Source organism: Apodemus sylvaticus, chromosome 20 (genome assembly GCF_947179515.1).
Source record: "Apodemus sylvaticus chromosome 20, mApoSyl1.1, whole genome shotgun sequence".
Classification (NCBI taxonomy): Eukaryota; Metazoa; Chordata; class Mammalia; order Rodentia; family Muridae; genus Apodemus; species Apodemus sylvaticus.
The window spans coordinates 53,395,084-53,456,031 of NC_067491.1; the positions used below are offsets into that span (position 1 = coordinate 53,395,084).

A 60,948-nucleotide genomic window follows, 5' to 3' on the forward strand; every position below is an offset into this window, starting at 1 on the left:
GAGCAGCATGGGAGGCTTCATGGCTGGAACAATGTGACTGAGACAGCTGAGATGAACAGGCACAAGGTGACTGGGGAACCGCTAGCCATAAAAAAATTTACAAAAGCACACATAAGCATCTTCACTCCTCCCACCTACCTAGCTTGGCACCTACTTCTAATTGTAACTTTGGAATGTAGGGCCACTGGAAATGGTGTAAGGTTTCTCTAGGAGGTGCCATCAAGGAGAGAGAGAAAAAGGAGGAGGCAGGGAAAGGGGGTGGGAGGCGTCTGTTAGACTCCTCTGCTAATGCTTTGAATCACATGGAGAGTTTTAGTTTGATGTTAACCTGTCAAGATTTCTGCATGCAGGGTTGACTCTGTCTTGGTAAAGATGCTTGCTGCCAGGTTTGACAACCTAAATTTGATTACTGGAAAAAGAAAATCAACTCCCCCGTGCAAGCCATGGCGTGCTCAAAGCCTATATTCAATCATTCTTCCCCACCCCAATAAAAATAATTCCTGCCAACATAATTTCCATTAGCTTTCTCCATTCAAGGAAAGCTGATATTCCCTGACATGCCATGCCATTGTCACAGCAGGTGTGGTCACTTGAACTAGAACCCCATCATGTTGGGCTGGGGGAGCCTTGGGAGGGGCCCTGAATACCTATTGGCAGTAGTTGCTGGAGGAAAGAGATGCCATTTTCTTCAGTGTTGTAGCCGCCCATTTAGTTGCCCCGGTAAATAACCCCTAATCTATCCTCGTGCAAGCGAACCCAACTAACTCAGTAGGTCTTAAAGACAAGGGAGTACATGGAGGAACTTGTTGGAAAGAAGGTTCAGTGGGAGGTGAATGTGATAAAAGTGCAGTATACGGTCAGTGATTGAAGCTCGTAGGCTGCTAGCATGTTCAAATCACTGGGTTCAATTCCTAGCACCGAACAAACTCATCATAGGTCCTCTAGCCTATCATTCTAGCACTCAAGGAGTGTAGTCGGGCAGCTCAGACATTCAAGGTCAGCACTGGCTAGAAACTCTGTCTCAGCAACAACAGCAAAATCCCAAACAAACTCAAAATACATGATATTCATAGATGAAGTTTTTTTTTTGTTTTTTTTTTTTTTAAAAAGCCAGGTGTGGTGGTGCTTGCCTTTAATTACTGCGCTTGGTAGATAGGGAGAGGCTGGAGGGCTATATATATATAGTGAGACCCTGCCTCAAAAAAGAAAGTTAATGAGTAAAACAAAACAGGGAAAAATATAAAGTAAGCTGGAATAACTAGGTCAGTATGTGCGCTCGTGTTATAAGTTCGAAAGAGCGGTACATATCTCTGCCCCTGTCCCAAGACCCAATTGTCTCCGCGGGCACCGGGAGGCGAGGCCTGCCCGGGGAGGTGTGGCCTGACGTCAAGGGGGCGTGGCCAGAGATGAGCAGGAGGCGGGAGTCGGTCGTCGCACACGCAGGCGTTACTGGTCGTTCGGGGTCACGTGAGCGCGCAGGCGCAGCTCGACAGAACCCGCTCCCTCACACAAAGCCCAGACGCGGAGAAAATGGCGGCAGGGGTCGAAGCGGCAGCCGAAGTAGCGGCGACAGAGCCCAAAATGGAGGAAGAGAGCGGCGCGCCTTGCGTGCCGAGCGGCAACGGAGCTCCGGGCCCGAAGGGGTGAGTACTGTAACAGCAATTTACCCTTCTCTAACTCCAGCCAGGTTACTTCGCAGCTCCGTTAGTTCTGTTGGCTGCTTTCTCTTCTTCCACGGCGGCGCGTATGCGCAGGCCTTTTCCCTGCCGAGAGTTGGGGGCGGCCGAGGCTGTGACGACGACGAAGCCAGGAGAGCCTCACGGATCGCCCCCTGCCGACAGCGCTCGCCTCCGCTGCCTCAGCCTCCTGGCTGTTTGCGCGCGTCGTCGAGGCCTCAGGCCTATGGCCTGGTATTTTATCCTCAGCAGTGATGGCGCGCGGGCTGCGGGCTGCGGGCGCCCAAGGCCCGCTGCACCTCTCACTCACTGGGCTCCCGAGGGTTGAGCCATTAAGACCGGCTTCAGCCCCTCAGCATACAATCCATGGTCGTGGAAGTATTCTGTCTCAATTTCTCCGATCTGAGAAGTTAGGGGCGGGAGGCGTGCGCGTGCGGGATGTCACGTGTACGGTCAGCAAACGGCGGCGCGACCGGAAAGGGGTCGACACGGTCCTCGTTGCGGGGTTCCAAGACCCCGAGATTGCCCTCATCCTTCAAGAAGTCCTCTTCCATCAGAATGGCCCCGGACCCGGGCTCCTGGGCTGGCGTTCTTCCGCCTCCTTATATCCCTACTTTCTAAAGTGCGCAGTTGGTACCAATGGGAAGAAATGATCCCTGCTTGCTCAGTGTTCATCCTTGGCAACAGACATGAAGTGTGCGGGTGGAGGCACCACTTCGGGGTTTCAGAAATTAGAATAGCCAGACGTCATCATCCCTTTTTTGGAATCCTGTTCGGAGGTCTGTCCAGGGACCTTGGTTTGTTTTTATAAGTGTCCTAACACGGCCTGATGAATTCCGGCCTTTTGGGAGGAGTTTGAATCTGCAGGATCCAAAGTGCAAAGTGTGGCTAGGCTATATAGAGTGAGTTCAGTCTAGGTTGCCATTCAGTCAGTGGGAAATGGAGTTAGACCTTGACTCTCAAAAAGAGGGATGAAAACATAGCAAGGGCCCGACACGCCAGCGTTCCTAGATTCGATTCCTAGTATCACACCACAGGGTGGTCTTTCTGAGCCCCAATAAAGTTTTCTTCAAGGAGGAAAACATAAGATTCTTCTCCTGGGGAACCCTCATACTGTTATACCAGTATAAGGTGGGATGTTTTTGGACTATGGGAGTTTGTTAACACTTGTTAACAAAGCATTTGCCAAGTAATGGCTATTTTGTTACTGGAGGAAGTTTCATATCGTTTATCTTAGGGAGAAGTAAAACACCATTGGTTAACTGGTTCGTATGTGTTATTCAACACTTGAGAGGCTGAGTTCCAGAGCTGATTTCGGCTACATAACAAGTTCAAGATTTCCCGAAGCTTCATGAGTACTCGCCTGTTGTGTATGAGTGTGTGAGATTGTATTTACCCATTATATTGTATTTACCCAGGATGCACAATGGCCGGGGTTCACTCCATAGTACTGAAAGGAACAAGAGGCCTCTCTTTATTACCAACCCTTTACTATGGAAAGCTGAGCATGCTCAGCTTTACTTTCCCTTCCGTCCTTGGGAACCCAGGGTCTTGAAGATGCTAGACAAGCACTCTTCCTCCGGCTACGCTTGAGCGCCATTAGTCAGCCTCGAGAGCCTTTTTTCAGCCTTTTTCTTAGAGATGCCTTGTAGGAAGGATCAGATTCCCTCTTTCAGTCTTTGTTCTCCAGTTTGTGAGTTAGAAGCCTGGGCAAACTGTAGATAGAGTCTGCAGTGTAGACCGGGGTGACCTTGAATTCAAAACAACGCCCTTGCTTCTGTCACCTCCACCCAGTTGCTGGAATTGCAAGTGTGCACTACCACGTCTGTTTCGCCTTCTAGAATATCTGAGGGCCTTATTAAAAAAGCTTTAAGGAACTTAATTTTTTGTCCAGGCAGTGGTGGCGCACGCCTTTAATCTCAGCACTTGGGAGGTAGAGGCAGGTGCATATCTGAGTTCAAGACCTGCATGGTCTACAGAGTGAGTTCCAGGACAGCCAGGGCTACACAGAGAAACCCTGTCTCAGGAGCAAAAAAATATTTACTGTATATAGAATGTAATACTGCTAGAGCCTTTCTATATGAAAGATTGCATTTTTAATAGAACACAGTCCAATGTACAGCTTTTAAATTTCCACTGTCTGTATTCAGATAACTTGTGACTGAGTCATTTGACAGACAGTATGTGCACAGGAATCAGAGATGAGAAAGCTTTTGATGGAAAGAACCTGAGTGGTCTGAGACTGGCTTAATGGAGTATTCCTGAGAAAGTGGCAGCACTTAGTGTTGTAGTGTGGCAGCACTTAGTGTTGTAGTGTGGGTGAATGAAGGACAATTGGGTTTTTTTTTTGTTTTGTTTTTTTTTTGCATTCAAAAGTTCTTGAAACAAACTCCTTTAAAAGCAAAGAGGAGTACCTTTTTTCCCCATCTTTTGACTAGGATTGAACCCAGGTTTTCGTGCTTGTTAGGTATGCATGTACTTTACCTAGTGAACATTCTCACCAGCTTGCTTTTATTTGTATTAAAAATATTTCTGCTTATATGTCTATGCACAACATGCATGCAGTTGCCCGTGGAGGCCAGGAGAGGGCATTGGGTCTCCTGGCACTAGAATTTTGGGCAGTTTGTTTGCTGTCATGTGGGTACTAAGACTTGAACCCAGGACTTGACCCTCTGGAAGAACAGCCAATATTTCTTAGCCACTGAGCCATCTCTCTAGCTCATTTATTTAGTTTTCAATAGTAGAAATCAACAGATGACCTTCTGCATGCTAGGTAAGCACTCTACCACTGAGCTACATACTTAATGAAAACCTTTTTATTTTTAAGTGTTGTGTGTGTGTGTGCACAGGTGAGTGCTGGTAGGCAGGAAGAGGGTATTGAATCACCTGGAGCTGGAGTTACAGGAAGTTGGGTGCTATGTGTACTCTTAACCACTGAGCCATCCCTACAGCCCCATTGTTTTGGGGTTTTCAGACAGCATTTCACTCTGTAGGTCAGGCTGGCCTTGAATCCTGCTTCCGTCTCCTGAGTGCTGTGAATATATATGCATACCATCATGCTCTGCTCTGTTTGTTGTACTTTTTAAAAGTGATTGTATACTTGGTGAAAAGTACTTTTGAGGCATATTAGATTGTTAGCCCAAGATTAGAAGTGGAAGCTCTGTATTATTTGAGTGTGTGCTGTCAGAGCTTTGCTGTTTGTTACTTTGTCCTTTGATTTTTTTTTTTTTTTGTCTTAATGACTAAGGAAACAGATACCAGCCTGCAAAGATAAGCTTGCTTTTACTTTTTTTCTCTCTTCAAGGGTTTCCCAAATGGACTCTCATATTACTCTGCTTTGCAATATTAGTTAAAACTGAACTGTCCCTTTGCTAGTTTGTAGTGAGTTCAGTGCTTAGGTTCCTTCTGTGATGGACAATGGTTGGAATGTTTAAAAACATCCCAAGTGAATACAATACAAAAAGGCTAGGAGCAAATAGGTCTCCCTTTTTACATCTCAAAATTATTATTGGTGTGCTTTGTGCTAATTCTTTTAAAGACTTGTGACTTAGTAGTAGCATCCACTTACAGATGAGAGTATTATTCGGACTTGGATGTATGACTCTTAAGTCTTAGTTACTCACAGTACTGGTCCTTACATATTTTGCTCTTAACATATACTAACTTACTTTTTGTCTTAGTTTTTTGTTGTTGTTGTTGTTGTTTGGGTTTTTTTGTGGGTTTTTTGTACTCGTAGTAGAAATAGAGACAGTTTGCTAATTTGTATTTGTTGAGGCAGGGTCTCACTGTAGATCATGTTTGCTTTACACTAGATCATGTTTGCTCTAAATTCAGAGATACACCTTCATCAGCCTCCCAGTGCTGGAATTAAAGGTGTTCTCTACCATGCCTCGCAGATGTTGTTTATTAACAACAGAAAATATTGTTACACTTTTTTTTTTTTTTTTTTTGGACAGGAAGGAGTTAAGACAGGGTTTCTCTTTGTAGCCCTGGCTGTCCTGGAATTGACAGAGAGCCACCACAATCCTGCTGTTTTTCTTTTTGTTTTTAAGGCAAGATCTTATGTATCTTTGGTTGGTCTGAAACACCACAGTAGATTGGTCTCTTAATTTACCATACTCTCCCTGCCCCTTATTTCCTGAATTCTGAGAGTATGAGTATGTATTACCACACTGCTTGACTAATCCTTTGATTCTCACAGCCAGCCAGGGTGCTACTAATGGATACAGGCTTTGTTGGTTTGCTAGTAAGGAGTCATACTGGAAATGGACCCTATTGTGTGTTTTAATAAGGGGAGAATCTTTATCTAGAATAGTGTTCCATTAAGCTCTGAATTTAAAGAACTTCTGTAAAAGAAAAAAAATCACTTTATGTAAGAGATTGTTTTCAAGAGGGAAGATTTATTTTTGTCTCAGAAGATGTGATTAGAATTTCAGGGTATTGAGATTTTCTGTATATTGAGAAATTTCAGAAATTGTATGAGTAGGAATTATGTCTGGGGGGTGTCATGAAGACATGTTAGGATGACAGTAGGGTTTTGGTTTGTTTGTTTTCTGTTTTTGTTGTTCTGCTTGAGATAGGGTCTTACAGTATCTCTGGTTGTTCTGAGACTGATATTGTCCATGCTGGTTTGGAGCATAGAGAGATCCACTCCAATTCTGGGTTAAAAGCATGTACCACCATGCCGGACTTGATACTATTTTAGTATACCGAATAGAGCAGTCCTTCGTGGTTTATATAAATTTGTATAAAGGCATTTAATCTATATAAATTGTGACCTTTGTATGTAGTATAATTTTAATGTGGCAGAACAATGACTTGATAAATGTCAATTTTCAAGCAACCAGTAAAGCAATCCCAAAGTTGTATTAAACAAAGTTAATTTTAATGTCTTGCTGGTACCTAACATGTTTTAGGTCTTAAGTATATTATGAGATATAGCAATGTATTAGACTGTTAAAAAAGATTATTTTATTGGGCTTGATTAGAACTTTGAGTAGCTAGCTAACTGGATGTCTGGGTCTAATTTTCTTCAGCAGTTTGGAATTGAGAGCCATATGTTAAAATATATTAGCTGCCTTAGATAGATCTGCTTGTTGCATCTGCTGTTTCTTTGAAAGGTTTCAGATTTGTTGGTTACAAGTCAAACTACTGGCATGTGTTAGGATGTTTAAAAAACATGAAAGTATAAATGTAACCCAGGCTGGGTGGTATATATGCCAGTAGTCCCAGCACTCAGTAGGAAGAGCCAAGAGCTATATATTATCATCATTATTGTCTCATTCTCTTTTTCCTTGTCCTGGGAACTGAACCTGAGGTCTTTTGTTAGCCAATAAGTGCTCTAATTCTTAACCCCACTTTGTAACATTTTTAAAGATTTTTTTCCCTTGTTTCTCTAGAAGTTCTCCCTAGGTGTATGCCATTGATTCTCAATGGATTACTTCCTTTCCTTTGGGAATCTTAACAGGGGGTTGAGTTGTTACTGTTACCTATTAAGTAAAGTCAGGATGCCTCTAAGCATCCTGAAATGCAGAATATAGGATAACAAGAACATCTTCCTAGGAGGCTGAGGCAGTAAGATTGCCAGTTCAGATCAGTTCCAATCTGAAAATTAAAGAACTGAAGATACAACTTGGTGGTAAAACATTGCCTAAGGTGTGCAAAACCTGTATTCAGTCCTTAGGACTGACTGCCAAACAACTCTTATCCCCAGACCAGGAAAAGACATACAAAGACGATTTCTTTTAAAAGTGAACCATATGTCTAGCTAGAGTGCATAAATCTAAAATGTTAGTGAAATTCAAAATAAAGTAATAGACTAATTACAAATGGGGTGTGTGTGTAGGTAGGTAGGTCAGAGAACAGCTTCTTGCCACCATGTGGATTCCAAGGACTGAACTTGGGTCATTGGGCCTGGTGCCAAGTGTTTTTACTTTTACCTGATGAGCTAACTCAATAGCCCAATACCCTGATGTTTAAAAATGGTCAGAAGAGCTGGGTGTAGTGGTATGGGCCTGTAACACTAGAGGGGTAGAGGCAGGACTTCATCATCCTTGGCTAAAGTTTAAGGCTACATTAAGCTGAATGAGACCTTGTCTTTAAGGGAAAAAAAGGACAGATTTGTCAACATCTTACCAAAGAATATGGATTGCAAATAAGCACATTAAAAAAAAAAAGCAAAAAAAACATAGAACCATAAGCTAATAAGGAAAGAAAATGAAACCAATAGACTGTACCCGGGAACTCCCTCTCTGGACCAGCTTGGTCTCCAACTTAGATATGCCTGCTTCTGCTGGGATTAAAAGCATAAGTTACCATTGACCAGCTCAATTTTAAATTTCTTGAATACTGCTTTTATTTTATTTTTCACAAAAAGTGTTGTATCATAGATGTACAATAGATCATGTATTGTCATTTTAAGTTTTGCTTCAGGTACTTTATCAGTCTAATTTTTAATACTTTCCAATAATACTTGGAGTATTTATGATAAAGATGCCTGCAAAGGTCAGTAAGATGACTCAGTCAGACACGGTGATTGACGGTGCAGGGCAGACATGGTGGAAGTGTAAGACTGACTCCCAATAGTAGTCTCCTTACCACATACATTCCAGACAGCATGAATACTCAAGCACATGCATACACAAACTCTAATTCAGCACTAAAGAGGCAGAGTTCAAATCCAACCTGGTTATATAGCCAGTTCCAGGCCATACAAGACTGCATAGTGAGACCTTGTCTCAAAAAAAAAAAAATCTTTCTATGAGTACATTTTCTGTTATTTGCTTTAAAGAGGGACTTTCAGAATTAAATGTTATGGGTTTGGAGAAATGACTCAGTGGTTAAGAGGACCTATGTTTAATCAAATGTGGCAGCTCAGATCTGTCAGTAATTCCAGTTCTAGAGGGATTTGACACCCTCTTCTGCCCTCCTTGGACACCAGACAAGCATGTAGTACAAAAAATACTATGCATAGAAGAAAGTAGTTTTTTTTTAAATTGCATATAAGGATTTGGAGAGAAGAAATAGAATTGGATATGTTTCGGAGCACTTTGTGGGATACTACCTGTTATATAATCTGCATTTGAGTATGTGTGAGAAAAATCTCTTTGAGGAGTTATATTTAGCTACCTTTCTATCCATAGTTCTCTGGTGGATGGTGACAAGTGGATTGATGTATAATTTTCGAACTTTAGTTAACATGTTATCTGCTAAGAAACAGTGAGAGATTCTTTGGCTTATAGTGTTGTGTTTGGTAAACTTGGGTGATGTATCTCTCCCCCTCCTTCCCCCTGTACCTGGGGAATTGCTTCACTCCCTCTTCTGTGTTAGTCAGTGTGAAGACCCATAGGTAAGCCTAGGCTAGCACGCTTCTCTTGAGTGGATGACAGGTGGGTGGGTTTGTTCTCATGGCACAGGCTGACTGCCTTTTTCTAGGTGTTAGGCAGTGCCACTATGGCCACTGCAGGAGTAGGGTGGGTTTAGGGAATGCACAATTGCAGATATTTGCTCTGTGCAGACCTTCATTTGCAGTGTTCCAAATCAAAACCAACATTGACCATGTCATATATAATTAACTGTAGGATTATATATCTGGTACGACAGTGTCTTTTCCTTGTATTAACTGAGAAACTTTCTTTTCTCTTGAATTCAGTGAAGAACGACCTACTCAGAATGAGAAGAGGAAGGAGAAAAACATAAAAAGAGGAGGCAATCGCTTTGAGCCATATGCCAATCCAACTAAAAGATACAGAGCCTTCATTACAAATATACCTTTTGATGTGAAATGGCAGTCACTTAAAGACCTGGTTAAAGAAAAAGGTAATGGTACTGGTGGTGAAGTAGGGTAAGAAGGTCAATGTGTCATCTTCTCTGTGGCTATTTCCTGGTTTTTTGTCAGTGGAAGCTGCTCTAGGAAGAGCATGTGTTCTGTTCAGGTTTAGCGCGCTATCTATCTCTCAGTCCCTCCCCCTCCCCCCCCCCCATCCATTTTATGTGATCATGCCCATGTGTTAGATAGGGTGATTTATATGGTCCCTTGACTTACAAATGATTTTACTGACTTAATATGGATATTGGGACATCAGTTAGTCAGTGAGGGGAGTATCTATGTTAAGGAAATGTATCAAATTCTTCACATTATTTGTTGTTTTGGGGTGTGTGTGTGTGTGTGTGTGTTTAATTTTTTTAAGTTTTTTAAAAGTCTGATTAGGAGATAGTTTTAAATTTTGTGGGTATCTTCCTGGAATCAAAATTTAGTGCCTGGAATGTATGCTGTTCAGATTCCAAACTGCAACAGGATTTTCTGTTTGAACTGTGAACTCTCCTTTGAAGTCAGAGATTGGCAGTGGGAGCTCTCAGGTCATCTGCGCATGTGGTTCCTTAAGGGTGTATGGTGTCCCAGCCCAGGCATCCAGATTCTGGGCTAAGACCAGGCAAAAGACCAAGTGTCTGCACGCTGGCGCCTGCCCGCCCGCCCGCCCTCTGCTGCACTCTGTTCGCTTTTGTCCTCCTTTCCTTCATGATTCCTATCCCTGTTGGTGGCTCTCGGGACTGAAGAGATTGCTGGGTCCTGGTTTAGATAAGGTAGGATGCCTTGAGCAGCTCCTCTCCTCCAAGGGAACCTAGGATCAAATCACCCTTAATGGAGTTTCTTCGAAGGACTGAAAGGAATTGGTTTTTTTTGGAGCATTCATAATGAAGAGAAGTTTGAGCTTGATTTGTTGAATGGTTAATTCTTAGTGACAAGGGCACCACTTGGATGGCCCTTTCCGGTGTGTGTGCTGGTGCCCAGCATTGAGTTTTGAAATGGAGTGGCCACTGCCATCACTATTCCATCACTAATTTGACTGTGACATGCAAGAAGTACTAGGCACTGTGAACCTTCAGCCACATGTGCTGCTCCCGTGTGAGATTTGTTTCTTGCCTTGATCATTGCCAGATCATTCCTGCCAATAATCCTAGAGCAAGAGTGAAGTTTCTTTTGTCTGAAGGGAGTGTCTTGTGGCATCCCAGAAACAGTGTTCTTGGTTCTATGGGACTGCTGCTTTAATACAAGCTTAGAATTTCTGTACAGTACAGTTGGATCTCATTCGAATTAGTTTTTGGAATAAACCTCAAATTTGTGTTCTTGTGATTTGGTTGAGCCATTGAATTGCTCTCTCTATTGATAAAAAGTATGGTAGTTCCAAGAACCGGGAATGTATGTGGCTTTGAAAACGCAATTGTCAGAGCTTTGTAAGGGATTGTAGGCCAAACTTTTTCATTTTTTGGAGTGTGTGAACCAGTTTTGGGACATGATGGATAAAGTAGGTGACATTTTTACTGCTTTACCATTCAGTAATTAAGTTTTGGAAGCCATAAAGTAGCAGCCATGATGTTTCTGGATGTAGAAGCAGTTTTCACCTCAATTTACTATTTTGTCCTGTATTAAGTGTGGAGGCAGCCTGGTGATTTATTCAGATCCTTCCAAACTGGTTCTCATATTCCCCTGGCATATGCCATGGATGTGGGTGCTTCTCCCTCTCAGTGTACTTTTGGTGGTGTAACTCAGAATTACAGGTGTGCAGTAAATCTTGTTTTTATTGAACATTAAAATGTTCTTGTTTAGAGCTCCCCAGTACAATCTAATTATTCTGCTGTATTAAAAAAATGAGCAGTATTAGTTTGGAAATAAAATGATTCATAAGAGAAAGGTTAATTTTTCTTGTAGTAGTGTTTAGATTCAGTGAAGTTTAAAGACATTGATATAATGTATGGCTTAAATTGTCCTTGTTTGATTTTTTTTTTTTAAATGTGTTGTTTGTCTTTCCTTTGTCTCTCCCTCTCTCCCTCTCTCTGTCTCTCTGTCTCTCTCCCTCTCAAGACAGGGTTTCACTTTGTAGCTGGATGTCTTGGAGCTCATTATATGGACCAGGGTAGCCATAGAGATGCAGCTGTGTCTGCCTCCAGAGTGCTGGATTAAAGGCGTAATGTGTTCTCAGAAAGCCCTAAGTTTTTGAAAAGCTTAAGTGGCAGGTAGAGGTACTTAAATCCTAAAAGGATTTGTTTCATAGTAACCGCAACTAAACAGATCACAGAGCTTAGACTGACAGTCAAAGCAGTTTTCCCAATCTGTAGTCTACCCTGATAAGACTATGTCCTCCTGGAATAAGAGGTGGGATTAGATGTCTTTACCTCCAGACTCTACCACTGCAACAGTGTCTTTAGTTGCAGCCTCTCAGAACAAGACAGGAAGGGCAACAATGCTGGTAATAGCATCTCATGTACCCTTTTCTGATCTTCCCTTTCTTTGATATCAAGTGTATATTTTGTGTTTAATTTTAGGACTTTAGGATAGTCTGTTAATGATCAGGTAAAAACCTGGTCACTTGTACTTTCCCTTTGGATAATGATGCAAAATTTGTTTGATGTTAATGGTGAAATCAAAGTATTAGTCATTTAAGACAAGTTCTATGAAAAGCATTGTCTTCCTCTGAGCCATGTTGCTGTTTTGTTCAACTCCTGTCAGTGAAGGTCCTAGATTAAGATACTATTTGTGGACCTTACAGTTTGCTCCTTGTTCCAAGGTGTCCCAGAGGAATAAAGTGAAGGTTTATATTTTTATTTTTAAATTTTTTTTTGAGACGCCTCATCCAAGGTCTCCATTGCTTCAGATTCTTGTTCCCTCCTGCCTTAGTCTTCCAAGTGCTAGGGTGACATAACTTTCACAACTTAAGCATCCTTTTTAATGGAGGCAATGGTTGTGGTGCTAGATAGTTTCTGGATTGGAAGAAAAAAAAAGGGAACCACATTTACATGAATTTAAACTAGAGGTTCCAGAACAATGTTTGAAAGTAGCTTTCATTATCCACAGCTACTCAGATGAATTACAGTAGAATATGGGATACTGTCTTAAAAATGTTTTTGACTGCAGGGCTTGGGTACCAAAAATGAAGATTTCTTTTAAACAAAATATGTGTGGGGTGGGGGTGTTTGTTTTGTTTGTTTGTTTCTTTCTTTTGGGGGGCATCTTAATGTGTTAGAGACCTTAAAATTCTCGGAATGAAGAAAGTTGGGTTCTGAGCTTATTTCTTGCTCTACCTTGGAAGCTAGCAGTGTGGAGGTGGAGCAGCTGCCACTCTGGCCAGACTTAGCTGTACTGGTGAATAAACCCTATGCCCAGTTAGAGGAAGAAAGAAAAGTCAGTGATAAAGTTTACTCCCAAATCCTAGTTTAGCAGTAGTCAGTTTAATTTGTATAAACAAAGATTTCTTTAAGCCTTTAATCCTTCCATTCTTATTTAATGATCATCACTTTGAGTAAATTTCAGATTGCTGCTGACAGAAAACTGAGGCCCAGAGGGCAGGTGTAGTGCAATAGACACCTTTCCTATTTCTCAGATGTTTAAGTACTGCTGCTGAGCAGTACAGCCTCTGAAGCTCTCTTAGAAAGTTTTCTTCTCCTCTATAAGCCCGAATTTGGCTTAGTGGCTTAATCTGTTTCTTTCTGATTTGTTGATAAGCCAGCTCCTTGTTATGTAGAATAGTTTGCCATATTTGAGACAGGGCTTCACTGTTAGACCAGAGAGGCCTTGAGATCGACCTCCCTCCAAGGGGCTAAAGGCATGCTCCCAACTGAAGTTGTCTTTATGGAGAAACTTTCTGGACTGTGCAGGTTTCCTTGGCTTGACTTAGTATTGGCCATTGTGATACAAAAAGGCATGTTCAATGTGTCCTTTCTTTCATGCACATATTCTCTTTAAAAAAGGAAAGGATCCAGGTATGGTAGCACACCCCTGTAATCCCCAGGTGAGATGCAGAAGGATTGAGCATTTAGAGGCAAGTCTGAGCTACATGAGACCTTGTCTTAAGAACATGGACTGGTTCTGTAGGTAAAAGTGTTTTCTGTACATGCATATAGACTAGTTTGAATTCCTAACCACAACAATCTTAACTGGTCCTACAAGGAGATTGTGGCAGAATCCTCAGAGGCTCACCAGACAGTTTCACTGGTGTATGCAGAGGCAAAAATGAGAGTGCCTTAATCATTGTGGGGAGCAAGGACTGATATACTTAAGGTTGTCCTCTGACCTCGACAGTGGTGCCCTGGAACCCACGCCCCATCTCACACATCTCACGTGCGTGAATATGTAGTCACAAAGATGCCAAAAAAGCTGAAAGATCCTAGAACACAAGCACACATCTATTCTCTTCAGTAAAGCTGTAGTTTCTTTATTCTTTTCTTTTTCAGTCATTTCTTTAGATACTTTGACATTCAAAGGTACAGTAGACTTGTCTAGAAGTCTACTCTTGGGATTCTGTGGATTCTATCCAGGTTGGTGATCAAGGAGTATGTTTGATTAACTGAGTTCCACTTGTGTGGCTGCTGTTGTCACTTAACTTACCTGTACACACTAGTACAAAAAATGAAACAGCCTTTTTAAAGCTTTCATACTTCTCTTCCTCTGTAGATAGGAATGACAAACAGTTGGCAGATTCCCTAAAAGTAACCAGATGAAAACATTTAGGTATCAAGATTGGAGTGTTCCAAACTTGTGACAAGCATGATTATGCTGATTGTACCTCAGTGTAGAAATACTTACTTCTGAGCCACAGAAAATATTTCTAAGAGGGATATCATTTTTAATCAAACTTTTAGTGCACAGAATTGAAGCTGGAGGTGTGTCATTACTAGAATGTCAAGTGGGAAAAGCTGTAATTTTCTTAACTTGGTATTTTGTTAAATGGTTATTATGACTGTAGAAAAAGTTTGTTTTGGACTTTGGTGTTTTCTAGGTTGCAGTAACATCGTTTTCGGTAAAGTGTCTTTGGACAAAAGCTAGAAATTTCAAATGCAGCAGTCCTTGGATTCTAACAAATTTAAAGTTGTCTTGAGGTTGATATAGTGATTCTTTTATTTAAGGTCATTGGGCAGTAGTCACAGCTAGTAGGAAATAAACTTGGAATTTCTTCACTGGTTTGACACTAGGCATTTTCATCAGTGGAGATACACGAGCTGTTGGTCATTGAATGGCTGCTGCTGTTGAAATAAATGGCTTTTTAAATGACTTTAAAAGTAGTCATGGAGTTTTGGAACTGTTTTAACTATTGAAAGGATAACATAAAGCCCACCTGTCCAACTGTCACTTGGCTATGATTAGGTTTTTTTTAGGGTATTTTCTTGTTTTTTGTTTTTTTGCCTGAGTAAAGTATGTACTCAAAGTCAAATGTAACGCCCCTCCCATTTCCTTTCACCCCCTCCCCCTTTGCACTGATTCTCCTTGTTTTGTGCAAAGTACCAGTTTTGTAACATTTCAGGAAAGGGTGAGGAGGATGAGGCTATAAAGTTTAAACTTTGAACATTTGGCTCTCAACCACTCACTGTGAAGCTCCATTAGTAAATGCACCTTACAATGTTTATTGTGTTTGTGAAATAATTGCATTTTGCTTTCCATTTGAATCTTTCCTTTCTGTATTTGAAAAAATCTAATTCTAATATCCTTTGAACAAAGGAGTTGTTAAGTAGGGAGGACTAATCAAGGCCATTAATGGGTCATGTTTACCTAGGCACTGCTAAACCTAAGTGAGTTGAAGACTTTAATCATCCTTCTAAGGAAAGAGTGATTGATTTCTAAGAAATTCCCCCATCTTTCTTTTTTAAACTTTGGAAATTGGATTTAGATGTTGTTTTCTACAAGTTCATGCTTTGAGCCATCTTCAAGTTCAGCAGCCATTTTGGTGGTTGTCTAGGTGGATTCTAACATCTGGTTCTGGTGGTCATGAATTGGCAATCCAAACCTTGAGGAAAATCTGCAGAAATTTTGAAAATCTATTTTTTCCATTGCATGTAGCTTAAACTCATTGTACTGTTTCACTCTCTTGTTGCTAACTGAACCCCAAACTTGAATTTTTACCCTCTTAGAGGGATTTTTAAAAATGGATAGAATAAAGCCTGGTGCTATTCTGATTTAACAATTGTATAGCCAATATTTTTCTTCCAAATCATGGTGTCTTGAACTGTATGCAAAATCTAGCTATAGAATTTGAGGAGCCCAGTAAAGGGCCAGGCCAAAAAATCTGAACTGTTCTGCAGTTTGTACACACAAAGCTGGCCCTGAAGTTGTGTCTATGTGCCTTTTGGTTTATGTACAGGCACATTCTTGTATCTGTGGCATGTGCGCTCAGTTCAGTGGCATTTTGATGTGTGTGCTGTTTATCTTGACTTCACCAGTAAGAGTATATCTGCAAAAACATCTTTTCTTCCTTCCCTTGAAAGTGAATGTTGCAGAATTCTTTCCTGTAGATTTGGATTGCCTCTAGTCATGAGTGAGCTTTACAGACAGGGAAATTGATAATGGAAATCTGTGGAAGTAGTGTGCTTGTGGTGGGAGGAACATCAAGGACATATTGTTAATGAGTTTTCACCTTTTTTACTGCACACCTGTAATGCCTAGTTTGGTGGTTTAGAGAATATGGAGTGTTTCTGGGCTTTCTTATAAGGCAGAGGCTCCATACAAGGTTGCTGATGATTGTTCTAAATTCCCATTGTTTTCTTGGCTTTTCTCCCTTGGTTTATGTGTCGTCTGGAAACTGATTTGTAGTTGGTGAGGTAACATACGTGGAGCTCTTAATGGACGCTGAAGGAAAGTCAAGGGTAAGTGTCTGAGAGAATTTCTTCTGTGGATTTACTACATGACAAATGTAACTGTATGGTGGCGTGGACTCGAATGAAATCAGGAAGGCAGTGAGTGCTCATGTTACTGTAGCCATGTTTGATTTTGCCAACATTCCAGTAGGGTGGGAGGGGGCTTGCAAACAGGAGTCCCGCTTTTCCAAATGGCTGGCCAAAGAGCTTTCTGGTATTCTGTTTGGATGCCCAATTTGGATAACTGGGGACCAATAGCAGCATTGTCTCTTTGTTTAACAGGAATTGGCTGTGTGTGAATTATGCATGGAATTTTAGTGGTGGTATAATTAAAGTTAAAAGTGTGTTCTTGTCTAGAAAATGTTACTCTTGGTTGTTTGCTGATTTGAAAGTTGTGTGAAACAAAGATTCTGAAAAGTAGCCTCTGTGCCAGTAAATTGTAAACCACACTTTACAAACCTGAATGTTCAAAATTGGCCTAGTTTAATGAGACCATAAACTATTTTCTGTCGTGTAATAGAATGGCTTAGAATAATCAAAAGGATGAATTTAGTTTATGGAAAGGATGGATTTATTTAGTAGGAGTATGGTAAGGACTGATTGAGTACAGAGGGAAGCAGATCAAAAGTTTGTGTGATTTCTTGGAGAACCTGATTTAGGTCTGCTCATTATAACTTAGTAGCTTTAGTGTAGTGCCGGTAATGTGTAGGAAGAGGAGATTAAGGAACCCAGCTTCTTACAAGGAAGGCTAGGTCATGCACTTCTGTCAGCTTCCCCTTAGGAGGATTAATTTTAAAAATCTTGACTTTTGTTACATACATCATATCTTTAATTTGTTCCTGTCATTGATATTTACTGTTTTTGTTTTTTGTTTTTTCTTTTTCCCCTTGCTCATCTGACTGGTCTGTGGCTTCTTTCAAAGGGATGTGCGTAAGTATTACTTGCTTATACTTACTGGCATTTGAATTTTCCAAGTTGTAGGACTGGTTTTAGTCATTTGTTTTGACCCTTTTTTATAGTGTTGTTGAATTCAAGATGGAGGAGAGCATGAAAAAAGCTGCTGAAGTTCTCAACAAGCATAGTCTGAGTGGACGGCCACTGAAAGTCAAAGAAGTGAGTGAGCCCTCTTTTTGTCTCTCTTCCCTTGGTGGAAATGATGGAACCCAAGGCCTTGTACATGCTAAGAAAACTGTATACTCCTGAACTATATTCCCAACTCAAAAAGTAAGGTATAATTGTTTGATTAGGATAAGAATGGTTTTTGACTAGAATGTACTGAGTAGACAAGCCTGTTGCTCTTGGTTTATTTGGTTCTTTGTTCATTTAAAACAGGCCCTGTAGTCAAGACTGGCCTTGAACTGGATCTTTTTGTCTTTGGCTCAATCTCTATGCACTTAGTCTGTTGTTTTAATAGAAGATAATGACTTTGTAATAGCAGATCCTGAGTAACTAAGCTGACCACTCTTCAATCCTTGCTATTTTAGAAATACAAAACCCGAGCCTCTGGATTTTAGAATTGGAATTGTGTTAGGAAGTCTTTATATCCACCAATCTGAACACTATTCTTCAGTGTTCAGAATAAATGGCCCATCTGTTTTGTTGTTGTTTTTGTTTTGTTTTGTTTTTGTTGGAGACAGAATTTGCTATGAAGTTCTGGTTGTTTCAGCCTAAGTGTTATGATTGCAGTGATGTGTCATGGTACACCTGCCTCTTTATTTTTGTGTATGTAGTATGTACTTGTGTACACGTGTGTGCACAGGTGGTTATGCTAGTAGTGAATGTTTTTCTTCCTCAATCACTCCATCTTAGATTTTGAGATAGGTGCTCTCACTGCACCTGGCCTCACTGTTGAAGCTAGACTGGCAGGCCACTGGACTCAGGGATCTGTTTTCCCATTCCCTTCAGCACTGGGATTATAAGCATTCCCTGCCACCCCAGCTTTTACATGGGTGGCTGAGGATCTGAGCTTGGGTATTAATGCTTGTTTATTTATCCGCTGAGCCGTCTTCTTATCCCTCTTTGAATTTTATAAAAGGAATATATTCATCTTTATTAAATCCAAACCATTGGTTTTTTTTTTTTTTTTTTTTTTTTTTTTTTTGTGGTGGCAGCAAAAATTGAACCCCAAGGCTTTGTACCTACAAGATTGCCACTATACTTTTTTTCCCCCCTATAAAAGGATGTTTTATTAACTGTCAAATATTATGTGCCTCCTTGACTGTGTGTATCTGGGGAGCAGTATTAAGATATCTGAGATGAGTTCTTTGCTGTGTATCCCAGGCTAATTTATAACTCAGGATCCTCCGCCTTACCTGCCTGAGTGTGTATATTAAAGGCAGGTATCACTCTTTCAGACCTTTTCCTTTGAGGAGAAACACAACATATTTGGGATTTAGAGAAAGGAAACCATGACCATAAGTCGATGCTTACGTGTTAATGATAAATTGAAGAGGCAGGCTTCAGGAATTCATGTCGCTCTGGAAAGATGGCTCAGTGGTTGGGAGTGTTTGTTGCTTTTCCAGAAAGGATCTGCATTTGATTTCCAGCACTCGAGTGGGAAATGCACAGGTCACAATGACCTGTATAACTCCAGCTCCAAGACATGTCCACATAATACTTGTCCTGTACAGCCCTATATGTACACATAGACACAAATAAGAATAAGATAGATAAATAATCATGCCAGCTTCAGATTTCCATAATTCTGCTCAGGTGCATTGACTATACTTGAGTACCAGCACTGGGGTCTTTGAGGGGTTTGGGGAACGTTGGCATTATAGAACGGTGATTTTAAGACTTTGTGAAAGCCGGGCAGTGGTGGCGCCACCTTTAATCCCAGTACTTGGGAGGCAGAGACAGGCAGATTTCTGAGTTTGAGGCCAGCCTGGTCTACAGAGTGAGTTCCAGAACAGCAAGGACTACACAGAGAAACCCTGTCTCGTAAAACCACACACACACACAAAAGACTTTGTGAAAAATCATTGAGTTTTACAGAAATTACACTAATTAGTAAGAGTCAACTATTCCTTGTCCATGAAGATTTTGTTTCAATCTGGAATTTTTAACTCAGGTCAACCAATCCTTTTCTCCCTTACCTGTTCATTTAGTTAAAATTGAAGATTTTTTTTAGGTTTTTAGTTTTATGCTTTTTGTTTCTGAACTATTGCTCTTCCTCGAACTCTTCTTGTTGCTGTAGTTTATTTCATCCTGTTAATAATTTGTGAAATACCTTTCAAACTGGTGGTCGCTGCAGATTTTTGTTTGTTTGCTTTTCTTTGGTGTTGGAAATGGGAGTGACTGGTGCGTACTGTGCCATTTGACAAGGTCTGCCACTACTAAGTTGTATCCACAGATGGCCTTACTGAGTGCACAGCCAGGGGCATCAGACTGCACTGGAACAGAGGCCTACCTGAAGCTTTTTACTTATTCTGAGACAAGGTTTCACTTAGCTTTGCAGACTGGCTTTGAGTTCAAGCAGACCTTGAACTGCTTTAGTAATCATGAGAATTACAGTTACAGACTTTTATAGCCACTGCTACCATGCTTTACTGAAAGCCACTTTATTTTATTTTATTTGTTTAATGATTGGTGCTGGGGATTGCACTTAGGAATACTAGGCAGAAACTGTCACTGCGCTGCACCTCAGCAGAAGAGAGCCTCTGTAGTGGTGAAGGCCGCAGTTGCACTAATTTCTGCACGCCTACTGCTGACTACTTGTACCTGTAACGCTTTATGCTTCTTTCAGGATCCTGATGGTGAACATGCCAGGAGAGCAATGCAAAAGGTGATGGCCACGACTGGTGGGATGGGCGTGGGGCCAGGTGGCCCAGTGGTTAGTGTCCCACCCAGTATCCTAAACAATCCCAACATCCCCAATGAGATTATCCATGCATTACAGGCTGGAAGACTTGGAAGCACAGTATTTGTAGCAAATGTAAGTAAATGGGAACATTCTCTACAATAAAAAAACTAGGGAGGGATGGAAATAATGTGAAAATAGTATGCATTTAATTTAATTTTAAATTAAAAACAAAATTTGAAAAATGTATAAAGATTGATTGTATCATTTTACAAGTAATTTAAGTTAGACTTACGGTAGATAGCTTGTTATCATTTTATAGATGTTCTCTTGTAACCATTGCATTTGTGGCTTCAGGACTGGCCTCAGTCATCCTAGAGTTTTGATTAGTGAGGTTTTCTGATGTATACAAAGGCAGTAGCTGAGTATGCATTCTCATTGGGGTTTATTTAGGTATAGGGAAGAATGAACAGACAATATTTTCACATTTTTTTTGTATTTAGAGTAAATGGTGATATTTTTATTCTCTGCAAGGACAAATACTTTTAGAACAAAGTGGGTTCAGGAGTTAAAAGGGGGGGAAAGACGTGACTTCGGGTTTTTCAAGACAGTGTCTTAGTGTTGTAGCCTTGGTTGGCCTTGAACTCTAGAGATCTGCCTGCTTTGCCTTCTGAGTGCTAAGATTAAAGGCAGGTGCCACCATCCTGCTGACTTAAGTATGAGGGGAAAGCTTGTTAAATGTGAGGAGATTTAAGCTGTTCCATTTAAGAAGAGAGACAATAAATAGCAGAGTTAAGGCCAGGTTCTGCAATCCTATTTGAAAAATTTCACTGGAGTTAATTTTCTTGTAGTCAGTCAAAGCGAGTCTTAATATAGTAAAAGCATGTCTTTTTCCCCAAAGAAGTTTACCTTGAGGTTTTTACCCTCTTCTTTCACCTAGCTGGATTATAAAGTTGGCTGGAAGAAACTGAAGGAAGTATTTAGTATGGCTGGTGTGGTGGTCCGAGCAGACATTCTGGAAGATAAAGATGGAAAAAGTCGTGGAATAGGCACTGTGACTTTTGAACAGTCCATTGAAGCTGTGCAAGCTATATGTATCCTTTTGTGGGCATTCAGCTCATGGCAAGCCGCACCCGCAGCATTGTCAGGCGTTAGTATACCCAAGTATAACAACAAGATCGAAGTAACTGCTTCTCTGTTTCTAGAGTGAATAAATTACTATGGAATCTGAAATTTTTATGGAGTGGAATACAGATGAATAAAAGGTGTGGTTGTATCATTGACGCATGCTATGAATGATCTTTTCTGGTGTTTTCAGAAGAGTTTAGGAGATATACCATTTATGAGAACTGGGGCTTTTATTTGTTTAAAATATCCTTATAGACTGAACCCTCTGTTGTGGAGAAGACATTGTTTGAAGAGATCTCTTTCCTTGCCATAGGCTTGCCCTGGGGTTACATCTTTTTAATTACAGTGGAGTATGTCACACATGATTACAGAAATTAAACTCAGGAGACTGTTACTGGTTGTTTTACCCAGAAAACATGATATTTCAGAAATATAGTAGGACTCTTGGCTGTTGAACACAGAAAAAGACTAGTTACCAGAGGCATTTTGTAGTGTAAAGTCATTACTAAAACTTCATACCTGAAGAGTTGAAATTGCCTATGTGTTCACAGAGGGGGACGGGTAGCTGTGGAATTGTAACCTTTTTAACATTTTGTGTGGTGTACTTTAACAGTTGTTAGAAACAGCCTTAATTGCAATACCAGCTATGTTTAATGGCCAGTTGCTGTTTGATAGACCTATGCATGTCAAGATGGTAAGTTACTGGGATCACTTTCGTTGTAATATGTGCAAGTAAGGAAAAATGTAGAATTACTAAAATCATATCTAACCCTTAAACTCAACCTATTGTTTAGTAGGTTGCCGAGTGATGAGCCCTATGTCAGGAAGTCCATTGCTATCCTGCTTGAGCAAACAGTCAGCTACAAAGGATCTTTAGCATAGAGCTCCAAAGTATAACATACAGTGTTTGCTTAGGATTACATTTGTAATGAACAAATATTTGATTCAGACAGCTTTTAAAGGTCTATTGGAATTCAGTCTTAAACAATAACTCTACTGTAGTGTTGCCAAAGATAATAATTTATAAAAACAATACTGGAAGATGTTGAGGTCAGTCTAGTTAGGATTCAGATTCAGGAATGAAATAAAAGAACTATAAATTTTGTTATTTGAAGTTTAAGTCTTTGAATAGCTAAAGGATTCATAAGACTCAAAAAACATGAAAAGAGGGCCTAAAGAGGAGTTGGAGCAGCAGTTAAGAGCATTGGCTATTCTTCCAGAAGACCCCAGTTCAATCCCTAGCACCCACGTGACAGCCCACCACTGTCTGTAGCTCCAGCTCCAATAGTCAACACCTTCACACAGACACACATGTTCCAACACCTTCACACAGACACACATGTTCGTGAGATAGCAACGCACATAAGGTAAACGTAAATAATTTAAAAAAAAACTGTGAAATGATAGTGTGCCCCTCACTAGCACTTACTGCTCAGGCCTGCCCTACACACCCAGTAATGCAAATGTATTTATCCTTCCTGTTGGCATATACGATAAAAACATGCTCCCTATACCTTTTTATGTTTGATATAATTATTCTGTGCCATGGCTATTTATATTTAACAAGTTATCTTATTTGTCTAGTTTAGATTTTTGCTTTTCCCCTGGTGCTCAGGACTGGACACAGTGCCTTGTACATGATAGGTGTATTATCTCTGGGCTACATCTGCAAACCTGTCTTTGTTGGTTTTGTTTGTCTTTAGTTTTGTTTCTGTGTGTGTGTGTGTGTGTGTGTGTGTGTGTGTGTGTGGCGCAGTTTTGTGTGATGTAAGCTATCCTAGAACTTGGTGTGTATCCCAAAGCTGGCCCTGAATTCCTGTTCCTTTCGTGTACGTCTCTCAAGTATTGCGATTACAGGTGTGCAGCAAGCAGTACCTGGCTTCTCTGGTTCTTTGTTATAGTAATTGTTTCCCATCTTTTACTATCTCCAGTGGAGATTAAGATCTTTTTTATTTTTTCCAGGATGAGAGGGCTTTACCAAAGGGAGATTTTTTTCCTCCTGAACGTCCACAGCAACTTCCCCGTGAGTATATGAATTATACTAAATAGAAACTGTTACAGTAATATTTACACTTGCAGTGTGGAAAGGTTACCCTGGGGATTCTTGTGATCTGTTTGTCCTTTCACCACCCCACCCTACACAGGTTGCACTATGTAGTCTTGGCTGGCCTGGAACTCAAGAGAAATCCGCTTGCCTCTACTTCCTAAGTGCTGGGGTTAATAAAATAAGATTTTATTTATTTTATGCATATGAAGACATAGATGTCTTCAGACACCAGAAGAGGGCACTGGATCTTGTTACAGATAACTGTGAGCCACCATGTGGTTGCTGGGATTTGAACTCAAGACTCTGGAAGGTAGTCAGTGCTATTAACCACTGAGCCATCTCTCCAGCCCGCCATGCATGTCTTGATTAGTTGTTTTCTGTAGATTTTTCAGGATAAGAAATGAGTAAAGAAATTTACAACTTAGGAGTTTTGATAGTGGCACTGGCTCAGAGGATGAAGGCATCTGATGCAAAACCTGATACCTTGAGTTTAATCCCTGGCACCCACATGTTCGAGGAAGAAAACGATTCCTTCAGGCTGTCCTCTGACCTCCACTGGTGTACCAAGGCATACATGCTTGTCTGTGTGTGGTGGTCTGAGTGATACTGGCCCTCATTGGCTCATATATTTGAGTGTTTGGTTCCCAGTTAATGGTACTATTTTGAAGGATTAGGATGTGGCTTTGTTGGAGATGATAAGTCACTGGGGCAGGCTTCAAGGTTTCATAGGCCCACAATATTCCCAGTTAACTCCCTGCTTTGTCTTTGTAGAGATGTTAGCTTTTAATTACTTTTCTAGCACTGTATCTGCCTTTCTGTTGCCATGCTCCTGACCATGATGACCAGGGAGTCTAACTCCTGGAACCGTGAGCCCCATATTAAACTTTTTTTTAATGCGTTGCCTTGGTCCTGGTATCTTGTCTTATCACAGCATTAGGAAAGTAACACATTGTGCAATGTGTTACTCATATACATTACAATAAATAATATAAAAAGAAAAAGAGCCTGTGGCTTTAACAATAGATCAGAAATGCAAATACAGAGATTGGGAACTTAAATTGGGAGTTCAGATTACCCAGTACCAGAAAAGGGATCCAGGGAGACAGGAAATGGCTCATCTGTTGAGAGGACCATATTCCTTACTACCTGTCTGTAAGCAGGTGGTCATTTAACATGCCTGTTGTGGTTCTTCTTGATGCTTGTGCTAGAGGGAAAGGAGCACTGTGCCCCAGGGAGCCCATTATCTCTGGGTCTTCGTCTCTTGGTGTGGCTCAAAGGGTTGACCTCAGAGCTTTGAATACATTGGAGTAATAACCCTTGGTGACTTCTTGGAGCTGTTGCTATGCAATTAAAAATTTACTTGCTAGATTAAGTACCAAGAGCCTATTGTGGTTTTTTGTTGTTTGTTGTCTTGGTTTAAGTGTCAGGACTCAGTGACTCTTTCCACATACCAGTCTGCATTCTTGTTTTCTTGTTTGTGTTTATGGAGCATAGCAGTGAGGATATGCTGGATATCAGTAATTATTGAGGTGGTGGTACACATCTGTGATACCAGCATTCAGAGGGTAGAGGCAAGGCGACCTCCAGTTGGAGGCCAGCCTTGGGCTTCATAGTAAGACCTTGTTTTTAAAAGAGGGGAGGGGAAAGAAAAAAGTTAGATTTCTTTAGGAAAAAAGTGGGGTGGAGCTCAGGCATTGTGTATAACTTTAATCCCAATGTTCAGACACGGACATGTGGATCTTTGTAAGTTTGAAGCCAGAGAGGACTACATAGTGGTACCATGTTATTTCTTTAGTGCATTCTTGTGTGTGTGTGTGTGTGTGTGTGTGTGTGTGTGTGTGTTAATATGCAGATGCTTGAAGGTCATAGGACAACCTGAATGCACCAGCTTTCTCTACCATAGGTTCTGGAGGTGGAATTCAGGCTTGGGGGTAAGGGCCTTACCCTTGAGTCAGCTTGCCAGCCTGCAGACTGGCGTTTTAGCTGTCCTTGTTGTGTAGATACTTAGTCCATATTCCAGTCTGAACTGCATGTAAAAAGCTGTACCTTCATAAAGAGGGGCACTCACAGGTATGTAGGTGTTTAGGTGTTGAAGTCAGGCCTGGCTCTGGGTTTGCTTGGCTGCTAGAATATACCAGTTGTCTGAGGGTCACCATGTTTTCAGAAATGAAGCCACATTCTTGACTGTCTCTGCTTCTTTCAGATGGACTTGGTGGTATTGGCATGGGGTTAGGACCTGGAGGGCAGCCTATTGATGCCAACCACCTGAACAAAGGCATTGGAATGGGAAACCTAGGACCTGCAGGTGAGAATTGTAGTGGGGATCACTGGGGGAAATTGAATTTATTAAAAGCCACTATGGGCAGTTGTACCTGGAGATTCTCCAATGCAATTGGGAAAATTCCCCCTTTATTTCATTCATTCATTCATTGTTTTTTTTTGAGACAGGGTTTCTCTGTATAGCTTTGGGTGGCCTTGAACTCAGAAATCCATCTGCCTCTGCCAAGTGCTGGGATTAAAGGTGTGCACCACCACTGCCTGGCCAAACCCCTTTTCATCTCAGCCTCATATGCGCAAAAGCAGTATTGTTTTTATTGAGTTGAAATTGTTTGAAGCCACTGTGTCTCTTCATCTTAGTCATGATGACTTTTGAGCAGACATAGGCCATTCAGTAAAAGGAAGCAGGGTAGAAAGTTGGTCTTCCCCAAGTCACACTGAGTGACAGTGCAGCCTACTGACTGCAGCAACACACTCTACCATTGCTGCTTGTAGCCTGCCCAGAACCAGAAGACCATTTTGCACCTGATGTTGACATATATTCTCTCTCTCTCTCTCTCTCTCTCTCTCTCTCTCTCTCTCTGTGTGTGTGTGTGTGTGTGTGTGTGTGTCTGTCTGTCTGTCTGTCTGTCTGTCTGTCTCTCTCTTTTTTTTTTCTTTGTGGCTGGAGAGACAGCCGTGGGTGCTCTTATATAAATTTTTGGTTGTGAGCCTAGCTTTTAATGGCAAAGCCATCTCTCCAGCCCAAGATTTATTTATTTTATGTATGTGAGTACACCATAGCTCTCTTCACACAAGAAGAGGGCATTGCACCAGATTTCATTACAGATATTTGTGAGCCACCATTTGGTTGCTGGGATTTGAACTCAGGATCTCTAGAAGAGCCATCTCTCCAGCCTGACTTTTCTATAAATATGAGCATTGATAAAATAAAAGGAATTTGAGAATCTTTTATGAATGACAAAACTCATGGGTCACAAGGAAAATGGTTAGTGTCTTTTTTTCAGAAAGACAAGGAAAACATGAGTGAAAGCTTAGCTGTGTGCGTTTCTAAGTTTCTGTATACTATATTTCTGTGCCATGAAGACATTTTGTTCTTTTGGATCTAGACTTGGACATGGCATGGTGATGTGTGGATGCTCTCCCTTACCACTGTCACTCTTGCACATCCCTAGTATTATGGCTCTACCAACCTCAGCACACTTTATTTGATTGGGAATGGGGGAGGGAGTGTTTGTGGCTTAGAAACTACTTTATTTAATTTTTTTGCTTTTAATAGAGGTTTTATTAAACATCTTTCTGTTCTACATTTTAAAAAGTAACTTTACATAGTTTGTGTCTGATCTATTTTATATTTAATGTTGTCTGACTTGGTCATTTAGTAAGATTATATGGGCTCCAATTTTAATTCACATTTAAACTTACTCTGTTAAAAGCTTTTGCTTGAAATACAATCTTGACAGTTATATAATGGCTACCCCACCTTTGAAATATAATAACATCAAAGTTTTTTTTTTTTAATTCATTAGTTTGGAATTTTGTGCTTTTAAAGTTTAAGCATTACTGTTTTGATTTAAAGTTTGTTTGCATTGACTTTCTCTTTTAAAGGAATGGGAATGGAAGGCATAGGATTTGGAATAAATAAAATTGGAGGTAAGAAATTTAAAATAAAGTACATATGTATTCACAGGGTTTCCCCTCATTTTTCTTGTCTTTGAAACCCTGCATGTGCATTCTTCCTTTGGTTTTTAGAAGTCTGAGTCTAAGAACTACTTGATTTTATTTGTCTGTCATTGCAGTGGGTGCCTGTTGCCTTGGTCTAGATTTCTCACTAACTAGTTCTGTGACCTTGGACAGATTGCTTTATCTCTGTATTGCTTGTCTACTCACAAGGGAGTTGAATCAAGCCAGGTTTTAAAAAAGGAAGTCAACCTTTTTCCTCACCCTAAAGCTCTAAAACTTTGTATATTCATAACATAATGCCAAAAGTGAAATATAAAAATAGTTTTCCTTGCCTGATAATGTGAGCAGGCTTGTTGGGATGACATTAGATACTTTTCTTATAGGCATGGAAGGACCCTTTGGTGGTGGTATGGAAAACATGGGACGATTTGGATCAGGGATGAACATGGGCCGAATAAATGGTAAGAACGGCATTTCTTCCTGCTTGTGTCTTGATAGCTGAGGGCTACTTCTTGTCCTTTACTACTGTAAACTTATCATGCGTGATGTTCCACGTCTGCTTTTCCACTTAATCACATACCTTTGAAACTGCTACCAAAAAAAAAAGGTAGACTTAATCTAAACCTGGTTCACTTAAGACTTTAAAAGTAGGCAATGTATCAGACCCCTCAGTACTTGAGTAGAAAAAAATTTCAAATTTCCTTACTGTCTACAGTACTCAAACACATAGATATCTGTGGTTATGCTTCCTGTATTCAAAAACATTTTCCAGGGACTGGAGAGAGATTTCAGCCTTTAAGAGTTATACATAGCTCGTGCAGTGGACTCAGGTTCAGTTTACTAGCACCCACATGATGACTCACAACTTTCTGTAATTCCAGTTCCAGGGAACCTGACACCCCTGTTGATCTCTGCAGGTTCTGAGTGTTGGTGTCGTGTCCCGTGTCCCATCCCCCTCCCCCAAATAATGATAGTTTTTTAAAGAATGCTTTCCACAATGCTCGTGACACAGAATGCTGGAGTAGTACATTTTATTTTTTACCATGATGAATGATTCCAAAGTGTGGAAAAATCATTTATAAAATCCAGTTATGTAACAAATTATAATATCCCTTTTAACCTTTTAATGAAGATAATGCTTATATTACAATATTAACAGTATGTTGATGTCAACTTGCTAGCCTTGTTTTGGTTTACTTGGCCTTTTGTTTTTTTTCCTTGTTTTGTTTTTAAGATTTATTTATTTGTATATTACACTGTTGATGTCTTCAGATACACCAGAAGAGGGCATCAGATTTCATTACAGATGGTTGTGAACACCACTATGTATGCTGTGCTGGGAATTGAACTCAGGACTTCTGGAAGAGCACTCAGTGCTCTTAATTGCTGAGCCATCGCTCCAGCCCTACTTGGGTGGACCTCTCCCCAGGTTCATTCAATCAGAGGGTTACAGTGTTTTCTAGACTTGAGCCCTGTATCATCTGAGCCTGAGATCAGAAAAGCAGAGGACAGAAGCCGCTGAATGCATGCCTGACTTGGCCCATGGTAGACTGTTCATCCTGTAGCTGCTAATGTAGTTTTATACTTTCTCTGGACATGATAAGACTGCTCTCAGTCAGTATGCCCAAGGAATCACACTTGACTGTTGGGAATAATTAAATCTCCTAATGACACTAATTGTAAGAGGGTAGCACCTAGCTTCACTGCACTGGAGATGTCATCCATCCTGAGACACAGCCATGACCTGCTCTTCAGGGTTGTTTGCCTCGTTGATAGAACAAGGCCATCTGTTTGCAAGTACAGAAGAGGTTCCAAAACCTCAGGTAACTTCAGATCGTCAAGCCTGGAATGCTGACCACATCAACTCATTAGCTTTGTTTCGGTTTACTTGACCTTATGTAAACAGTGTTGACCTGTTGATTATATTGCAAGACTGGACCATCTTTGATAGAAATCACTGATACTTTCTCTAATCTGTGGGATTTTGAGTCACCCAAGAGTTACTTGATGAAGTCAGATTAGTTGCAGCAATACTTCAGATAACTATCTTCTATACATTTGGCTTGAACACTTAGAGATGGATTGATCTTTTCCTCATTAGTTAATAAGATCTCATTATTTGAGAAAACAAAAGTTTGTCCAGAATGCATTAGATTACTATACATCCAGTAATAAGATAAATCTCAGCACAGGTGTTTTTGCAAGTTACTTATACAAATATATTAAGTGAAGGGAATCATTCCCCTCTTCCTCTTCTTTCTCTTCCTCCTGTTGTTGAGACAAGGTTTCTCTGGCTGTCCTAGCACTCTGTATAGCCCTGGCTGTCCTAGTACTCTCTGTGTACACCAGGCTGGCCTTGAACTCGGAGATCTACCCACCTCTGTCTTTGAAGTGCTGGAATTAATGACATGGGCCACCATGCATGGCTAAGATACGTTCTTTTATGCTCCGAAAGATTTAAAATATCTGATTTGATTGCAAAGACAACCATAACATGATGGTTTAGATATCAAAAGGTCTTGGTGCCAGTGTGATGGTCCAAAAATGAAGCAATTTTCTCTTCACACTGAAGTGTTAACCAACACATATATTTTTAAAACGACAACCAATATCACTACATTCAGTTCTTCTAAGAATCACATGCGTAGGAATTGTTACCCTCACTTTGTCAGAAACTGAGGCACAAAGAGTAATTTGCCTAAGGTCATAGTAATTAGTGATGCTGGGATATGAATTCGGCCTTTCTCTAGTCTAGAACTTGCCTCTTCATCATGCTTCCATCCAGTCGTTTAGAATTGCCTCTAGTATGGTGGCACCCCCTATGTTAAGGAACTGGATGTCTTTGTTTTTGAAAATCCTCTCTATGCTAAAACAAGTTTGATTTCTACTTGCTGAAATGCTGCTAGTACTATTCCCCAAGTCATTAAGATTAAGTTATAAAAGTCATTAGGAATTTGTGCTTTTTTTTTTGTTTTGTTTCTGGTTTTGGTTGTTGTTTGTTTTGTTTTTTGTTCTTTAGTAATGTGTCCAAGTAGTATGTGGCAGGCTAGCATCTTCTAAGGTGTTTTTGAGGATTGTACCATCCACCTTCCAGAGTACACAAGAGTTATATGCAGGTATTGTTACCTTTTCTCTGGTTCCTAATATAGATAGATGGTGGCGAAAGTTGTAGGAAAGCTACATTGTTAGTAATGCAGAAGTCCACATGGTAGAAGAAAATTTGAATTCTGCAAGTTGTCCAGTGGTAACTTGGCAGCACATCTAAATAAACAAATGTAAAAATTGTAGCCCAGCCTGCTTCCAAAGTTCTAATTGTTTACTTCCTTGAATGAATAAGTCTGTGAGCTGCATGCAAGCACACCTACATACAGTTCTACACTAAAATGTATATACTACACAGTACCAGTTTGCCTGATAGTCCCAAGGAGTGAAATAGTTCCTTTTTTATTCTTCCTCAGGCTGGGCTTAGAACCCAGTGCCTCATGCATGCCAGAAAAGCATACCATGGATTTCTACTCCCCTATCTTTATTGGGAGATCTACTGGATTTTCCTATGACTTCTCAGTAGAGGAAGAAAGCAAAGTGATATTTGAATCTTTAATGAGAGAGATGAACGTATGTGTACAGGAATGAAGTAGATAGTGGTAATAGTCATACAAGACTTTGAAGTTTATTTTATGTGTATGAGTGAGGGCCTATGTATGTATGTGTATCATAAGCATGCCTGCTCTCCCTTTGAGTCAGAAGAGACTATTGGAACCCCCAGAACTGGAGCAGAATGTTGTGAGCCTATATGGATGCTAGGAACCAAATCCAGCTTGTCTTCTTTTAACTACTGAGCCATCTCTCCAGTCCCATGAAAGATTATCTTGGGCAGGTATTAAATGTGGTTGGCCTTTCCCTCACAGAACATTTTTAAGACATTGTAAAGGATAGGATGACAAACAGCTCTCAACAGTATTACGATGGTATAAAGAACAAATGGATGGAAATTTGTACCCGGGTATATCTCTTCATTTGGTGTGCGCAGCCTTTGCCTTATGCTTGCCAGACATGTGACCTTGGCCAAGTTACTAAAGGGATTTTAGCCTCTATGACAAAGCAGCAGTGGTTGTGAGTAATCAGTGATAGCTTTTGCTAATGGATAAGAGGGTTTCATGGGTTCCATGTGGGCAGGGTCCACTTTGGGGCATAACAATACCATGGCTTTTCCCAGGTAGAGTCTGCCTTTTTTTTTTTTTTTTTAAAGAAAGATTTATTATATGTAAGTAATGTAAGTACACTTGCACTGTAGCTGTCTTCAGACACACCAGAAGAGGGTGCCAGATCTCATTACAGATGGCTGGTTGCTGGGATTTGAACTCGGGATCCATTGAAGAGCAGTCAGTGCTCTTAACCTCTGAGCCATCTCTCCAGCCCCTGCCAATTTTTTGTTTCCAGTTGATAGTGGCTATGTTCTTTAAATGTTTAAAGGCCCTAGGAAGATTGTCTGCATCATTCAGCTAAGCATTCCAACCCTACAGTTGTTTTCTTGGCTTGTAGACAGTGTCTTTTGAGATTTAGGAACTACTGAAACTGTTGCCTAGTATTTGGTGGCTATTATTGGGTGGAAACTTTTCTTAACAGCATGGTTAGGAAACAAATGGTTTTCTTTTTAAATTTAGTTTTATATGTATAGGTGTTTGCCTGTGTGTATGGTCTTTGTAACACTTTTGTTACTGTTCCTCAAAGAGGCCAGAGAGGATGTCAGTTATAGAATGTGAGCTGTCTTGTGGGTGCTGGGAATTGAACCCATGATCTTCTGGAAAAACAGCTAGTGCTCTTAACCAGTTAGCCACCTTTTCATCCCATAAATGGTTTTCTTAAATCTAACCTAACTTGGGTGCTAGTGAAGATACACATGTTACCTTTAACTTTATATATGTAAATCTAATCAGACATGAGAGACTAGAGAGTAGAAATAGAAAAGCGAGGCTTTAAAGGAGGTAGTAGAGAGAACAAAAATACAGAGGATGTATGAAAGAGGAAAGGTTCTCCCCTCCTAAGGAGGGCTGAGGGAGGAGCAAGCCAAACCTAGGAGGTACAAAAATAGCATGAAGAAATCTCTTCTTGGTTTGTTAATAAATAAAGAATAAAACTAGGTAGGTAAGGCATCTAAGTCTGAAAGAGGAAAAAGCATTAGTTTTTCCTGGACTTTGCTTTGACTATCTGACTAGTTCTGATTCTTCAACCTTTAAAATTTGTAAGAGTTCACACCGGTATCTGACTGGTATTATTGAATTTCCTATTACTACAACTAATTTGTTTTTGTATCTGAAATAGTACTTCATAAAAGATATATTTTAAAACACTGTCTTGGCATCATGTCTGGCAAAGAAAATGACATGATGTTACGCTATGAACCTTCCATCATTGCCATTTTGTCCTCCCTCTCACCTGTGTGACAAGGGTATCAACTGGTCCTGTCCTGAAGCGTCTATGAAGTTACATGACAACAGGAACGGATCCTGTTCTGTGTGAAAACATTACCTGTAGGTCTTGCTACTGTGGTACTTGGTTTTTAATTAATACTATTTAGTCATTGAAATCCCTGCTACTACTTGTGATCAAACACAGAGGAGTAGAACAGTCTGTACCAAATATTATAGTGAAGTTGAATTTTCAGAGTAATGGCTTGGATTGGTTTGGGTTTCCTTCAGTTTTTTAATTACCTCCTTCCTATACATTGTCCCTTTCAAATCATGGCAGTAGATCTTTGCACTTCTTGGTGCTTTAAAAATAAGTTTGTGGTCCTTGATCTTGGATTCAGTTGAAGAGATGAATGGCCAGGCAAGTGGTCTAATGAGTAGGTGTGTGAGAGCTTTTGTTTCTAGGCCCTAGGCAACTATATCAGCAGCACGTGAAGTATGCTAAGACCTAGAAAGGATTGTTCTTTACCACCAGTAGATAAGCTATGCTCAAAGCAAAAAATGTAGGGAAATGGGGTAAAGTAACCATTGAAGTTGATGACTTGGAGACTGAGAGGTTTGGCACATAGTTGGCATCTGGGTGTCTATGAATATCTATAGAAAGTTTGGCTCTTTCAATTTATTGAGTACATTTTCCCACATAGCAAAAGACTGAGGAGAATGTATACTTTTAATCCCAGCACTCAGGAGTCAGAGGTAGTTTTATCTCTTGAGTTCCAGGATAGCCAAGGCTACACAGAGAAACCTGTCTCAAAAAACAAAGATGGGTGAAATGCAAATTTTGGGGGTGGTGGTGGTAGGGAAGGATTATTTTCCTTTTCAAAGATGTCCTTTTATTATATGATATACAAGGTAAAACTTACCTACCTTGAAAATTACAAGAAAGATGACAAAATGGATATTTTCATATACATATGCATTAACAAATGTTAAAATGGTTATTTTGCAAAATAATAAGAAATGGAACACAGCTGTGGCATGCAAGTTGTTTGTGTTTGTTTTGCTTTATAAATAATTTGGGGGCTATATTTTAATTTTTTCTAGACAGGGTTTCTCTGTCTGGCCCTGGCTGTACTGGAACTTACTCAGTAGACCAGGCTGGCTTTGAACTCCAGAGGCCTCTGCCTCCTCCATAGGGTTGGGATTAAAGATGTGTGCCACCACTGCCTAGTTTCTAAGTCAACAAATTTCTGCTTTAAAAAAAAAATCTGTCAGTATACTTTACAGTTTCCAGCAAGTTTCATTATTTCTTTTAGTTCTATTTTCCTAGATTATTTTTATGACCTGATGACCTCAAGTACACATTAGAAGTACATTGAGCAAAACTTTCGTGATAAGACGCGCTCCTGTTGTAGGCATTTTTAGTATAAGCTTCAATATTCTGTGAATCCCAGACAAGTCCTGAAATGAGTCTCAGGTGTGTCCATGTAGCAAGGTTGAACATTTTCAGATGAATAACGACTCCTCCCACCCCCATCCCTGATGGGGTATATCTGTGTAGCCCTGACTGTCCTGGAACTCCCTCTGTAGACCAGGCTGGCCTGGAACTCAGAAATCAGTCTGCCTCTGCCTCCCAAGTGCTGGGATTACAGGCATGTACCACCACTGCCTGGTGAATAGTGACTCTTGACAAAGAGATTCCATTTCCTGTGCAGTGTTGCAATGAGGACCATGTCTAATAATAGTACTTAGGTATCCAGAGTAGTACAAATTGTTTATCACAAAGACTTGCAACTGTCTTCATCTGGGGACAGTTACAAGACACCGAGTGCATGGAGCATACAGAGAGAGGCCAAGGCAGGAGCTTCTTTATTCCTTTTTTTTTAGGGCTACATTCTTTGTTTTGGCCAGGAACAGAAGCACCTAGCTTCCTTGGGGATGCTTTCCTGCCTTTTCTGGTAGGCAAGCCTCAGCATCATTATTTTAACACAGGTGGGCATGCATACAATGCCCTTGCACAACACAGCACCATGAGCTTTCCATTCTGACTAACACACTTGATAGCACCACATAACTTTTGTCTCCAAAGCAGTAGCAGTTAATCTCTTCTGTCCGCCATGCCCTGTGGGACTGGGTTCTTGCTTCACACCCCTCCAAGCTTGCTGGGTCTGTGCTTAAGTTGGTAGCTAAGTACCCCTTCATTCTCCCCTTTACTTTCCCACATACCCTGGATGATGAATATCCATCAGCAATCCGGGTACATATAAGTGTCTTCTCAGTTCCTTGCAAATATTGTTCATTAAGTTATACATTCCTGCAAAGATGACCAGGGTGAGTAGTGGCTGTTTCCCAAATAAAAGAGATGTCAGAGTTTGTAGGAACAGTTTGTGGGCTTCAGGAGGGGCAAAGGTTACATGGGTGGCATTCTTTCTGGACCATCGGGTGCTTGCTTTTGGCAAGTGTGCTAGGATTGCTATGGCGACATGGCAGCATAGAGCATGGCACAGGCTGTGGTCCTAAAAGACGGCCACAGAAAGTGTGCCGCTTGCCTGTGTCAGTCCTTAAAGGCCCCTTGGTCTCATCTGCAGGCCATTATGACTGCTGGGAAGTCCAGCTAGCAAATTGGATGTATTTTAAGAACCCATGGTAGAAGCTAAAGCTTTGGATTCCTAAGGAGGATATTAATAGTAGCAGTAGCAAACTTAAGGAGGCTTGGGTGGGCCATTGGCCAGCAAGCAACAGTGTTTTTTTTGTCTATGGGACAGTGGGGCATGGAGATAAAATTCTATGTTTTTGTCACTTATCACATACTGCCTACTCATTGGGTGCTGAAAGTCCTCACCTCAGTACAGGTACTTTGAATTACTTTGTGATGCGGAGGAGAGGAGTCCATTCAGGCTCCAGGATACCTGAAGACTCCTTGGTTCCTTGTCCACTGAGGAAGTGTGTCCAGACCACCTTTGGAAAACTGCTACTGGGCAAAGGCTGAGGGCCCTCCTCTTGGTTCTCTTTGCTGGACAAATTTGCAGGCACCCTATAAACTGGGCTTTACTCAGAAGTGACAAGGAGTCCTAGCACTGTGACTTTACTGTGTTTTGTAAAATGATGTTGTTAAATGTATGTTTCGCAAACCTGTTTCCTTTCTTAAAATATATATATACTTTTAGAACATAATGAACAAGTTTCTGTTACAGAAAAAAATTGGCTAATTATTTTTTCTTCCTGATTTTCTTAGAAATCCTAAGTAATGCACTGAAGAGAGGAGAGATCATTGCAAAGCAGGGAGGAGGTAGGAATCACTTAGCTTGAAGTTGTTTGTGTTGTTAGAACAAGCACTTATTGGGAAATTAACAGTAATGTGACAAACATGGGCTCTGACACAGGTGACCCAGGGTGGTATCAATTGCTGCCTTTTCCTAACTGTGTGACTTGTGACAAGTGACAAAACTCACCTATAAAATGGGGGGAGGGGACTAATAGGTGCAACCTCTGAAGGCTGTAAAAGAGCCAATGCATGTAAAACTTAAAACTGAAAGTGCACCACATAATGCATGACAAATGTTTGTGGGAACCTGCATGCAGGCTCTGTGTACATCGATGATGCAATTATTTTGGTATGTGATCTTCCATGATAGTTTTATGAGCGCTTAGAATTTTGTGTGTGTGTGTGTGTGCGTGTGCGTGTACGTGTACCTGCACGCACGCCACTGGAAACCAGAGGCAGCAGATCTCTTGGAGCTATAGGGTGGTTGTAAGTTGCGAGGTGTAGATCCTGGGAACTGAATGAATTCTGGTGCTTTGCAAGAGTGGTAAGTGCTCTTAACTGCAGAGCCAGCTCTCCAGCCCTAATCTTACCTTTTAAAGCTTACCCACTCCACCTTTCCTTTCCCTTTAGTCTGAGTTTGGCTTTCCCTTGGCAGCCCACTTGCCTGGCATTTCTGTGGGATCCTTGCTAAATTCTTTCCTGGTTCTGCTGCTGTTGGCATGCAGTTTCCAGGAAACTATATTCCGTGTTGAGCCAGCAACTTTTTTCCTCTTGCAAATGTGAAGAAGTTTCTTTGTGAGCTACTTCTGTTCTGAAATGCTAACATTCTTGAAGTTGTGCTTGGATTTTGCCAACCAGTGTGCTGCATTTCAGTCACAGAAGTGGACACACAGAAAGGTGAGTTGATTTGTGCCAGGTCACACAGCTTTAGCTGTTACATACTGTTAGAAAACTGTTGTTAGAAAACTGTTGCTGAGTGATCTCTTGTTAAAGTTGCACCTTGAGTCAGTCAGTAGTAGGTTGGCTGTGGGCTAGACTGCTGTGCTATGTGGGAGCTATGAAACATCAGCTTTGAGCTCTGCTTGGTGAAGTATCAGACCTTATCTGTCCAGGCTTGTAAGCATTACGGATAATAGTCATTGTGCACTGGCCTCTGACCCTTAGCCTCTTCCATAACGGAACCTGCCCCGCTTTCGGCAGCATCTTTCTTCCAAAGCCAATGAAATAGCTTATCAGTTTCCCTTATAGAAGTAAAGGATCTGGAAAATGATTGGTTCATATGCTTGTGTATATTGAGAGTTATTTTTGCTTTTTCTTCTGCTTTCATGGCTGTGTAATCATGTGTCCTGATAGTGCTAGGGAATTGCAGCCAGAGTGGCCATCAGCAGGGTATTTTAAGAGGGACAAGTTGAGAGAGAATGAATGTTGTTAAGTGGCTTTGAATTGTCTCCATGTTGTAACTCCCTGTCAATTAACCCGAGTATGAAGTTTTCCATGCTTTTAAAAGAGCATTTTTAATATCTGCTGATGGGGAAACTATAAAGGTTTTTAGAAATTGAAGTATGACTACTCATGACTTGTCACAGGTACTAGTATGGAGGTGATTTATTTCTTCTAAATTTTATTGTGGAATTTTTGCTTGTGTTATGTAGTGGAAAGGATGATTGTGTGGATTTCAATGCTAACATTTGAGAGTTTTTTTTTTTTTTTAATAGTAAATTACTTTGAGGATGACTTTTCCTGATTTGTGGTTTATCTGAAGTGCCCAGCCAGGCATACATTCGTATATGAACATCTACACAAGTCTTTGACTTCCACTTGTGTTTTTTATTCCTCTTTCAGGTGGCGCTGGAGGCAGTGTCCCTGGGATCGAGAGGATGGGCCCTGGCATTGACCGCATTAGCGGTGCTGGCATGGAGCGCATGGGCGCAGGCTTAGGCCATGGCATGGATCGAGTAGGCTCTGAGATTGAGCGGATGGGCCTGGTCATGGACCGCATGGGCTCAGTTGAGCGCATGGGCTCCGGCATCGAGCGCATGGGCCCACTAGGCCTTGACCACATGGCCTCCAGTATTGAGCGCATGGGCCAGACCATGGAGCGCATTGGTTCTGGTGTGGAGCGCATGGGTGCTGGCATGGGCTTCGGCCTGGAGCGCATGGCCGCACCCATTGACCGTGTGGGCCAAACCATTGAGCGCATGGGCTCTGGTGTGGAGCGCATGGGTCCTGCCATTGAGCGCATGGGCCTGAGCATGGATCGAATGGTGCCCACGGGCATGGGGGCCGGCCTGGAGCGCATGGGTCCTGTGATGGATCGAATGGCCACGGGCCTGGAGCGCATGGGCGCCAACAACCTGGAGCGCATGGGCCTGGAGCGCATGGGAGCCAACAGTCTGGAGCGCATGGGCCTGGAGCGCATGGGCGCCAACAGCCTGGAACGTATGGGCCCTGCCATGGGCCCAGCATTGGGCGCTGGTATTGAGAGAATGGGCCTGGCCATGGGTGGCGCCGGCGGTGCTAGCTTTGACCGAGCCATTGAGATGGAGCGTGGCAACTTTGGAGGAAGCTTCGCAGGTTCCTTTGGCGGAGCTGGAGGCCATGCACCTGGGGTAGCCAGGAAAGCCTGCCAGATATTTGTGAGAAATGTAAGTGGTTCTTTAGTGGACTTTCCTGTGTTGTTGTGAAGTGGTGGGGAGATCAGTAGACTGAGTGACATAGCCCAGAGACGGAAGTTTGATGAAGGGAGAACTGGGCAGTATGGGTGGTGCCGCTTGCCCATCTGTGGTTGGGCTGGACATTGAGGGGTTACTGGGAGAGCAATAGACCCAGTACCAGGCATGGTGGCCCACTCCTTTAATTCCAGCACTCTAAGGCAGAGCTGAGGTCCAGTCTAACTAGGGCTACTAGGTGAGATACTGTCTCCAAAATACAAAGAAACAAAACTACAAGTCTGGCATTTGCCTGTGACGTGCCAGGTAAGGAGTAGACTGAGCTCTAAAGGTCTGTGGTTCTGATCCTTTGGCTTGAGCACTTCAGTCTCGGCACAGTAATTTTGAGAAAGGTGGCTAGAATTGTGTTTTGTCACCAGATTGTGAGTTGTGCCACTTTAATAGCTTAATTCTAGATAGACTTGTTTTGTACCCTGCTGATTGTCTTACAGGGGTCAGGAAGTGAGGTGCTTTTTTTGAGTTGGAGGGATTACTGGGGATTAAACCAAGGTCTGTACACATACTAGGCAAATCACCGTGGCACACCCAGCCCGAGTACTTTCAAGTCATAGTCTCGTGTCTATGGTAATGTTTGTACATTAAGACTTTGTTGTATCACAGATTAGTCTGCCTCTTTTTTCCTCAGCTCCCATTTGATTTTACATGGAAGATGCTAAAGGACAAATTCAATGAATGTGGTAAGTATTCAAAATGGGCTCTCTGTGCTTGCCTGTGTTGTGGCTTGTTGGTGATGCTATGGAGTTGGAGCAGTGAAGCTTCTTTCCTACTGAGCCACTGTCCATGGGCTCTGGAGCATCCATGGGCCTTGCCATTGTTCTGCCTCTGCGGGCTACAGGCAGGTAGTGGGTGTCCTGGTATGTGTCATACTATGCACTGTGCGGGGCTACAGGCAGTTCTTTTCTAGATAGTTTTTTGAAGCAGACTTCTCACTTTATAACCTAGGCTTAACTCGTTCATGATTCTCTTGCCCTCTGCCTTACATTTGCTGGAACTATAGGTAAATGCTGCCACTCCTGCTTTTCCAGAGTTTCCGAGAGGAAGCAGTATTCCTAAGGTCACAGACTTGTAAGCTGCAAAAAGTGAATTCAGGAAAAATTGATTTCTCCCATTAAGCTCATAGCTGGTTGGTTCCTCAGAGAATGTGAGCCACAGTTGTAGGGTGAAAGTCTCTGGATGTGGATTCTTGACATGAGGCAGCCTTTCTGGAAAGCTTCTTTGGTGAACAAGATGCAGTCTTCCCCTGTTCTCATTGCACCTTCTCATCTAAACCAGGATGTGGGTGGCTGCTGGGTCAAGATACCTGTTTCCTCATGTAGAAACGGTTCACGTTCCAATGTGCTTGGTGTTTTCCCTGAGTCTTTGGAATAAGCTGAAGCATCAAAGCCAACTTTCTTGCCTGGTTCTGTCATTCTAAATTGCAATTTTCATGACAGTCAATATTGTAACTAGATATTCCAAAAACTGGGAACGGAATGTGTCATTCTCCCCACTTCTGAGAGAATGCAAATTAAAAGATTCTGGAAACTTGGTTCCATTTCTTTCCTGCCCTTGAACCTAAGTTCCATGTTCTGCTGTTACTCTCTGCTTTCCTGCCAGAAAATTCACTCTGCCCCTTTACTTTTCCCTCCCCTTTCTTTTTGTGAGATAAGCTCGGAAGTCCTTATGTAGCCAAGAATGATCTTAAACTCTTAGTTGGGGGGGGCGGTGTTGGTGGTATACATTGGTTCTCTTAAAACTCAGGGGGCCCTCACTATATAGCTGAAAATAATCTTGAACTTGTAGCCTTCTCTTACTTCTACCTCCTGAATGCTGGGATTACAGAGGTGGGCCACCCTGCCTGGCTTGTACAAATGCTAGGGCTCAAACCAGGGGTTTTATGCATGCTAGGCAAAGCACTGTGCTTCCTGAGCTGCTCCTTAGTGACCTTGAATTCTTGATTCTTCTACCTCCAACCCCCAGGGGCTGGGATTACAGGTGAGACACTTTTCGATTTTTCTTTCTGTCTTCCCTCTTTTTATTCTGTCTTGTCATTCCCTTTTGAGCCTCAGCCTTGCCAGTTAGCTCCAGACTGGCCTAGAACTCTAAATTTTGCTTTAACCTCCCAAGTACTGGGATTGCAGGTGTGTACCATTGTGTCCTACTCTAGTAGGAATGTTTATTCTGATGAATTTCTACTTAACATCTTTCAGAACTTTATCATGAGAAGCCACTGGAATGTCATCTCTCCCCAAGCCATTAGTAGTACTAGAATTATGGGCCCTAACAGCACTAATAATGTGTCTTTGATTCTTAATTTATTATAGACCCATTTCTTTTGTGCTTGACACATACCTGGGTACATAATAATCATATAGGTCCACAAGCTACTCAGTAAGTATACCTGCCTTACGTTGAGGCAATACAGCACCAACATATTGGGGATGGCCTTGTGACAAGGTGGTTGTATTCAACAATCAATCCTCTAGAATTCTAATCTAAAGTTGGCTCCACAGTCCCCTTTCTGTAACTTGCTGGAGCATAAGGGCAAACACTTGAGGCCAATTGATGGGCTCTTCACAGCAGGTTAGGCTATCGTCATGCTTGGAGAACAATGGCAATGTAGTGGAGAGGGCTGTAGTTGCTGGTGCCGCCATACGTGGTGTTCTGAGCATTCATTTCATACGCAAGGGTCTCTCCTTTTTTGACTCTGTAACCGAAATCCAACAGGTGATCTGGACTGAGTGGAGCCCAGACTGAGGCTGAGCTCTGGGTTTGCCTGATGCGTGTGGTCTCTTCTTCCCTCCCTGTGCCAGGCCACGTGCTGTACGCCGACATCAAGATGGAGAACGGAAAGTCCAAGGGGTGCGGTGTGGTTAAGTTTGAGTCTCCAGAGGTGGCTGAGAGAGCCTGCCGGATGATGAATGGCATGAAGCTGAGTGGCCGAGAGATTGATGTTCGAATTGATAGAAATGCTTGAGCGTTGCCTTTTTTAAACATCAATACCAGACCTCGGAATTTGTATTTTTTCTTGTTAACCATTTTAATTTGTTGGCTGGATGTATAAAGATGTTTAAAAAATTCAGTTGCTTTTTGGGGTAATTTGAATTAATTTTTTAATGATTGGGGTTCCATTTGACTGTTTGCATTGAGATTGCAATGTGCACAATTTTTTTTGTAGTTGTGGCATCTTGTTGACATCGAATATGACTTTGATAATAAATACCAGTTCCTGAAAGTGGCTTGCCTTTTTTGTTTTTGTTTATTTTGTAGAGGTGGCCATTTGAGGTCTGCAGATCTGGGCATCTTGCATTTCCTTCTTCCTCAAAGCTGTCAACACCAGGGATCCCACCCTCATTGTTGCCTGTCTGTGGGCCCCTCGGTTTGAAGAGAGGACCTGGTTATACTAGGAACATTATTAGTAAAGATTCTAGAAGGTTGTCATTTTTCTAGGTATGATAATAGCAATCCTGAAATATCTTACTGCAGTCCCCACCTCACTTCACTTTGGCTTTTCTTTGTTCAATCCCACCAATAATGTCAGTATTTGGGACATACTTCATAACGATGTCTTGTTAGGCAGGAGCCCCACCAGTGATGGATCATCATAGACTCACTTGGCAACACAGATGTTTGCAGCCTACAAGGAAGGGGCTTTCAGCTGCTGCTACTAGTCATCCAAGTTGTGTGTGATGTTTCCTCTCATCAGCTCCTTTGATTTGGGAGGGTAACTGATTTTTTTTCCCCCGCCTTTGGTGCCAGGCATATACCTATTCTATTGTGTGTGCCAGTCAGGAGGGAGAGAAAAGGCAAGAAACGGGGATATTTTAAAGAGTTTTATATAAGCACATGCCTTTTGGTGTCGTTTGCCAGGCTGGGCTCCAGGGCTCTTGAGTGAGCAGTGGCTGGACTGTTGTTTGCCCTGGAACCCACTTCTCTGCCATACGTCACTGAGGAAATGGTTGCATGTCCAGGGGGTCTGCAGAGAAGGATGAACTCCAAGTGACCCTGTGCCACAGAGGCATGATAACAAAGTATCCCTAATAGAATCACTACATACCCGCAAAGCTGACGTCATCATAGACTTCTGTTTCCCTGGCAGAGAGAGTATGGTATAGTAAGCAGAGGCCGACCCTGGTGGTCCCCGTTCCACCCAGGCAGGACCAACACTTACAAGGGCAACAATGCAGTTCTGGGCACATAGCCATCTGCAGGAGAGAACGGGTACAGTGGGTTCTCAGCCCTAGAACCATCACTCCTTTCTCTGGCTATGGGCCAAACACACTTACACTTGCCCTTGGGGTCCCGGCAGAGAATCTCTTCCTTGCTAGTGAACTCGATCACCTCTAGGATCTCTCCTCGCCGGATGCCCAGGTGCTTGCCACCCCCACGCCGGGTCTTGGCATTGGGGTCAATCATCATCTTTGTGTGAATCACAATCTCACCTTCAAACTTGGAGAACATCATGTTAAGACTTAACCTCTGCTGTTAAGCTTGTTTTCTTCTATGGGACGGAAGTCTTGGGCCTGGGTACCAGTCCTCCCAGAACCCATTCCTTGCTTCAGGTTCTTACCTTGAACTTCTTTCTAAACTCTTCCTCAGCCTTTTCTGCCTTCCTGGTCTGTTTTAGCAGCTTGGGGTCTGTGGCTGGCAGCTTCTGTGGCTGAGTGGCCTTCCTGAAAGACCCAGGTATTGGGGTATTTATCAGCAAGAAGTAGCCTCATGAGTATCAGAGCTCAGCCCAACATCATAACACCCCATTTGTCTTGTATACCTGAGCTCTGGCTCCTGTTGAGACCGTCTGGTGGCATGCTGGGTAGACTGCATTTCATCTGAGAGCATTGGACAGAGTCAGACCAAAGACCCCCTCTGTATTCCTCTACCCTAGTGACTTGTATAACATTGGGTATAAGAACTACACTCATAGCTGGGTGGTGGTGGCGCACACCTTTAATCCTAGCACTTGGGAGGCAGAGGCAGGTGGATTTCTGAGTTCGAGGACAGCCTGGTCTACAAAGTGAGTTACAGGACAACCAGGGCTATACAGAGAAACCCTGTCTTGAAAAACAAACCAACAACAACAAAAAGGGCCTACAAATCCATCCCACCTCTACAATTTTACTAGCCGGGTAGCCTTAGACAGCTGACCAACTACTCAGCCTTTATTCTCCTCAGCAAAGTGAACCTTACCACAAGAAGTAATGATGAGAAAGCTAGAGGAAGGTGGCTGAGATTCAGCTAACCACTGAGAACCCAGAGCGGACAGGATCATCCCACAAGTCACCACTGCCCGGTGGTCTTTTTGTTACGTAGACCAGGTTACCCTGGAATTCAGATCTGTCTACCTCCTCCTTCTTGAGTGCTGGGATTAAAGGTGTGGCCACCATGACCAGCCTACAAGTTGTAGGCTTTGGGAGTCATTTTGCTTCTGCCTCCCAGAATACAGTGGAAGTTATGGTAAGATTTTGGATTCAGAGCTAAAAGCAGGCATTCTCGTATGGCTCCCGCTGCTTGCCTCTGAGGAGGAGCAGCCAGGGTGGGTTCTTAGCCTGAACTTTCTGCTGCTGATGCTGAGAGGCCCTTTCCCAGGGGGCTAACTTGTAGTACTTCTCAACAGTAAGCCAGGCTTCCATAGTGAGTCCGACTGTTAGTTTGCATGCCAACCTCTTAGCCTGGGTGAGTTGAGTGAGGGCCTGAATCAAAAGCCTCATTTTTGTTAGTGACCTAAATGTCACTGTGGACACTTCAGACTACTGACGAGCAGCTCGCAGAGAGTGTGTGTACCACTGGATCTCCACTCTTCAGCAAACACCTGGGTCCTACCTAGGACCTGTGCTGCACCTGCTTCTCATTGTCTGCCTCAGCCTTGTGTGGTCTCACAGAAGCAAAGTTGAGTGTGATACTACTGGGCGGGTCCTGTGGTTCTGAGCAGGCAACTAGCAGTCTGCCTTTTCTTTTGGTCTGCACATATCCTGGAAAGGCTGAGCCCTGCCTGTCCCCCAGATGAGTCCCCAGCTGAAAAAAGATGGGGGTAGGGGGTGGCTGCCATGCTTCAAAGGAACCCAAGGGTAGGACGGAGAAGCTAGTGGAATGCTCAAAGCAGCCTTTAAGAGGCTCTGTGCCCAGAGGAAGGCTCACACCACATTCCACGGAAAGAAACCCAAAGAAGTTTGGTATTTGATCTCGATCTTGAAGAAAGGTGCATAAAGACTGGGAGGATGTTACTAAGACCATTGGGGGGCAGGGTGATCTATTTAGAAAATGCAGGTCCTTAACCCTGGAAACAGTAATCAGGGCTCTCACCAGCCTCTCTGCAAAAGCTGCACCCTATCAAACACTGCACCAACACCAAAAAAAAAACAAAAAACAAAACAACAACAACAACAAAAAACACCCCCAAAACAAAAAACAAACAAAAAACCCAACCATAGAGTATCTTCTCAATGGAAGTATGAGGGGGCGAGGTAAGAAACTGCCACCAGCTAGCTCTTAAGAAACAGAGGTAGTCAGATCTCTGAGTTCAAGGACAGCCTGGTCTGCAGAGTGAGCTCCAGGACAGCCAGGACTGTTACACAGAACCCCTATCTCTTAAAAACCAAGAAATAAAGACGTACTAAAGGACGTACAAATACTGTCATGGTTATACCATGGTAAGCAAATAGAAGGGACCCAGGAGGAGCAAGGTCAGGAGAACTTGAAGGCACCTGGCTTTGTATATGGACCAGCTGGGACAGGAAGAGCATGTGTATCTCAGAGCCTCGAGTTCCCCTCCTAGGAGTCCTAGTAAGACAGGGAAAGGGGAGCCCAGCTGGAATCCTAACAGCTGGAATCAACTGGCCAGCCTCGTCTTAGATATTTGAATTCCCTGGTGATGGGGTGCCTTCCTCTGCTGTAGCTGCAGAACCAGCAGTTTTCTCATAGACGCTCATGTTGTCATGGAGGCACCAATCCTGGAGCCCCTTGAATTGACTTAGCCTTCTGCCACGTTGCTTCCAGCCTAATCTCCTGATTTCAGGGATACATTTTGCTGGGGCATCCTCCTAGGATGGGCTGCAAGGAACCTGGTAGGTAGGATTTGCTTTGGTTTTGTTGCAAGGTTTCATCTAGTCCAGGTTGGTCTTGATTGCTAAATAGCCGAGATTTATCATCCTGTGCCCTTCGAAATGCTGAAGCTATGGGTGTGCATTATAATGAAGTGTACCTGGCTTTGCAACCTAATGCATTGCTCTGCCATGTCTCTTCTGAAGCACGTGAGTGCCAGGCTTTATAAAGGGAACGTGCCATGCCTGTGATCTCACTCATTCCCTGCCCGATACACTGCCTTGTCTTGCTTGCCAACTTTGATTTTTTTCAATTCTTTCATTGCTTTTCATTCTCTTGTCACCTGACTGGACCATGCCTCTCCCTGCAGCAGACTTGCCTGGTACCTCTGGGCTTCCCCTTCCTCACCATCTGACCTGTCTGGATCTCTTTCTGATCTTAAACCTGGGGCGTGAGAGAATGAATGCCTTTGCAATTAATGTTTCATGGGTGCCCAGGCCAACCACCAAGACCGCCTACAAACCTCTGCCTCTGGGGCTGAGAATAGAGTCATCTGTGGCCTCCACAGCATCATACAGTTCATAGATCTCATCAGGGTTCCTGAAAGGATACTTGAAATGAGGGCTGTTTTTAGCCTCACACCCATGCCTGCCCCCCTCCATATACTCACTGTGCAGTATGTTGAGGTTGTTGGGCTTGGAAGGGGGTCCCAGTAGAGGAGCCTGTTGTCTTCAGTACAGCTGTGGGTGAAGGAGCGAGGAAGGGAAATGACTCTGCCCAGATATTTAGCACCCTCCTCTGCCTGAGCCACCTACCCTAACTCACCTGTGGCTGTTGCTGGGGCTCTCCTGAAGCTCTGGATGTTGATGGTGACAGGTGGTAGTGGAGGCTTGGCTGGGGGGTGTCCCAGGCTGCTGGCTGAGGGCAGGGGCCGCCGTCGGGGTAGGTGCTGGACTTGGAAGTCTTGTGATTTCCAGTGGGGTATTCCAGGGACTCTAAGCCCAGGGCTGGAGCCCACAGTAGCAGAGGGCAGGGAGCATTCGGACACTGAACCAGGAAGCTTGGGCTTTCTAGGCAGACCCTTGGGGAACTCAGGCTGAAAGAACTTGCCTTGTTGAGGCTGCAGAAACTTCCTTGGGAGCGAGCTGAACTCAGGCTCTGAGGATGTTCTAGGGAGGTGACCCAATTCTGGCTGTGAGGGCTTCTTAGAAAGCACATTGGGGTCAGGCTGCTGAGTCCTTTTGGGAACCTTACAGACCTCCGACTCCGAGGCTGTCCTGGTAAGGTCACTTGGCTGGAGTTGTGGATGCTTCCTGGGGAATACATTGAAGTCTGGTGGTGGGGAGTGACACTGGGCGCTACATGACTCAGACTTCCAGGGGGGTGTCTGGGGGACCTCATAGAACATGGGCTGCTTTGGGGATTTGGGGCAGCCAGTGGCTTGAGGACATGAAGGCTTCCTAAAGTTCTCATTGAACTCAGGCTGCACGGTATTCTTAGGAAAGGTCCTGATGTCAGGCTGTGGGGAGTGGGAGTAAAACTCACTGGACCCACACTTAGAGGGGGATGTCTGAGGAACTTCAATGGACTCTGACTGTGTCAGGGACTTGCTAGAGAAACCAGCAGCCTCAGGCCACAGCGGCTTCTTGGGAAAAGTACTGGATTGAGCTGGCAAGAGCCTCAGAGGGGCCTCATTGGACTCAGGGTGCCAAAACTTCTTGGGTTTGAGCTCTACTAGAGGCCCGGCAGGGTTGTTGAGCTCAGGCGTCAGGAGCTTCTGCGCAGGTACATGAGGCTCCTGGGGCGGCTCAGGCTCTGGAGATCTCTTGGAGAGCTCTCCAAATTCAGGTTTGGGGAGCTTCTTGGGGAGATTGGGGAGATCGGACTGTGGGGGCTTGGGGAGGCTGGCAAACTGGAGCTGTGGGACCCTCCTGAGATCAGCGGAGTCAGCCTGGGAAGACTTTTTGAGACCAGTGAGCTCTGGGTGTAGAGGCTTCCTGGGGAGTTCAGCCTGTGTGGGCTTCTTGCCTAGGCCAGTGAACTCGGGCTGGGGCAACTTTTTAAGAACTCCGGGTTGCGGGGGCTTCTTGGGGAGGTCTGCAAACTGCAGCTGCAGTGGTTTCAAGGACACTGCACTGAGCTCAGACTGGGAGGGCTTCTTGGGCTGCTCACTTAACTCAGTCTGTGGAAACTTCTTCAGGAGTTTGTTGAACTCAGGCTTTGGGGTTTTTCTGAGCGGTTCTCCAAGTTCTGGCTGAGAGGCCTGGAACTTAGCTTGGATGTTTCGGAAGTCCTGATTGCTCCCCTAAAAGGACATGGGTCATTCAGGAAGGCTCTCATAACAAGAAGGCAAATGGAGAAACAGTTACAGTTGGTCATAGGCACACAAACCCATCACTCTTCTCTTAAGGTTCCCATTCTAACATTGGTTCTTCCCCAACCTTAGCCAACTTCTCTTTTTGGGCAAGAAGTACTCCTGTCCCCAGGTTCTTGGAACCCCCACCCTCCAGACTCCTCTACCTACGCTGTGTCTGACCTCCAGCAGGACTAGCTACTTAGGCCTCTCCACTAGCCCGTGGAGTACCTTCCCAGTATCTTCAGTCTTTGTGCCTCTGCTGATCCTTTCTTTGCCCCCTGCCTGACCACCAGATTCTCCCCAGTCCTTTCTTTTTTTCTGATTTCAAAATATATCCGGAATTCAACCACTCCTCACTGTCACCCCAGCTAGAGGAACTGTCCGCCACCATCCAGAGCACTGTGAGGGACTCCTCTCTGGTCTGCTGCCCTAGAGGAGGCCTAAGTGTCTGCTCCCAACCTCTCAGTGAATTTTCATCTCTGAGGAGTCCCCAATGGCTCAGCAGCATCGCTCCCCATCTCATCACCTCCGTCCTGTGTGGGTGACCTCTGAGATAACCCCATTTTAAGTCAGTTTTCTCTCCCCAGTTGCCCACATTTGCCAACATTTTCTGTTTTCTATGTCTCCCATTACCTATGAAGTTTTTTTTTTTTTTTTAATTCGTTCTGCTGTCTTTAGAAGGTTGTTTTGAAGGTTTTTATTTTTGTGGTGTTAGGGATGGAACCCAGCACCTTGCTAAACAAGCTCTGTAGCGATGAACTGTATCTCCCCAGTGATGAGGAGTTTTGTCTTTTGGGGAGCTGGGTATTTGTTTTTTGAAGCAGGGTCTCTTACAACCTGGGCTGGCCTCCAGCTTGCTTTATAGTTGAGGATAACCTTGAACTCCTGATCCTTCTGCCTCTACCTCCCACGTCCTGTGATTACAGGTGTGTGCCGCCGTTAGCTTCCTTTCCTTTCCTTTCTTCCTTTCTTTCCTTGTTAGTTTTGAGTCAATTTCTCACTATGTAGCCTGGGCTGGGATTCAACAGTTTAGCCATCTGAGTGCTGGGATTACAGGTGTATGCCACCACGCCCAGTTTGACTATAAACTGTTAAAATTTTATTTGGGGCGGGGGGCGGGGGGGCTAGAGAGATTGCTCAGTAGGCAAAGTACTCGTCATGCAAGCCTGAGTTCTGTCTTCAGTCTGCGTACATAAAAAAGCTAGGAGCAGTGCCTGCCATCCTGGCTGTGGAGAGGTTAGGACAGGAGGCCCCCTAGGGCTTGCTGGCCAGCCAGTCTAAGTTAACAAGCTCCACATACGTCTATCTAAGATGTGGGTATAAGGTCTCCTAGTCCCTGACATGACTCCTGAACCCCCTCCCAATGACGATGAGCAGGAAAGCTCCCCAGATGAGTGCAGGCACCATACGACATGTTCAGAACAGCTCCCGTGCTCTCACGTCTGACTGGCTCTTTGCCATAGGTCACAGGTGCTGGTAGATGAATAGGTAGATACTCCCAGCCTATCTTCAGCAAGGGTAAGGAAGATTGGAGGACAGAACCTCGTGAACCCATCTAGGGATGGACTCAGAAGGATCTCTGGGAAGGAAGCAGCTCCAGATGACCACAGGGGTAGATAAGGGTTTAGCAGAACACAGCTTGGCTAACTGGCAGGAGATGGGGACTGGCGGAGCAGGTGCATGACCCACTTAATCACACCACAGGAAGCCTCTGCTTATATCCCACCCAGCTGCTGACCCAACCAGCACCAGATACAGAGCCGGTCCACAAGGGCTCAGGCTGTTATGCCTTGGCTGTTTCCGGTCTTTTCCTGGGCCATTTCATCCTCAAGACTGCTCTAGCTCTGTTCTGCTAGACTCCCCATGGGAGCATATTTACCACTTCCCCAGTTTGTACTTGTGCCCCTTGTTACCTGGCCAGAATGGACTCACCATGGCTTCAGGGGATGAAGAACCACAGGGTGAATGGGCTCTAAGCTCAGGCTTCTGCTTTGAGGAAGCAAGTGTGGTTTCTGCTCCACGGGCTGACGACCAAGTAGGGGCTGTCGGGGTGGGGGTGGGGGCAGAGGAGGAAGGAGGCGGAGATGGCCTTTCTGTCCCCTCCTTGAGTTCCTGCCTGTCCACTGCTGTCCCCAAGGTCAGGTCATTAGACCTAAGCATATCTCTAAAGCACACAGTTCCTGGATGCCACAAGCCTCTCGATTCCCTAGTGTCCCCCTTACTCTGAACACTTTGGAGTCCAGACAAGCTTTGTCTCTGAAGAGCAAGCTTAAGCCAAACTCAGGACAGCCACAGGAACAGAGCACCTCAGTGGGGAGTTTATGGTTTTCGCTGGGTCTTAGGAAGTCTCTAAAGAGTTAGACTCAGGATATGGCTGGTGTGACAGTCCTCCTGTATTGCTTCATCTGCCTTGTTTCACCATCTGTACTCTCAACAGGACTTCCCTGTTAAGGTGACAAATGCCCCATCAACCAGGGCTGTGCACCCAAAGCACAATCAACTGGGATCGCAGATTTATGGGGCTGTACTAAAAGATTTGTAAATCCTGGACTGAGGGGCTGTCACTGTTGCTATGAAGGTTAGGGGTTTTAGGACCTCTCAAGTTCCTAGTGGTTAAAGGAAGCAGAGAAGAGAGAGACCAGAAAACTGGATTGCAGGAAAAGCCCAAAGTGGGACAAAGGTAGATATAAGAAACGGAGAGCCCCGAGCACAGGATTCAGTCCACAGGAAAAGGACACTCAGCAGAGTTGAGAGCTGTGATTCTCAGTGTGGATACAGAATAGAATTCCTTGAGCTGTTAAAATACATCTTCCCTGATGTCACCAGTCTGGGATGTGGTCCAAACAAGAGGACTATTTAGACCCTAGGGGGTGGTCCCAGTGCATAGATGAGTAAACGTGTTTGTCCCTGGAGTCACTAAGTACATGCTCTAAGCAACTGGCGTAGTGGTTAGCTTAATCTACATAGTGAATTTCAGGCCAGCCAGTGCTACATAAAGAGTCCCTGACACAGAAACTCAAACATAACCAAAAAAGTACATGTTCTGCCCAGGTATGGTGGTACACGTCTGTAATCCCAGCATTTGGCAGACTAGGGGCAAGAGGATATTAAGTGCATGGCTATCCTCCGGCTAGGAAGCTGAGACCCTGTTAAAAGGGCATAATGACCTTTATCTCAGCACTTGGGAGGCAGAGGATCCCCGGTAGATCTCTGAATTCTAGGCTAGCCTGGTCTACATAAGTTCTGGAACAGCCAGGGCTACATAATGAGAACCTGTCTTGAGAAGAAAAAAAGTTGAGACCCTGTCAAAGGAAGATAACATAAAATAAATCTAAGGTTTGTAGCTCTGTTGGTAATGTGTACAAAGCCTTAAATCTGACTTCCAGAACCTCATAAAACAGCACTTGGGAGGTAAAAACAGGAGGATCAGAAAGTCCAGTAGTTTAAGGCCAGAGTTTCAGTGCAGCAAGGGTCAGACACAATGAAATCCAATCTTAGAAACAAAATAAATGCATGTTTTGATTTAGGTGACGAGTCTGCATTAGGCGAGGTTGCATGAGTTTATTTAATGGAAAGAAAGCAGCGTAGGTTGTGAGAGACACCTCTCTTAGCACACAGCATCAAGAGTCTGATGCTTCTGTTTCCCTATCTTGGGTCACAGTTCCTAGAGATGAGTCTGCTTTTACAGGATTCTCAAGTGGATAGTTTCCAGAATCTTGGGAATGGAGTCAGAGGTAGGAATATGAAAGATTCCTACACCTATAATCCCAGCTACTGGTTGAGAGTGTGGATCACACATTCAATCCAGGTAAATGAATGGAGACCCAGTTCTCAAAATCGAAAACAGTGGGCCAGTGAGATGGCTAAGGGTTGTGGTTATGGTTAAAGCATTTGCTAGACACACTGGATGACCTTAGTTCTATTCCTGGAACCCATGTGAAGTGGAGGGGGAAAACCAACCCCACAGCTGTCCTCTGATCTTTATGCTGGCCTAAAAGCACACAGTAGGCAGTCAAGGCCAGCACAAGCTAAAGGGCTGAACAGCAGGTAACCCAGCAGGGAAGTGTGCAGGGTGGCCGGTGAGCCCCCAGCATGGCTTCCAGATGCCTGCCTCCTCTGTGTTTGACCCTCATGAGCATGACCTGGTGGTTCTAACTAAACTAGAAGTAGAAGCCTAAAACGATCGAGGGCCAGAGAAATTATTGTGGTGTGCCTGGAAGATTTGGGAGTTCTCTGAAGGAGGGAGTGGGAGCGTAGATCCGTCTGTTGCTCTCCACATCTCTTAGGATAAATATAAGCAAGTCGGCATCCCTCAGGTGACAGGACTGTTAGCCTGAAATCTGACTGCAGACAAATCTCCAGGAATTGCTCCATATATTCAAGTCAGCCTTGTCTCTGAGCAGCTGTGCAAGTTCCTGCCAGCAGATGCTTTTCCTACACTGATACTCTTGGGTGTTTTCTGTTGGAAAGCTGGGGCACTAGGAAGACTTCGTTGTGTATGTGGGAGTTGGAGGTAGAATCTATGGAGTCCCAGGTTAACGAGAAGGTCGGGAATTATGGGAGTTGAGCAGGAAGTGGGTCCAGGTGGGATGGGGATGCACAAGGCTTCCTGGAAGACTGGGCATGTGTAGAGCAGCAAGGATAGACAGGCACTCTGGGCAGCAAGTGGAAGTTCTGTATGTCGCTGGTGTCTGACCCACTGAGAAGACATAGCCCAGATCCCCTAGTCTCCTCACTCAACCCGTCATCCAGGGGACCCCAAAGTGCGGACATTGTAACGTCTACCCTTGTGTGGGTGCATGAATCTGTGCCTATGTTTTCAGAGGGTAATGGCTGCTATCAGCGTCTTCAACTTTTTGTTTGTTTGTTTTTTCGAGACAGGGTTTCTCTGTGTAGTCCTGGCTGTCCTGGAATTCACTCTGTAGACCAGGCTGGCCTCGAACTCAGAAATCTGCCTGTCAACTTATTTTTTGAGACAAGGTCTCAGAACTTGAAGCTTTCCTTTTGCTTTACTGGCTGACCAGGAAGTCCTAGGTGTCTGGTGTCTGCCTATCTCTGTCTTCCTTCCCTCCCCACTAATCACTTGCTGTTTACTCTTTTACTTTGGCTTAATAAACTCATTCAAAACCAAGTATGGCTGCTGTAAATCATTCTCTGGATTCTACAAACAGTGCAGTTAAAGATAAAGAGAGGTTAGGAGGGCTGTGACAGGGATGTAGGGCCTGGAGGACCCAGCTTAGTAGGTGGCTGATGTCACTGTTTGGCCACAGATACCGGGACAAAGAGGTGATAGAAGGTAGTTCTGATTTAAAGTTAGGATATATCTTAGCCAGCGTTTCTATTCCTGCACAAACATAATGACCAAGAAGCAAGTTGGAAAGGAAAGGTTTACTCAGTTTACACATTTATATTGCTGTTCATTACCAAGGGATGTCAGGACTGGAACTCACAGAGGGCAGGAAGCAAGAGCTGATGCAGAGGCCATGGAGGGATGTTCCTTACTGGCTTGCTTCCCCTGGCTTGCTCAGCCTGCTCTCTTATAGAACCCAAGACTACCAGCCCAGAGATGGCACCACCCACAAGGGGCCCTCCCCCCCCTTGACCACTGAGAAAATGCCCTACACTGGATCTCATGGAGGCACTTCCTCACCTGAAGCTCCTTTCTCTGTGATAACTCCAGCCCGTGTCACGATGACACACAAAACCAGCCAGTATAGGATACAAGGAAGTGGTGGGTGACACAATCTGTGGTGGTACCAAGGAGGTCTTTGGGTATTTCTTTTCCTGATTCTTACATTTCCCAGAAGCAGCAGGTATGAAGAGTATGGCCATGGAAGAAGATGGAGGAGCCCTATGGCTACTAGAACAGGATCTGTTTGTGTGTGTATTGTGCATGTGTGGTCAGGCACCCATGCCAGCATATGTGGAGACCAGACAGAAGTTACTATTAGATCGCCTTCCTCAGTCACTTCACTTTGAGACAAAGTCTTTTTTTTTTTTTTAATTATATATAAGTACACTATAGCTGTCTTAGGAGGCACCAGGAGAGGTTGTCAGATCCCATTACAGACAGTTGTGAGCCGCCATGTGGCTGCTGGGATTTGAACTCAGGACCTCTGGAAGTACAGTTAGTGCTCTTAACTGCTGAGCCATCTCTCCAGCCCCTCCCCCTTTTTAAATTATTTATTTTATATAAGTATACTGTAGATGTCTTCACACACACCAGAAGAGGGCATCAGACCGCATTACAGTTGGTTGTGAGCCATTGTGGTTGCTATTGAACTCAGGACCTCTGGAAGAGCAGTCAGTGCTCTTAACTGCGGAACTGTCTTTCTTTCTTTCTTTCTTTCTTTCTTTCTTTCTTTCTCTCTCTCTCTCTCTCTCTCTCTCTCTCTCTCTCTCTCTTTCTTCCTTTTTGGAGTTTTTGGTTTTTTTTGAGACAGGGTTTCTCTGTATAGCCCTGGCTGTCCTGGAACTCACTCTGTAGACCAGGCTGGCCTCGAACTCAGAAATCCACCTGCCTCTGCCTCCCAGAGTGCTGGGATTATAGGCGTGCGCCACCACCGCCCGGCTGACAAGGTCTTTCAATGGAACCTTTAACTCACTGTTTTGGCTAGACAGGCTGGCCATCAAGTCCCAAGGATGACTGTTCCCCCACCCCCTTCCGCCAGTACTGGTTACAAACATGTGCTACCATATCGTTTCAAAATGGCTGCTGGGAATCTAATCTCAGATCCTGTTTGTAGTTTCTATGCCATCTCTCCAGCCCAAGGAGTCTTTATCCACAGAGCTACAGGGGGCACCGAGGAGCCCTGGTGAAAAGCTGTTTCTACAGGTGCTCTGGGATAGGAGGGGATGCCCTAGCTAGACAGAGGTTAAGACCAACCTCTAGGAAATGGCTGAACCACACTCTGGACTTCTGTTTCCAAGAGCATGGTCAGTCTGGCTCTGGACTGGAACAGAAGGCAGGCACCATATTTTCTTTGTGGATATATATGAGAGAGGTGAGGTGTATGTGTGTGTGTATATGTGTGTGTGTGTGGGGGGGGGCTAAGTGTCTTACATATTCCATATCTGGCCAGGATGACCTTGAATTCCTAATCCTCCAGAGTCCGCTCTCCCACCGTCTCCAAGTTCTGGAGGAAATGTATGCACTTACAGGCAAGCCTGGCTTATGTGGTACCAGGGATAAAAAGAGCCCAAGGCTTTGTGCATGCCAGCAAGTACTGTACTGAGCTACATCCCCATCCTTTGTACATTTTCAAACGGACCCCAGACTCTCCAGAATGCGGGTTGGGGCAGAAGCCAGCAACAGCAGGTTTGCTGACTGCAAGGAGGGTGTGGATAAAAGTCGTCCATCTCGCCCTGCCCAGCTCCTCAACTATAGCCACCCAAGGCTTTCCTCTCTGTGAACCCACTGGCCTCAGGAGCAGGGGGTAGGGACTTCTAATCCAGAAGAGCTCAGAGTTTACTTACACCTAGATTTCCCCATTGCCTTTCTAATTCTTGACACTTAATAACCAAATCTCTTGAGACGGTGTTGCTATATAGCCCAGGTTGGTATAAACTTAAAAAGAGAGTGATCCTTCTGTTTTCCAAGAGCTTGGATGTGCCACCAAACCTTGAGGCTCCCACCCCCCACCTCCTCCTTTTCTTGAGACTGTGTTCTCCGTGTGTCCTGTCTGGACCTTGTCACTTAGATCAGGCCTTGATTTTACAGAGATCCGCTGTCAAGTGCTGGGATTAAAGGTGTGTGACACAATGATTTAAGCTTGGGGCTTAATATATGAAAGGTCAACTGTGGATGCTTGGTTTTCTTTCCCACCCCACTCACACAGGCTGTCAGGGCTGCGTGGGCGAGCCCTTGAACATGGTGAGCCACGGAATGTTTGCTTTTCAGGACAGGGTTTCTGTGTGTAGTCCTGACTGCCCTAGTACTAGCTCTGTAGACCAGGCTGGCCATAAACTCAGAGACTCACTCACCTCTGCCTCCCAAGTGCTGGGATTAAAGACGTGTACCACTATGCCTGTTCCCCCCCCCCCCCCAAAATAAAGGAAAACCACTTGGAAAAAAAAAGCAATCCTATTCTATCTGGTTTCTGGAAGTTGTAGAACAGAACAGCGGGCACTGTCTACCCCTGTCTACAGCTGGCTACAGTGGGCAGAGCTGGAGATGTAGATCCCACGGCTAAGGTGTCAGGAAAGCAGGAGTACTGCTGAGGGTCAGATTCTGTGAAGCCAGTTCTAAGTCCCCCTCCTATGGTGTGTGAGCACCCTAGTCCCGTAGGTAGCAGCCTAGTGCTTATGCTTATTTGGGGGAAGGGTTGCAGGAGAGGGCTCAGCAGTTAAAAAGTTAATTCTCAAATAAATTAATGAAAAAAAAAATAACTGTGATACCGGAAAAAAAAAGTTCACTCTCACACTGCTTTTACAGAAGACCTAAGTTTGGTTCCCGGCACCCACGCTGGCAGCTCACACCGCTTGGCATCTTGTACTCTCTTTGCCATGAGCATTACACTTGTGAACACACATATTCTCTCATGCTCTCTCTCTTAAAAATAAAAACATTAAAAAATGTTATCTAGGGGGTACGGGACCCATGACACTGCACACACTGGCCCAACGTGCCCCCTCTAGTGCCCCCTCCTTCCTCACACTACAAAAAAATCTCCGTATCACCTCCCACTCAGCCCAGTGGAGCTGGCTCAAAGCTTTGATAAAACTGGCTTCTCCTCGTCTGACCGCTGTGAGCCTCCAGGAGCAAACAGGGTTGGGTCTGTGTAGAGTTGAGGAGGGGCCAGCTGAGCCTGGGCCTCATCCCTTCCTTTGGCTCCATGTCTGAACAGTCCTCAGCCTTAGCCAACTGTGTGTTAGCACCAAGGAAGCCAGGTGTCAGGGCAGGGTCACCAGGGTGATAGTCCTGGACCCAGTGTCATGGTGGACCAGAGGCTATGAAGAGGTCACACCCTGAATACATGGATAGCGGCCATCCGTGTGTTCCCACACGATGTGGCTGGGGGCCACGGGCAGGCAGGCAGGCCGGTGGGCGGGCGGGCGGGCGGGCGGGCGGGCTGGCCAGCCTCAGTGAGTCCTGGGGCTCTTTAGAAGGAAGGCCTTTCAACTATGGATGACCCGATGCTGGCCAGGACAGATCAGACTTTTCCCTGGGCCCTTCCCCCTCAGTTTCCGAGGTCCAGGCAAGCTGGATTCCTTTTCCTGGGCTTGAGCGCCCATCACTACAGGCACCACATTTGCCCCCGCCTCCCCAATCCTGGACCTCTCAGAGATTGGACGAGACGCCAATGTTTACACAGGAGCGCCGGCGCAGATGAAGGCAGAGGTACCAGGCATTTAAAAGGTAAAAACCATGTATTTTAAGGGGCAGGCACTGCTGCTTTCCAGCGTTCACAAGGCCCACACCGGGCACAGGAATGAAGGCCCCTCCACCCTTCCCTGGTGGTCACCTGCACGCACCTGCACCTGAGGGCGCATCGGAGCCACCCTGAGGTCTTCTGGGACTACTGGTAGCACCTGTAGGGAAGAAGCAGTCCAAGTTCAGAGTGAGGGTGGGCTCAGCTCGCGTTGCAGGCAGCCTGCTCCTATACCCACCTTGACTCTTCCTCCAGACGGCAGCGCCAGCGCCGGATGCGGGTGGCCCTGGAGTGGCAGCCAGGAATGGGCGCAGTCGAGGGGGGCTCAGGCCAAAGGGTGCAGGGTTCAAGTACGGAAGAAAGGGCCCAGTGGGGGCAGAGGTGAAAGGCTCGAGTAGTGGGAATGGCATGCCCAGGGAGGCTGCAGGGTCGGACTCTGGGGGGCGCTCGGGTACAGGTGGCTCTTTGTCCAGGGCAGGGGGTGGTGGCGGGGCTGGGCTCTGACCATGGTCTATACAAACGTGTAGATGCTTGAAGAGCGAGCGGTGAGTGCGGAAGCGCAGCAGGCAATTCTCACACCTGGGGGCAGGCACAGCGCTGGACTATCTCCTGGGCAGCAGGAAGGGCCTACCCACTGCTACCCCGGGTCCAGGGTGTGGGAAGGGTATCTACGTCAGAACCTCTGTAAGACTGCACCGGAAGTGAGGGAGCTCGGCCTACAAGCCCTCCTTTGCTGAAGTCTTTATCCTTCCGGACTTTTCTAGCTCACAATCTCTAGCTCAGTTTTACTTAGGCGCCAGTTTTCCACGTAAGACTTGAGGGGGAACTGGACAGAACTACAGCATGGGTACCCTGCACCTCCGAGCGGCGCCTGCAGCCAGAATGACTTACTCCTAACTCACATCTGGTTTCCAAATGCACGGCTGGGGTTGGTTTCCCAGGCCACACTCCTACTTCAACCCGCCCTTCCTCCATACACTTTGGGGACCAACAGAGGGGATGCTCCGGGTCTCACTTGAAGTATCGATTGGGTTTGTAATGCAGCTTGCCGTGGGCTACCAGCTCCTGCATGCTGGGGAAGCTCTCGGTGCAGCTCAGCGCCGAGCAGCGGAAGACTTTGCCTGGTAGGGATGAAGTGCAGATGTGGAGCAGGGTGGTTAGGACTGACTCGGGGGACTCTGCCTACCGTCCACCCTGTGTCACTCTCAGCAGCCCCCATCTTACCTTCCAGTGACTGTGTGGGCGGGCAGTGGGTACGGAGATGCTGTGCCAGATCACGAACACTGGGGAAACTGAGGCAACAGCCGGGGCTAGAGCAGGGTATTTGTTTGCCTGCAGGATAAATGGGTGTCATTACTCTTTTCCTTACTGACCTCCCCATTCACAAAGCCTTGAATACTCCCCACCCGGCCACTGTTAGAATAAACAGCCTGGAAGGGCTGAATTGGTTTAGTTCATCACTGGAACCACACCTGATATATTGACAAGATGCTCAGGAAATGGTGAGGACCCCACCCCCCATCGGATAAAAAGTGATTCCATGTCCTATACCATCTCAGTCCTATCAAAGGCACGTGACTCCCCAGAAAGCTCCACAGATAACCTGGTGGTGGACGTCGTCTGGGCAACCGAAGGTCCTCATTGGTCCCCACGCCTGTGTTGGCTGAGCCAGCCTGGCAGCTCTCTGAAGCTGGATAGGCAATTTGCTGCAGAGGTCCTCCACGGTCCCGCACCGGTGGCGTGGCTGTTGGGTTAGGACCCGGCTCCTCTGTAGCTGCCACATCTGGGGATGTCACCTCCTTGTCCGGCTCACTGGAGCTGGATTCTACCGTGGCCAGCGTGTCCACGCTGGGCCTGGATGATGGTTCCTCCTGGTGCAAGAAGTGGCTAGAATAAGGGTGGGATCCCTAAGACAGACAGACACCTTCTGCTACAAAGGTCCACAAGACTCTAGGTTTCTAACTCCCTCCACTCTCACCAGATATTTACCCAGTCATTCCACTTTCTGAGTCACCAGCAAGATAAGGGACCTAAGGGCAGACTGAGCTACTGTCTCCTAATTCCAATTGCAGGAGTTATCAGGGATTATGCATAAACGAGCACCATCAACATCCCTTCCTCAACTTTGGCTGGAGAGGCACCAAGGAGCGAAGTCGTGGCCTAGAGGAGCAACCAGGAAAATGCTGGAGGGACTAAAGTAGATTGTGTGATGATGGGAAATACTGGCTAAGCTGGAGAGGAGCAGACGGGACGCGCTCGCTCCGGGCCAGGACGTGTTACATTTAGGGGCTGAACTCTAAGGGAGTGGGCGTGGCCCTAGCGAAGCCACGCCTAACTGAAGGGGGCTGGACGCTCCCCGAGTGACAGCGGCGGGCGGGGACCCGGATGTGGGGGCGGGGCCGGCCGGAGGAGGTCGCGCGGCAGGACTGTCCCCGGCCAGTCCCGCTGCTCTTCCGCATCCGCGTGCGGGGTGCTGCGCTCACCATCCTCGACTCGGTTACGCCTCTGGTTCCCGTGCCTTCCGGGGGTCCTAGCTCCAGCAGGGGCGACTTCCTCGGCGACACGGGCTCACGCTCACGTCGGCGCCATTTTTCCGCTTCTCGGATCTCGCGAGATAGGGGGGTGTGGCCTAAGTCCGGGCGCTTCTCTAGGAGGAGGGGCCTGAGACTAGAGCGCAGCTCTCGGGCAGGTGAGTAGTGGGAGCCTCGCTGCAGAATCAGAGATCGAGGTTCCAACGTGAGAAATGTTTTCAGGCTGGAATGACTGCGTCTGCAAAATGGACACTTCTAGCCCTTCCTTTTTTCATTGAGGCAGCATCTCTCACTGAAGTTGGAGCTCACCAGTTCCCACCTGTCTAGCTATCTGAAGTGCCCTGGTTACAGTGTGCTATGCCACACAGGGAGGGCTAGGGATCCAAACTCTTCCTCATTTGCATGAGCGTTGTGGGTCTGAACCCTGCACCCTTGCGTCTGCAGAGCCGTCTTCCTGGCAAGCACCATACATTTTTTCAACACATCCAGTCTGCAGCAAGAACAAATCTGCTGTAATAGCCCAATGTGGGAAGCAAGCTAACTGTGGCTCTCCAGGTCAGGTGAGCAGGTAAATTCCACAGGTAGAGAGAACACGAATCCCAAGCGCACTAGTACTGAGAGGTTCCCTGCCCACCCTGCTTTCCTTAAGTGCATCCTATGTGCCAGGAAGGAACTTAGTACTGCTCCTGGGGGACTCCAGTCAACAACCACTGAAAACGGACAGACAATAAATCAACTACAGCAGAAAAGGGATCTCGGATCTATCCTAGGAGATAAAACAAACAAAGTCGATGTGAAATGAGCAGTCAGGGAGGCCTGTTTGAGGGTGACCTGAGCTATGCCTGGATGCCTGGGGAAGCAGAGCACTCTGGGAAGCCGGCAGAGATATCCTGAACTGGCAAAGAGAGCAAGCTCCCCTTCGGAGAGCAACGGGGAGACCTCTGCACTATTGAGACAGAATAAAGATGTGGTATGGTGGTCAGAAAGAGAACTTGGGTGAGTCCTGTAGGCCTTGTGAGAGGCGAAGAGAGAGAAGTCA

At 44.4% G+C, this 60,948-nt stretch overlaps 3 protein-coding genes across 7 annotated transcripts; 1 reads left to right on the top strand and 2 right to left on the bottom strand.

The window, feature by feature from the left end:
• The first annotated feature begins 1,462 nt into the window (after nt 1–1,462).
• Nucleotides 1,463–41,848, top strand: Hnrnpm (heterogeneous nuclear ribonucleoprotein M). 4 transcript variants are annotated; one of them, XM_052165479.1, is made up of 17 exons: nt 1,465–1,643; nt 9,328–9,494; nt 16,255–16,307; nt 17,221–17,228; nt 17,318–17,411; nt 20,044–20,082; nt 20,197–20,232; nt 21,038–21,191; nt 21,870–21,919; nt 23,188–23,248; nt 25,476–25,577; nt 27,158–27,202; nt 27,616–27,693; nt 35,876–35,929; nt 37,748–38,550; nt 39,260–39,311; nt 41,427–41,848. In XM_052165479.1, exons 1-17 carry the CDS (start codon nt 1,531–1,533, stop codon nt 41,588–41,590), a joined length of 2,073 nt encoding a protein of 690 aa, XP_052021439.1. In that variant the 5' UTR covers nt 1,465–1,530; the 3' UTR covers nt 41,591–41,848. The 4 variants fall into 4 exon arrangements, with proteins under 4 accessions (XP_052021438.1, XP_052021439.1, XP_052021437.1 ...); XM_052165478.1 differs by having other exon boundaries at nt 1,463–1,643; nt 20,044–20,232; XM_052165477.1 differs by lacking the exons at nt 1,465–1,643; nt 9,328–9,494; nt 16,255–16,307; nt 17,221–17,228; nt 41,427–41,848 and adding an exon at nt 41,341–41,419 and having other exon boundaries at nt 17,293–17,411; nt 20,044–20,232.
• Nucleotides 41,849–42,433: 585 nt separating this feature from the next.
• On the bottom strand, nt 42,434–50,393 carry Pram1 (PML-RARA regulated adaptor molecule 1). Of its 2 annotated transcripts, XM_052165475.1 has the most exons (10): nt 49,940–50,391; nt 46,477–47,956; nt 46,322–46,391; nt 46,175–46,251; nt 43,385–43,442; nt 43,184–43,286; nt 42,900–43,062; nt 42,785–42,818; nt 42,671–42,705; nt 42,434–42,589 (listed from the first exon to the last, which is right to left on the bottom strand). In XM_052165475.1, the coding sequence occupies exons 1-10, from the start codon at nt 50,165–50,167 to the stop codon at nt 42,558–42,560; spliced, it is 2,280 nt and encodes a 759-aa protein (XP_052021435.1). In that variant the 5' UTR covers nt 50,168–50,391; the 3' UTR covers nt 42,434–42,557. The 2 variants fall into 2 exon arrangements, 1 of the variants encoding a protein (XP_052021435.1); XR_007974644.1 differs by lacking the exons at nt 42,434–42,589; nt 42,671–42,705; nt 42,785–42,818; nt 43,385–43,442 and having other exon boundaries at nt 42,971–43,062; nt 49,940–50,393.
• A 6,964-nt stretch (nt 50,394–57,357) lies between these two features.
• On the bottom strand, nt 57,358–60,143 carry Znf414 (zinc finger protein 414). The gene is made up of 6 exons (XM_052165485.1): nt 59,862–60,143; nt 58,982–59,249; nt 58,603–58,710; nt 58,394–58,499; nt 57,617–57,957; nt 57,358–57,538 (listed from the first exon to the last, which is right to left on the bottom strand). The coding sequence occupies exons 1-6, from the start codon at nt 59,862–59,864 to the stop codon at nt 57,468–57,470; spliced, it is 897 nt and encodes a 298-aa protein (XP_052021445.1). The 5' UTR covers nt 59,865–60,143; the 3' UTR covers nt 57,358–57,467.
• Between the last annotated feature and the right edge of the window lie 805 nt (nt 60,144–60,948).

Bases quoted from the DNA above. Each gene is read 5' to 3' on its own strand.
- Hnrnpm (XM_052165478.1), top strand. From the start codon at position 1,531: ATGGCGGCAGGGGTCGAAGCGGCAGCCGAAGTAGCGGCGACAGAGCCC. The intron at 27,203-27,615 runs GTAAGAAATTTA...CTTTTCTTATAG, and splicing joins TGGAATAAATAAAATTGGAG to GCATGGAAGGACCCTTTGGT. The intron at 39,312-41,426 runs GTAAGTATTCAA...TCCCTGTGCCAG, and splicing joins GGACAAATTCAATGAATGTG to GCCACGTGCTGTACGCCGAC.
- Pram1 (XM_052165475.1), bottom strand. From the start codon at position 50,167: ATGCTTAGGTCTAATGACCTGACCTTGGGGACAGCAGTGGACAGGCAG. The intron at 43,287-43,384 runs GTATACAAGACA...TGGGTCTTTCAG, and splicing joins CAACAGGAGCCAGAGCTCAG to GAAGGCCACTCAGCCACAGA. The intron at 42,706-42,784 runs GTAAGTGTTGGT...TCTCTCTGCCAG, and splicing joins AGAACTGCATTGTTGCCCTT to GGAAACAGAAGTCTATGATG.
- Znf414 (XM_052165485.1), bottom strand. The intron at 58,711-58,981 runs GTTATCTGTGGA...TTTATCCTGCAG, and splicing joins CAGACGACGTCCACCACCAG to GCAAACAAATACCCTGCTCT. The intron at 57,539-57,616 runs GTGGGTATAGGA...TCTTCCCTACAG, and splicing joins CGTCTGGAGGAAGAGTCAAG to GTGCTACCAGTAGTCCCAGA.